This window comes from Peromyscus leucopus, chromosome 14, assembly GCF_004664715.2.
Source record: "Peromyscus leucopus breed LL Stock chromosome 14, UCI_PerLeu_2.1, whole genome shotgun sequence".
Lineage (NCBI taxonomy): Eukaryota > Metazoa > Chordata > Mammalia > Rodentia > Cricetidae > Peromyscus > Peromyscus leucopus.
Window position 1 is genome coordinate 54,907,488 of NC_051075.1, and position 51,821 is coordinate 54,959,308.

The following is a 51,821-nucleotide window of genomic DNA, read 5'->3' on the forward strand; positions in this document are numbered from 1 at the left end:
CGTAATTCTGGATTACCGTTGATTAATGAGAGGGAGGCCTGGTACCTCCAGCCGCCGCCATGGCAGCCCCACAATTATATCCCAGCTGATCAGTAATTGGTGCATCACGAGATGATTTCTCTCTCAGCTGCCTCCTCCCAGCTTCTCCTGCCGGCTCCACAATTAGCGCTATTGCTCATCCCTTCCCAGCCCAGGCAGATTTCAGAGAGCTGCTCCCCGGCTAGGAGAGACTGTGGAGCAGGATGGAAGACCCCGCTCCCAGGCAGGGTGCTGATAGCCGGGTTGGGGGAGCTGACGGATGCATCATGGTGGGGACATGGGGCTGGCGAGACCTCAGTGTCTGAGATCCGAAACTGTCCCCATTGTCCGGTTCTTCCAAGCAAGTCTGACCCTTCATCCCCCACTCGAGATCAGGAATGGGAAATGGAGACCTGGAGAAGGACAGTAGCCCTGGGGGGGGGGGGGGGGGGGGGAGAGCGGTTCCTCAAACAATAGTCTATAATAGTGTGGCGACATGTGCCACAGCCCAGGACAAAACTGCAGAGGATTACTATAGACTACTATGCATTTGTGCTCCCAGGGTGGGGAGCGACCACATGCAGGAATGTGCAGAGAGATAACTCAGTGCCAAGGCCTCTGGCCCTGGATTCTGGCACCTGCTTCCTGACCATTCTTTCCACTTCCACACTTCCCAGGTTGGATTCCTAACAGGCCCTTCTACCCCAGCTGACAAGCCACTCGCTGCCCCGCCCCCCAGAAGGTCCATGTCTTCAGGTACCCCACCTCTTTGCTCTATGAGTCCTTGCTCTGATCATCAGTCCCCTCCTAGCTCTGGCTCCCGCCTCCTGCCCTAGGCGACCCCCATTTCTCCGCCCCATTGTTCCTTCATGCAGGACTCTCTTACTGCCCAGGAGCCCCACCTGGACCGCACCCCCAGAACCAGTATGGTTTCCGCCCTCCTTCTCATCCCCAGGAGGCAGCAGATTCCAAAGCAGAACTTTCAGGGATGCTTTCTGGGAATGGGAGAGGTTGGAAGGTGGGGCTGCTCAGAAACCTTTCGCATCGAAGGCTCCCGTGGCTACCGAGCCACCAAGCAGGGCCTCTGAGCCTCGCAGCTGCCTCAGCCATGTTCTTTTTTTATCTACTTAGGGTGGTCAGCAGGGTCACGGCAAGCCGGAGAAGCAATGTTAATAGCTCTGGGCTCCACGTGGCGGCCATTCAGGGGAAAAAAAAAAAAGCTGCAATGTTCTCTCTGCCACATTAATCAGAGAAACACATCGAGAGCCGGTTGCGTGGAGACAGCTTTCCTCGTGGTACCTGCCCTGCATGCTAATCACCTCCCCGGCTGGCAGTGAGTCAGCTCTGAGCCTTGGCTGGCTGGCAGCAGTGAGGACAGGCCAGAGGCACCAGATCCGCTCAGGTGTCACAGCCAGAGCTGTGGCACCTTGCACCTTACCCAGATGCCCCACACCCCAATGCCCCTTGTCCACCATCATCCATCCCCTGGCATAAATTCTGGACCACTTCTCTTGCCACTTAAGACTTCCCTCCCAGACCCAAAGGGAATTCTCTAGAAACTAATTTCTGAACAGAGTCTGATTAAAGTGAGAGGAGACTCACTGCCGGGCACTTGGATAACAATGACATCACCTTAGATGGTGTTCGGCGTGCGGCAGGCAAACATAAGCAGTCTAGACAGATTAGCTCATTTGGTTCTTATGTAACCTTACAGATTATTCACGGATATGACTCCGAGTTTACAGGTATGCTCACACCGGGAAGTTTAGGAACCAACCCAAGGTCACATACCTGTCACTAACTCAAGGACACTGAGCCATTGCCGAGTCCCACTGCCTGATCTCCTGAACACAATAAAGCCTCTGAATATTTTTACATGTACAAGTCATTCATGTGTTCATATAGCAACTATTTGTTGAGCACCTACTGTATGCCAGGCACATAAAAGGCACCAGGGAGGTACCAGTAAATGAAAGGGACCACAGACTCAAGGGGAGGTTGACACAGATTCCACAGAGTTGTCGTTGATGAACAATGTGGTGAGCGCCGTGTAGAACCAGTTCCCATGAAGATGGGTATTGGTGGATTCCTCGTTTCTTCTCAGGGGTCCAGGAGGCTTCCTTGAAGAAATGACGCACAGCAAAGACTGGTATTTCTCACAGTCTTTGTGCCTAGACAGTGGGGGCAGTGGCCACGGGGTGTTGGCAATAGAAACAGCAAAAGCAATTTGTTTAGAAAGTCAGGCACGCCGGGCGTTGGTGGCACACGCCTTTAATCCCAGCACTCGGGAGGCAGAGGCAGGCGGATCTCTGTGATTCGAGCAGCTGGCTACAATGAGCTCCAGAAAGCGCAAAGCTAACAGAGAAATGTCTGAAAAAAAAAAAAAAAAAGAAAGAAAGAAAGAAAGTCAGGCTCCCCATCAGGTGTGGTGTCAAATACTTGTTACCCCAACATTCCGGAGGTGGAGGCAGGAGGATCCAGAATCCCAGGCCCGACGGGGCTGTTCCATGAGACCCTGTCTCAAAGAAGAAACGCAAACTCTCAGGCTCCACCTCGACCTGCTGAGAACACAGGATTGTGCAGAGACCATGTGCCTTGGCCTGTTGACTTCCCGCTTCACCCTGGGTCTGGTGCAGGACCAGCACTCTTGGGGAGAGGGGAACAGGAAGGGCCTGAAGAAAGGCAGCGGGACAGTGGCCCTCTGGAGACCCTTACGGCTGGATTTTTTTCCCTTGGCTTCCCTGGTCCCTGCTTGGGGCACATCCCCTCTACCACAAGCCTGCAGGTGTGTGAGGGCGGAGTGGCCTGAGATGACCCGGAAGAGGACTGGCCTGTAGGTGTGGGAAGCAGTCAGGCCCAAAGTCATCCTTCAACCAGAAGCTTGGCCAGAGGGGTCCTGGAGGAGCAGCGAGTCACTGAGTTGAATCTTCAGGCCTGAGGTGGGTAAGCAGTAGACCTCTAAGGCTTAGAGGTCTCCAGTCCCCTGATGTGACAGAGCTTTGGTTTCCAGAAAGCACCAATTTAGACCATGAATCCTGTTGCTGGGGACGTTTCCTCCCCAGTGCCCAGAAAAGGACTCCAAAGACAACTCTTCCCTTGTCCTCTATGGTTTGCGGAGGATTTGAGGAGCCAGTTGGCTCTCCGGTAGAGATTAGTTGCTGGGCACAGGGTCTCTGGAGGTGGCCTCTCCCCTCCTCTGGAGAAAGCCCTGAAACGGATGTGATTGTAGCAGACCACTTGAAGCGGAAAGCAGGCAATGTCCTACAGAGAAGGCTTCCGTGCTCCTAGGAGCTTGCGGGGAGAGGCCGGCCGCTGTCTCCAGGCTCAACAGTTCCGATGGGTTGTGGCCACCCCTGCCGCCTAGAATTGTTGGCCTAGAAATGAGGCAGTGTTGGTGACGGCCAAACAGCCTCCAGGCCCCAAGTAAGTCCAGTGGCATTTATGGGGTGCATACTATGGCTAGACACGGCACAAGGCCCCTTGGTGTGTATCAGCTCCCGAGGCAACTGGTTTTCGGATCCCTCCTCCTGCCGCTCTGTCCACGATGTGGACGGCACCACAGCACGTCAAGATGTGGCGGTGACGCAGGCACAGATGGATGTTCCAGAGGAGTGTTCTGAAGGCCAAGTTCTGAGTGTCTTGTTATTATTATTCTTGTTGTTATTATTGCTATTCATTCATTTTTGGTTTTTGGAGACAGGGTTTCTCTGTGTACCTCTGGCTGTCCTAGAACTTGCTCTGTAGACCATGCTGGCCTCAAACTCACAGAGATCCTCCTGGTTCTGCCTCCCAAGTACTGGGATTAAAGGTGTGTGCCACCATCACCCAGATATATATTTGAATCACTGGTTGTCCTGGATTCATGGATGACCTTGAATTTAGGCAGTCAAAATGCTTTACCACTAGAATATACCGCTGACCTCTAAATTCTGATCCTCCTGCCTCTAACTACTGGGATTACAGGCATGCTCCACCACACCTATTTTTTATTTGTTGGTTTGTTTTGGTGGTCTTTGTTTTTGTTTGTTTGTTTGTTTCCGGTGCTCGAGACTGAATCCAGGGCTGTGTGTGGGCTAGGCAAGCACTCTACTTGACTGCCTTTTTTAAAGGGGTGCCTCACAGGAAGAAAGAAACCAAACTGGCTTGGGAATTCACCCTGGCTTTGCTGACAGCTGCTTTGAAACACACTCTGCCCTTGCCAGGGGTTCAGTATGTCATCCGTTGCAGGGATGCTTCTCAGGGCATCCCTCCTTCTTCTGCCCAGCTACCCTGGCTCTGTACTGGGCTTTCTATAGGATGCTAAAGGAAGGACCTGAAGGAAAAATGGGACAGTGACTATCACAGGAGGCGGATGTCAGGGACAGGTAAAGAAGAGAAAAATGGAGGACTCGGAGAGGTGACTCAGAGGTTAAGAGCACTGGCTGCTCTTCCAGAGGTCCTGAGTTCAATTCCCAGCAACCACAGGTGGCTCACAACCACTTGTAATGAGCTCTGGTGCCCTCTTCTGGCCTGGCAGGCTTACATGCAGACAGAACACTGTATACATAATGAATAAATGAAGAGAAAATGGAGCCTTTGAAAAGCCCTGGCCCCATTACTCACCTTATCCACCACCATCCCTGCCGGCATATGAACTTTGTCTTCTCTTATCCAGCTCGGAGAAGAGCGCCCGCCATCTGGTATTTCGTCAGCACTTAAGAAAGAACATGGATGTCAAAGATCAGGACGAGCCTCAAGACAGCCAGGGTAACAGGCTCCCTTCCTCAGGAGTTCCTAGAGCCTGGATTTTCCCTGGCTTGCTTTCCTTGCCCTGCCTGGGGCAGGACCCCTCTCCCACAGGCTGCTCTGAAACCTGCGGACCGGGAGACGGCCACAGGGTATAGTGACGCACGTTGACTCTGCGGCGGACAGACCTGAGTCCAGGTCAGTGTATCTGTTGGCTGTGTGGCCTTCTCACCCTGTTTATGACCTCATCTAGAGGGTGACATAGGCATCGGCCGTGAATGAGCTAGTGTACCCAGAACCTGGCTGCACTCTTGGCGCAGGACAGGCCTGTGACCCGTGTGTCTTGTCCCTCTTCCCTGTTCTTCCTTCTAGAACAAGGAAAGAGGAAGCAAAGACTCCTTGGAAATTGAAACCAGGCTCGTCACAGCCCTGGCAGCCACATGGGTCTCCAGGACAGAGGGCCCCTCTTTGAGAGCAGAGAACCCTGGAGGGCAGAAGGCCTTGTGTCAGCCCAGCCCAGCAGGACGGGCTAAGGAATGCAGTGCCAGGCAAGATGAAGAGCTTAGGGGTCTTGGCCTAGCACTGGGGACCGTTGTGCCCTGACTCCATTAGAGGCAGATTTGGCTCCAGCCAGAGGCCACAGTGCTGGCTCCAGCTTAGGCCTGACAGAGGGATGGCCGCCAACACAGAGGCAGGAAGAAAGCTGTTCTTACACTTTCCCACCCTTCTGGGGATCAGTGGGAACGGGGTGGGGTGGGGGGCAGACAAGGCATCTGAATTTGATGTCATTGTATCACTATATTCCCACTTTCGGGGGGCCCTCGCCCAGGCCTCCTGCAAGCCCCCAATGAAATGCTCCCCCTCTGTGAGGGCCTGCCTCTACACAGGCACTGTTGGACTTGGTGCAGAAGTCCAGCACGGGTCCCTCCAGTGTGGCAGTGGCCTTCTGATGTTAATTCAGGTGACATTCAGCCGTCTCACCCATGATTTCTCCTTGCCTAGTGGAAGCGGGTGGACTTGGGAGAGGGGTGTCTTCCAAGAAGCGCAGGCCTGGGAGGTGTGGGGGGGAAGCAATCAGGCAAGACACAGAACAAACAGAAGAGGCGGTGCTCCGGCTTTTCTTTCACAGCTCTTTGTTTGGGGAACATAAATGTAGGGAGAAAAGAGTAAGCTGGTGGCTCAAACCTGTAGTCCCAGTACCTAGGAATCTGCGGCAGGAGGATCGCTATGAGTCTTCGAGGCCAGCCTATGCTACAGAGTGAGATCTGTTCCAAAATAAACAAGCAAATAAATGACGGAGAAGCAGCAGCAGCAGCAGCCGCAGCAGCAGCAGCAGCAGGAAAGCCGTTCCTTTCATTCCTGTTTCTGACCAATGTCACCATTGTTCCCAACCACAGCCTTACGTGTGTCTGTGAACCACGTCAGACTTTCCAGGTGCTTCCATATATAACATGCACACCCACACCTAGGTGTGAAGTCAAGATCTTTGTTCTTGTGTGATTTCACACAAATGGCTGCCCATACTGCTCAGCAGTTGTTTGCTTGGAACAGTCCACGCTGGACTTCCTCTCGGGGGAAGTATCCTTGCTTGATTTTTTTTTTAGCTTTCTGCATAATAGTCCGCGTGTGGCTATGGCATTGACAGCTGGTTCAGTAGCTTCCCCCTCCTCCTCTGCTCTCGCTCGGGGAGCATGAGCCAGCTTTTGTAGTAAAATCGGGCATGTCTACCCGATTCCAGGGGCCACCGCCCACTCTCAGAATGTGGCAGCCCTGCCTGCTGGACAGTGGAGGTGTCTCCCATTGTTAACCACACAGACAGGCCCGCAGGAAGCAAATGGTGCCCGGGGCCGTTCTGCATGCATGTGAATAGGTTTCTCGGGCACTGCTTCCTCTGGTGAAGCCGGTGGGGAGAAATGGACACACACGCTTCTTCTTGGGGGTCACTGCCACCATGTGGGAGGGTGGCTTCGGGCTCCCCTGCCTCCTCCACCTCAGCCATACAAGTCCCCGTAGCGCACACATCTCCCACGTGACTGCTGGCTGGGCAGCCATTTCCAGGAAATCGATTGGAAAAGACCTCAGAGTGTCAGAGGCTCACACACCAGAGGCCATCCAGGGAGTAGGTAAAACTGTACGAGAAAAATCTCATCCTGAGCTCAAGATGGCTGGTAATGGGGGCACCCCCACCCCGTGGTGACCTTTCTGGAGAAGTTAAAAGAACACAGGCACTTACAACCTCCGGCCCACCGGCCACAAGGGTAGTCTCTCTGCCTCTCTCCTCATGAGCAGGTCTGGCTACTAGGGTAAGGCCTGGCCCAGGGTCCAGGCTGTCTTTGCAGCCAGGGGCTAGTCCCAGACCAGTGGTTCCTCCCAGCTGGGCACAGCCCATTTCCTCCCCTACGCACACACAGGTGCCGGGCTGCTATTCAGGTGAACCCCCGTCTTCCCTGGCCTTCCAGAACATTCGGGCACTCAGCCTGCCTGCTCAGTCTAAGGACACGGCAGCCCTCGGGCAGAGCCTGCTCCTCCGGGGCCGGGTGGAACGGGTGTTTTTGTTCTGGGAAATGATAAGCTCCATTGCAGAGGGGCTTCCTGCCGTCCATAGTACCGGGCGGCTTCCGGCAACCGTCTCTCCCCTCCTCCACAATGGCCCAGCAAGGGAGAACGGGAGGAGGAAGAAAGGGGAAAGGAAGAATGAAAAGCGCAAAGTCAGGGGTATGAGAAGAGGGGGGACGTGGTGGGGAGTGGCAGACCCGTGGGCGTGGCCTGGACGCAGCCGCCCCGCCGTGGTAACACAGCCCACCATCACCTGAGTGCCAAGGCAGCCACCGTCCGCGTGCTTCATCATCTCCAGATTCTCTCATCGAATCGTTACACTGACGCCAGCATGATTAGTGGCTCTCATTAGTTTTACACATAGAATATGAGGCTGGGTCATTTGTTCAGTTGTCCCAGCTGGTAGGTGACAAAACCAGCATGCTATCTGATCCCAGAGCTCCATCACTGAACGGAGCCCCCAGCCAGCAGGAGGTCCAGGTAAGCCTGCACTAGGAAAGCCTGCATTACCTACCCTTCAGTGTGGCTTTGCCCTGTGCCCCGACCCCCCAGCCCTGCCAGTCTGTACCCTGCCTCTGAGGCCAAGGGGAACTCAGATCTGGTCTCTTGGGATCCTCTGTCTTTATACTGGAACAGCTCTCCTCCTGGTACAAGAGACCAGTGGATGAAGGGAGACTAAAATCAGGTCCCCACAGTCTGATCTCTCTCCTCAGCCCTGGTACAGGTGCTCAGGTATCTCCACTACTGAGCAGAGACTCATGGGGTGAATGATTATATTTGTTTATTTGGTTTTTCGAGACAAGGTTTCTCTATGTAGATCTGGCTGTCCTGGATCTCACTCTGTAGACCAGGCTGGCCTCGAACTCACAGAGATCTGCCTGTCTCTGCCTCCCGAGTGCTAGGATTAAAGGCATGTGCCACTATGCCCAGCTGAATGATTGTTTTTTTATTAAGACAGGGCCTTTCAGTCCTGGGGATGTAGTTTATCTGATAGAGTACTTGCCTAGCATGCAAGAAAGCTCTGGGTTCGAGCCTCAGCAGGGCATAAATGGGGCATAGTAATGAACACCTGTGATCTTGGCACTAAAGAGGTGGAGGGAGGGGGGATTAGGTCAAGTTCATTCTCAGCTATGCACGAGTTCAAGGCCAGCCTGAGCTACACGAGACCTTATCTCCTTTGAAAGATATCTGAATGCATTTTATTTTTAAATGTGTATGGATGTTTTGCCTCTGTATGTATACCTCTGTGCACTATGTGCATGCCTGGTGCCCTTGGAAGCCTGAAGAAGGTATAGCATCTCCTGGACTTAGAGTTACAGTTACAGGCTGTCATGTGGGAATCAAGTCTGAGTCCTTCGACCGTAGCAGGGTGTGTGGTTCACGCCTTTAATCCCAGCACTCTGGGAGGCAGAGGCAGGCGGATCTCTGCGTTCCAGGCCAGCCTGGTCTACAGAGCAAGTTCCAGGACAGCCAGGGCTACACAGAGAAACCCTGTCTGGAAAAACAAACAAAAAAAAACCCTGAGTCCTCTGAGGAGCAGCAGGTTTTCCTAATGGCTGAGCCATCACTCCAGTTCCCATAGACCCTGTCTCAGAAAACAAAAACAAAACAAAAGGACCCACAACCAACAGGAGACATTTCTGTGCTGACCTGGTTTCCTGGGTTCAAGTACCCTTTCTCCCTGGTAGCTGGGACTACAAGCATAAGCCACCCTGTCTTAGGTGTCAGACAAGAATGCCACGGAACCAATCATGTCAATAGATACAAAGCATATTTATCCGTTGTCCTGAAAGGATGTCCTGTATCTTATCCCATCAAAAATAAAGCAGGTTAGGGCTGGAGAGATGAGTCTGTGGTTAAGAGTCCTGTCTGCTCCTGCAGAGGACCTGGGTTCAGTTCCTAGCGCCTGCACGGAGGCTCTCAACCATATGTAACTCCAGTTCCAGGGGATCTGATGCCTTCTGGCTTTTGTGGACATCAGGCCTACACATACACACAAGCAAAACACTCAAACACATAAAATAAAAATAAATCTTTTTCGTTTTGTTTTTTTGAGACAGGCTTTCTCTGTGTAGTCCTGGCTGTCCTGAAAACTTGCTGTGTAGACCAGGCTGGCCTTCAACTCACAGAGATCTGCCTGCGTCTGCCTCCGGAGTGCTGGGATAAAAGGTGTGCCTCACCACTGCCAGGCCAAAAATAAATCTTTTTTTTTTTAAAAAGATTTATTTATTTTTATTTTATGTGCATTGGTGTTTTGCCTGCAGGTATGTCCGTGTGAGGGTACCAGATTGTCTAGAAGTGGAGTTACAAGATAGTTGGGAGCTGTCTTATGTGTGCTGGGAATAGAACCGAGGTCCTCTGAAAGAGGCGTGTTCTTGACTGCTGAGCCACCCTCTCAAGCACCCCGAAAATAAATCTTAGAAAGAAATACAGATCAGGGCTGACACGACACGTCTCCTGTGGTAAGGTGTTTGTTGCACACACACGAACACCTGCTTCTACCCCAGCAGCCACCCCGCCCTCCCGTGAGGGGCCTGGGGTGGCCTTGTACACGTGTGATCCCAGTGCTCGGACCCGGACACAGCTGCATCCCTAGGGCTTGCTGATCAGCCAGCCTAGTTTCATTGGTGAGCTCCAGGTCCCTGTGAGAGACCTCGCCTCAAAACCAGTCAGGGTGGCTGGCATTCCCGAGGATGGTAAGTGAGGCTGACCTCTCTCCTCCCTCTGGACTCGAACACACACACACACAAAGAAAAAACAACCGAGGCTCTCAGGCTGTATGTAGAACAGCAAGACACCGTTTTATTAATGAAACAAAAAGATGCTTCATGAGAACGGATTCTGCCAAGGTGTTAACAGATGATTTTCGTTGTTTTCTCTTGGCTCATCTGTGTTTCCTGTTTTTTTTCAATGAATATCAATTATTTGCATGATTTTTAAAGAGCAATAAAAATAAATCAACTCCAGAATGGTTGTACTTTTTTTTCCTGTGCTCATCCCCAACCCAACCGTTCTCAAAAAAAAAATCTGCATATGTATGTCAATCATTACAACACTGTTGAATATTACCCTCTTCTCTCTGTCACTTAGACAGCTGGGGGAAGGGAGGGGCCTGCGCTCCCAGAAGCCCCCTGCTGACTAGTGGATGGAGAGGAGGCTGTGGCCTCCCGAGGCCTTCTCCCCTCCCTCCACACTTCCTTCCCTCTCTCCTCTGCCAAGCCAAGCGTACTTAGCAGTGGAAGGTGTGCTTTCTACCTCATTGTTTGTGGTGCTGGCCTCAGAGGACATGGAGCTCTGACCTACTCTGTGGTAGTCTTGCTGGTGCCAACCTGGAGCCCAGGGACACACGGTAGGGTGTGGGACCCCCTCTCCACTGCTGAAGTGGAAATTGGCATCATTATGGTAAGGTAAAGAGTGACAGAATTGTAATCGTAGGCGCCCGCCCCCCTCTCTGCTGTGTGAGATGCCTTAGGGTACAGCCATGTTGCTCCCTTCTGGAAGGCTTCAAGGAAGGGCCTGGAAAGATGGGAACTGATTCTTGTGAGCACCTAGATTCCTGAGCATCTATTGGGTGTGTGGCTGGGACCTGTCTTGGTCCACTCTTGCCTCTTAGCACACCTTCCCAAGGTATAGGGGAGCAACTCAGGTAGAGAAACCACGGGTTCGAGGAGGTCGACTCCAGGGCACCTGACTGTGATCATCCTCAAAAGAGAAATTGGCTCACAGAGTTGTCTCTTTCCCAGGGGTGCACTCCCTGGGGTCCCCAGAAGACAGACTCCTCGGGAGCAGATCAAGGCTGGATCTTTCTGGGGGAAGGAAAGGTGTCCTGAAATCTTGCACGTTTCATGATGAGCCACGGAGTCCATCATTCCCACCATCCATCTAAGAGGCAACCAGGAGACCTGCCTTGGCCCGGAAAAGCCAGGGTTCAAGGAAAGAAACAGGGGGTCAGTGTGTCACCCTGGCCTCACCTTTAAATCAAATCCCTCGATGTGTTGGGTCTGGCCACCCGGAAAGACCTTGTGTCATCCCCAAGGCTTCTTACACTCGGGACGTTATATATCGTGGGAGGTACACTTAGTTGGGAGGTAGGAGACCAGGGCACTCTTCCAGTTCTGTGTCCAATTACCAGGTCACCTTGGCCAAGTCTCTTCTCCCCATCCCCACACACACACAGTGTAGTGTGGAAAACAGGTTTCAAAGGGTGTGGCTGAAGAATCCCCAGCCGCCTGCCAACATGGCTGCTCTACCTGGGAGTCTGGTGGTAAATTCCAGTGACCCAGTATAACCTGGTGTGGCTGCAGGAATCCGAGCGTGATCGATAGCGACACCACGTGGACACAGTGGGTAACCGCCTCAGCTTGCGCAGAAGCCTCAGGGTGACATCCAGCTTCCTTCATTAAGGGGAGAGGAGCTGATTGCGATTAATCACACTCATCATCTTACGTGGGGGAGCTGTCTCGGAGCTGACAAAGAAACTCCCAAATCATAAGACAATCTCCGAGCCAGATCTCCCTGTCGCCAGCCTTCAGCTAGACACCTGTTTTGTTTAAATTTTCAAATACCAGCCCCACAGAAGAGCCTAGAATAACGAAGGGAGAGTAATGGTAATCGCAATGTCAATAAAAATTTAACAGGCTGTTTACTCTTGCTACGAATCTCACAGGCACCACCTCATTTCACGCTCCCAACAGCCCAGGCAGCTACTTATTCACGTCCCCAATTTTCTGATGCAGAATGTGAGCCGTGGGGGGTGGGAGGGGGGAGGGGAGGGGGGTGGGGGGGGCGGTGAGGAGGAGGGAGGACAGACTAGGTTTCCAACCTGAGCAACCGGCATCAGACTCCATTTTCTTTGTTTTGTTTGGAGTCAGAGTCCTACCACACGACTCAGGCTGGCCTCGGACTCAAGATCTCCATCTTCACACGTCTCCTGTGTGCTGGGATGTGCTCCCAAGCCCCGATGGACCTAGTTCCTTCCTGCCCTCTCCTTTTCCCTTCCTCCCTCCTTCCTCCTTTTCCCTCTCTCCATCCTTTTTTTCTTTAAAAATACTACTTTATGTGTACAGGTGCTCTGTCTTTGTGGAGCCTATACCTACTTAGTGTCCACAGAGGTCAGAAGGAGTTGGATCCTTGGGGACTGGAGTTAGAGGTGATTGTGAGCCACCATGGCTTTGGAGATTGAGCCTGGTCTTCTGGAAGAGCAACCGGTGCTTTTAACCACTGACCCGTCTCTAGACTTCTTTTCTTTTCTTTTTTCTTTTCCTTTCCTTTCTCTCTCCCTTCCTCCCTTTCTTTTGACTAGGTTTCATGTAGCCCAGGTTGTCCTGAAACTCACCAACTAGCCAAAGAGAATGGCCTTTAACTTCTGATTCTCCTGCCTCCACCTCCCCAGTGCTTCTGGGATTACACACTTGTACCATCACATATGGTTCTGTTGTTGTTTGGTTTTTTGAGACAGGGTTTCTCTGTGTAGCCCTGGCTGTCCTGGAACTTACTCTGTAGACCAGGCTGGCCTCGAACTCACAGAGATCCACCTGCTTCTGTGTCCTCAGTGCTGGGATTAAAGATGTGCACCACCACCGGGCTTTTTATTAAGCCAATCAGGAGGTGCGTTGGCAAAGGCGCATCTTTACAGTGTACAAAGATTATCCCACAATGGGAGAGAGGCGTTAGGGTTCGACAGGCCAGGCTGAGGTCCCTGGGGCTCTTTTACTCACCATTGCTGGCCATGTGACCTGGGCCTCATTCCTGAACCTCGCTTTCTTGAACTGTCCACTGTCTACCAGGCACTCTCGGCTTCCTTCGGGGGTGCTGTGAAGACTAGAGAAGTCTCTCACTGCTAACGGGTGCTCATGAAGTGCTGGCCTTGGTTATCTGCAATGTGCGCAATTCTCCCTTGGGAGGAGCCACCTGAGAGATTTCCGAAGGTCACAGATTCTCATCCAACCTCCTTGGAAAGCTCTACCATGACAGGAAGAAGTTAGGGTTTGGGTAGCAGTGAGCGCTAGTCTGCTTGAGATGAGGCTTGTGAGCTTCCGAAGGGGTTGCTTGTTTCCTGGTTCTGGATGTCTCCAAGGAGTTATATTAGCCAAGTTGGCAAAACAGAAACAAGATTTCAGTATTTCGAGCCCCATCTTTCCATAAAGAAACCATTACCCAAAGAGCAGTATCCCAGCAGCCTTGAGGTGTCTGGAGAGACTCCTGTACTATGAACCATCCTCTGTGTGGTTCAGAAAGCACAACTTTAAGACCAGAAGTGGGGAGTCTGGATGCTAGCTTCAGCTTGGATTTCTTCCTGCGTCTCTGAGGTCACGTGGTCATAAGCACCTTCTGTTCATGCCTTAGATGTTTTTCTTCCCAACATCCACAAAAGCCAATGCAATCTGCATGAACACATTACCTATCCTCTAAGATAGCTTCTGGCTTATGAAATCTATACTGTTAGTTACTTTTCTAGTTGTCCTGACTAAATACCAAACAAGAAACAACTTAAGCAGGGCTAGAGAGACAGCTTAACTATTATAAGCACTGCCTGCTCTCCCAGAAGACACAGGATCAGTTCTCAGCACCGACATGCTGGCTACAAATCTTCTATAACTCCTATCCCGAGGGATCTGTTGCCCTCTTCTGGCCTCCAGGGGTACTGCACACAGATGTGGCACAGCAGCACAGGCAGACAAAATTACCACTCACATTTTTTTTTTTTTAAAGAAGAAACAACTGAGTGTGGTGGCAGAGCAACGCCTTTAATTCCAGCACTTGAGAAGCAGAGGCAGGTGATCTCTGAGTTTGAGGCCAGCCTGGTCTACAGAGCTACTTCCAGGACAGGCAGGGCTACACAGAGGAACCCTGTCTTGGAAAAAAACAAAAACAACTTCAGGGCGAAGGATTCCTTCTGGCTCTCAGTTTGAGAGGATAGTATCCTTTATGGTAGTAATAGTAAGTCACGTTGGCGGGTGGCTTCCTGGTGGTGGTAGTATGGGCCAGTTTGCTCACATCTTGCAGCTATCAATAAACAGAAAGACTGGGGCTGAGAGAATGAAGGGGTGGCTTGGTGGTTAAGAGCACTGGCTGCTCTTCCAGAGGTCCAGAGTTCAATTCCCGGCAACCACATGGTGGCTCACAACCATCTGTAATGAGATCTGGCGCCCTCTTCTGGTCTGCAGGGATACATGCTGTATACATAATAAATAAATTAAATCTTAAAAAAAAAAAAAAAAAAAGCACTGGCTGCTCTTTCAGAGGACCCAGGTTCAATTCCCAGCATTTACATGGTGGCTCACAACTGCCTGTAACTCTAGTACCAGAGGACCTGACACCCTCACACAGACATACGTGCAGGCAAAACACCAATGCACAGAAAATAAATAAAGTATCTATTAAAAAAAAAAAAAAAACAGCCGGACGGTGGTAGCGCACGCTTAATCCAGCATCGGAGCAGAGCAGCAGATTCTGTGAGTTTGAGGCAGCTGGTCTCCAAAGAGAGAAAGCGCAAAGCTATACAGAGAAACCCTGTCTCGAAAAAAAAAACAAAAAACAAAGACTAGCTGGACATAGGGCTGGGCTGGGTTATAACCTTTAAGCCCCACCTCCCAATGACCTACTACCTTCCAGGGAGGTTGTACATTCTAAAGATTCCACAACTCCCCCCATCTTCCACCCTGGGTTTGAGGACCAAGTCTTTAAACTCATAAGCCTGTGGGGTACATATATCAGAAGGTGCACAGTGGTGAACGACCAGGCCACTCACTGCTGTAGCTGTGGGGACCAATGCTGGAAACCAGCCCAGAGAGAGTGAGACTAGACCCTGAGCATTCCAGATGCTGTACAAGAGATTACAAAGGTTGGCCTGCAGACCCAAAGTCACCATCAAGATTCAGTATCTATGTCACAGATTGGTTATATACTAACGTATCACCTCAAGACTTAATTGCAGTTAAAGTCAGGCATGCACTTGGGAAGCAGAGGCAGGCAGAGCTCTGTGAGTTCATGGCCAATCTGGTCTACACAGAGAGTTTCAGGCCAGGCAGGACTGCCTAGTGAGATCCTGTCTCAAAAATAAAACAAAACAACACAATAAACAAAACAAAACAACAAAAAAAAAAACCCGAACACTTGAAGGAGTGTGGGGATCCGGAGCTGTGGCGGTTTGAACGAGAATGACCCATAGGTTCAAATGTGTGAATACTCTCCAGATGGTGAGACTGTTCGAGATAGATTAGGAAGGGTGGCCTTGTTGAGAAAATGTGAGTCAGTAGAGGTAGGCTTCGCGGTTTTTAAAGACTGGTGCCATTCCCAGGGAGCTCTCTTTCTCTGCCTTGTGGTTGGTTGGTTTGTGTCTCAAGATGTGAGCTTTCCAAAGGAGAACCAGACTACAACCCACAGCTCCAGAGAAACTAGCTAACCAGGAGGACCTTGAGAGGGACACATGGATCGCCCTGGAAAGGGGAAATAGATGAGATCTCTGTGAGTAAACTGGGGGTGCGGGGGCGCAATAGAGGGTAAGGGATGGGGGATGAGAACATAAGGGAACGGGATGGTCGAGGTGGAACAGGGACGGAGTGGGAGAGCAAGGAAAGAGATACCATGATAGGGGGAGACATCATGGGGATAGGGAGAAACCTGGTGCTAGGGAAGTTCCCAGGAATCCACCAGGATGACCCCAGCAACTGACCTATCCTGGTAATCAGATCGGTGAATACCCTAACGGTCATCATAGAGCCTTTATCCGGTAACTGAAGGAAGCAGATGTGGAGATTCACAGCCAAGCACCAGGCCGAGCTCCAGGAGTCCAGTCAAAGAGAGGGAAGAGGGATTCTATGAGCAAGGGGCATCAAGATCCTGATGGGGAAAACTACAGAGACAACCAACCCAAACCAGTGGGAACTCATGAACTTTAGGTCAACAGCTATGGAGCCTTCAAGGTACCAGTCTAGGTCCTCTGCATAAGTGAGACAGTTGTGGCTTGATCTGCTCAAGGGATCCATCCCTGGTGCATGAGCAAGCTTTATGGAGCCCAGTACCTATGGGGGGGACACCTTGCAGAGCCTTGATGCAGGGGGAGGGGCTTGGACCTTTCTCAGCTGAATGGACTAGGCTCTGCTGACTCCCCATGGGAGGCCTTGCCTTGTCTGAGGAGGGAAAGGTGGGTGGGTTAGGTGGGGTGCAGGGTGGGAGTGGGAAGCAGGGGGGGAGGGGGATCTGTGGTTGGTACGTAAAATGAATAAAAAAAATCTCTTTAAAAAAAGATGTGAGCTTTCAGCCATTGCTCCTCCACTATGCCGGTCTGTCGACTGCGGGCATGCTCCTCATCATGGTGGTCACGGACTCCAACCCTACAAAACCGTCAGCCCCAAATTAACACTCTCATTTCCAAGTTGCGTGGGTCGTGGCATTTTATCCCGGTAACAGAGAGACAAGAAAGGAAAGGTCAAAGCTGTGCTGAAAGCCCTGTTCCCGGGGGCTTTGTGGTCCCACAGCTCTCATCCTCAGAGCCGTTCAGAGCTGAGACTCCCATGGGCCTCTTCCTGGAGAAGGGCCTCACTGGGACTGGCCCAGGGGCCCTGTGTTTCCCACAGACTTCCTGCAGAGCATGGGTGAGCAGGGGGGGCGGGCCCGCGGGGCACTGTGGTGTCTTTCCAGGGACCTCCTGGAAGAACAGTGGGGTCTCAGCAGGGCGAAGTTAGAAGGCTTCAGGTGGAGTCCCGGATTACTGACCTGGATGGAAGTGCAAATAAAGGATGTCCAGGGGGAACCACAGAGAAGGTTCTGCTGAACCCAGGGATCTCCTAGGGGAGAGATTTCATGACCTTCCCACACCCAGGGAGGGCAGCCTTATGTCCCCATGCCCCCAGCCGCTCTTCTTCCTCTTCCTCTCCTGCCACTTAGGCCCTGGAAGCCACGTGCAATTGGAGAAGCTGGTCATGTCTGCATCCTAGAAGACCAGTGGTCCCCAACTCCATGCCTCAACAGGGGCAGGAGAGGATTTGTCTTGGAAGGAAGATGAACGTGTCACTTAACTGTCTTTGACTGGACGCTCTAACTCCGGAGGGACAGTGGAGTCTATGACCCGAAAGGAACATGCCTGAGCATGGGCCGGGAAAGCAGCAGTTGGCATGGACTGGGGGGTAGCTGAAACAGTGGGCTTGCATTGGGTCACGGCCCAGGCCACGGGGGTGGGGGGTGGGAGAATGGGGGCTGGGGGGCTGGGGGAAGTTGTGGGGTTGGAGGTTGTGGGGTTGGTTGGGGGGAGCTGGTTTCACAGGGCCCAGGCCTTGTCCCGTAAACCTGAACCTCACATTTCCTACCTGCTGCTGCCCCTACAGGCAGGGCCTCCGTGTGAGGCTCCTGCTCCTGTCTCAGCTGCCGTCTGGAGCCGAAGAATGTTTACTATTTTCTTACTTCCTATCTGTCTGGAAATGGCCCTGAAGAGCAATAACAGAAGAGGACTCCTTGTTCCCGTGAAGACCGCCCACACCCTTCGAACTCTTCACCCAGCCTTGGCCTGACTTCACCCGGGAGGGAGAGGGAGGGGGACAGGGAAGCTGCGCCCTGGCCTGAGAACAAGAAGCTCCTCTGCCTGGGAACAAAAGCTTTTTTTTTTTTTTTTCTTTTCTTTCTGGAAAGCTTTGGGCAAGTCCACTAGATGGGGGAGGGGCAGGCCAGAGAGGGGATTTGGGGACAGCTCTCCTAATGAAACTGTCCCCAGGGTAACAGAGCTGTGATCTGATGAGGCCTTTCAAAGTCTGGTTAGCTATTGGAAAACAATTGGCTGGCTCCTGGTCTTCCCCTTCTCACTGTCCTACCGCCAAGCTGAGGGCTGACTCTGTTCTTAAAGAGGCAGGCTTCAGGGCTGGGAATGTGGTGCCAGCCTAGTGTGCTAAAGGTCCCACATTTGATCCTCGCTCAGGATTACATAAACTGGGTGTAATGGTCCATGGTAATCCCAACACCCAGCAGGAGGTGAAGGCCGGAGAACCAGGTGTTCACGGTCATCTTTGGCTATGTAAGTGGAAGGGACTGGATGGTTGCGAGTGATTCCTGCCTAATTCTGCCCATTTGAAGCTTGAGCCACGCATGGTGATGCATACCTTTGATCCCGCACTTGGGAGGCAGAGGCGGGTGGAGCTCTGTGAGTTCGAGGCCAGCCTGGTCAGGGATACACAGAGAAACCCTGTCTCAAAAAACCAAAAAGAAAAAAAAAAAAAAGGATGACCCCATCTTGGACTGGGGCTGATAGAGGTCCAGAGGGTGCCTGGACTGGTCTACTCTGGTGACCGGTCTAGTGAATACCCTAACTGTCATCACAGGGCCTTTGTCCAGTGACTGATGGAGGCAGATGCAGAGATCCACAGCCAGGCTCCAGGCTGAGCTCTGGGAATCCAATTGATGAGAGAGAGGAGAGATTCTGCAGGCGAGGACGTTGAGATCATGATGGGAAGACGTGCAGAGATGACTGGCCACACTAGTGGAAGACCATGAGCTGTGGACTGATGGCTGTGGAGCCCCCATGGGACTGGACTAGGCCCTGTGGCTATGGAAGACAGTTGTTTGGCTCCAACTGTTTGGGGTCACCCCGGCAGGGGGATCGGGATCTGTCCCTGGTGCATGGGCAGGCTTTTGGGAATCTGGTGCCTGTGATGTGACGCCTTGCACAGTCTTGGTGCAGTGGGGAGGGTCTTGGACCTGCCTAGGCTCAGTGTGTCGGGCTCTGCTTACTCCCCATGGGAGACCTTGATTTGGGGGATGTGGGGATGTGGGTGTCTAGGGAGGGAGGGCTAGAGGGTGGGAGGAGGAAGGAGGGGGATCTGTGGGTGGTATGTAGAGTGAGTAGAAAATCTCTTAATAAGAAAAATGAAAAAAAGTCGGGCGGCGGTGGCGCATACCTTTAATCCTGGCACTCGGGAGGCAGAGGCAGGTGGATCTTTGTGAGTTCGAGGCCAGCCTGATCTATAGAGTGAGATCCAGGACAGGCACAAAGCTACACAGAGAAACCCTGTCTCGAAAAACCAAAACCAAACCAAACCAAACCAAAACAAAAAAACAACCAACAATTTATCTGAAGAAAAAAAAAGGGGGGGGACTTAAGAACAATCTCAACACTTGAGTGCTTTTTCTTCTTTCTTTCTGTTGCCCAGTGAAGCTCTCCTGGAATGTGACTGGTTAATCTGACCATAGGTCTAACACCACGGCCTTCTCTGGACCTTAGAGTGAAAACAAACAGCGTACAGGGCTTCTGGGTGTCCCAAGAGGAAAGTCAGGCACAACTTCTAGAAGACAGGTGAAGGGTTTGGGAGGACAAGACCAGAGGCAGCAGCCTCATGTCCTCATAACCAGCAGCCTCCTCGGAAGTGGATCAAGGTGGACGGGGTGAGAGCTGGCAATGACGTGAGGAAGACGTAAGGAAGACCTCACCGAGTAGCTGTGCGAGCCGGGCCTGTGCCAGCCCAGACAAAAGCCGCCCTCAGAGGCTGCACAGCTCCTCTCTTAGGTGTCTCTGGGACAGCTTAGCAACAAAGAAACTCCATTCAGATGGGTCTCCACAGTGGACTCGACCAGAGATTTCCCCTTCCCCTTTCCGTAGGTGCATTGAAATGTTTTTAAGTGTATTTTTATGTGTATGAGTGTTTTGCCGGCTTGTAGGTCCGTGCACTTGCATGCATGCCTGGTACCTGCAGGGGCCAGAAGAAGAGCAGATCCCCTGGGACTATACTTACAGCTGGTTGTGAGCTGCCATGTGGGTGCAAGGAATTGAAAGCAGGTTCTCTGGAAGAGCAGCCAGTGCCCTTAACCCGCGGACCGTCTCTCCGGTCCCCGCAGGTGTCTATTTCTAGTGGGGTCAGTAGCTGTCCATCTGAGGATAGAAATCTCTGGCCTCCCTGCCAGAGATGTGACATGTAATTGCATTACATTGTGAAAAGCAAAAGAGATGGCTTTGTGTGTGTGTGTGTGTTGTTGTTTGTTTTGTTTTTTTTTTTGTTGTTTGTTTGTTTTGTCTTTTCGAGATAAGATTTCTCTGTGTAGCCCTGGCTATCCTGGAACTGACTCTGTAGACCAGGCTGGCCTCGAACTCAGAAAGGCCTGTGCCACCACACCTGTCTCTAGTCCTACGTTTTAAGGTAGTGGTTTGCCTAATCCAGACTGCTTTACCTTTCCTTGAATCAGAACAAGAAATTTGCCTGAGATCCAGCTTTGAGCGTGCAAGTGAAATATATCCTTGAAGACATAGAAACAAAACAAAACCAAACCTGGTTTTCTGAATGACCACATGGAACAGAGCCTCCTGCCAACTTGGAATGAGTTCCTCCAGTGAGAGAGGCTTTTCAAAACCACTAAATTAACTGTTTTATCCATTCTAAAAATCCAACTTTTCCTCTTATTCTACTCTCTTTGGAGGCACAGCATCATTGGCCAGACAGAAGTCATCAGTGGCCTTTTTTTTTTTTTTTAATTTTATGTACAATGGTGTTTGCCTGCATGTGTGTCTGTGTGAGGGTGACAGATTCCCTGGAACTGAAGTTATAGACAGTTGTGAGCCACCATGTGGGTGCTGGGAATTGAGCCCAGGTCCTCTGGAAGAGCAGCCAGTGCTCTTAACTGCTGAGCCATCTCTCCAGCCCCAGAGGCTACTCTTACCCCAGCCTGCTAGGTTCCAAAAAAAAAAATTTTTTTTTTTTTTTAATGAGAGACTTGATAGAAAACTCTCCTATTTGTATAAATAAATTAATTCAAAATTAACATATAAAATGCACAGGTCCTTGTGAGGAACAGCAATTTACTTATCAATGAGATTTGGAATACTGGGTAGAGAAGAACTCTGCATATATTTATTTGTTTATTATACAGTTAAAGCATAAGGAGTCTTCCTAGTGGCCAGGCCCTATTTCTTTCTGTTTCAGTCCAGGATCCATCTCTTGATCATTTCATATCTCCCACAAAGAAAACAATAACAACACATCTTGTTGGCTGAATACCGTTGCACATGCTATTGTTTGTAACGAGTCTTTGTCCTGCCAGGCAGCTCCTGAATAATGACACACAGACTTCTCATCAATGACGAAAGCTCAGTCTATAGCTTAGACTTGCTCCTAATTAGCTTTTTTTTTTTTTTTTAAATTATTTATTTTTATTTTTGGGCATTGGTGTTTTGCCTGCATCTATGTCTGTGTGAAGGTGTCAGATCCCCTGGAACTGGAGTTACAGACAGTTGTGGGATTCAACCCCGGTCCCCTGAAAGAGCAGCCAGTGCTCTTAACCACTGAGCCATCTCTCCAGTCCCCTAACTAGCTCTTATATCTGCAATTAGCTCATAGTTTTAAATCTATGTTCTACCACATGGCCTTTCACTTTTCTTACATTCTGTACCTCGGACTTGTTCTGCATTTCCTGGCATCTCCTCTGTCCCTTGGTTCATCACTAGTTCATCTCTCTGCCTGGAAATCCCACCTATTCTCCCTGCCTAGCTATTGACTGTTTAGCTTTTTATTTATTTTTTTAAATCTTTTTTGGTTCTTTGAGACAAGGTTTTTCTGTGCAACAATCTGGCTGTCTTGGAACTCACTTTGTAGACCAGGCTGGCCTTGAACTCACTAAGATCTGCTTGCCTCTACCTCCTGAGTGCTGGGCTTAAAGGCATGCGCCAACACTGCCCGACTGTTTAGCTTTTTATTTTTATTTATCTATCTATCTATCTATTTTTGTTTAGCTTTTTATTAAACCAACCACAGTGACATATCTTTACACGATGTAATCAAGTATCTTGCAACAGCTGTTCCTTCAGGAGAACCACACCAAGGTTCTATTTCAGCCTTTCCATGCCTGGGTTTCATAACATTATTTGATGGTTACCAAGGCTTTGTCTACATCCAAGGCTTTGTCATTGCATTTCCTGTGAAAATGATGTTTTGCATTCTTTTAACAGAGAGCCAATGCGTTTCTAGTCCCAGAGACTTTTCTTTGGCCAAGGCTAATGCTGAATGTTAAAACAAGGGATGTTAAACAAGTCACAGTAGTAGTAAAGCACTTCAGTTGTGAATGAAAAGCCATTTTCTAGTGGTGTCGGATCCCCACCCCCACCCCCACCACCCCGGTGTAGAGTGAGTTGTTGGCTTCTTTTCTGCACAGGTCTCATGGCTTTCCAGGTCACAGTCTGGTCCAATTTCATTGCTAAACTTCCCCATGTTCCATTCGTTCTGAGACACGTCTTCCATCTGGGGCCACCATGTCCTTCAGATGTTTGATGAGAAGTCCTTGCCAATCACATACTTGGTTGGCTCCGTCCTGGGTCTTCCCAGTGCTGGAATCAGCCGGAGGACTGTCTGTGCTTTGTCCCTGGAAACTGCCTCATGTGTCAAGTATGTGGAATAAAGAAGATGGGGGGGGGGGCCTGGCGGGGAGGGGTGCCGCAGGACAGCGTGAGAGCCCACGTGGCCAGCCCGAGGGACGTGGGAGATTATACTGCTTTTCCCCACCCAGCCAGAAAAGCCACAAACAAAGCCAGCAGAGAACGTGTAAATGGGTGAACAAGGGGCTGCCAGACGGCCAGGGACACACACTCTGTACACAAAAGGCAAGAGGAACTGGGGTGCAGGGGTACGGCTCAGCTGGAAGAGCACTTGCATGAGGCCCTCGGTTCAATCCACAGGGCAAAAACGAAACAAAAACTGTTTACTGTGGTTCAGCCCTTGGGAGGCAGAGGCAAGAGGATGAGGCATTCAGGGCCATCCTCAGCTGCTCAGAGGTCCATAGGACCCTATTTACAAAAAAAAAAAAAAAAAAAGCAGTAGTAAAAGGGACAGAGTTGTGAATGGAAGGAGCGGATGATGGGACCAGACACTGTATCATCAAAATCTTTTTCTCAAAACCAGTACTCAGAGGAAAGAAAGGCGCCAATCCATCTACCACTCTAACGCTAATCCTTACCCAGTCTAGAGAATGGCTACTAGGTTTGAGAGCCAATTATGCCAAGAAATGCTTTTGGTTTTTATTTTTTTTTTTTTGGTTTTTTTGAGACAGGGTTTCTCTGTGTAGTTTTGGAGCCTGTCCTGGATCTCACTCTGTAGACCAGGCTGGCCTTGAACTCACAGAGATCTACCTGGTTCTGCCTCCTGAGTGCTGGTATTAAAGGTGTGCGCCACCACTACCTGGCCAGGAAATATATATATATATATATATATTATGTATACAGCATGTATGACTGCACACCAGAAGAGGGCACCAGATCTCATTACAGATGGTTGTGAGCCACCATGTGGTTGCTGGAAATTGAACTCAGGACCTTTGGAAGAGCAGCCAGTGCTCCTAACTGCTGAGCCATCTCTCCAGCCCCCAGGAAATATTTTTTAATGCTGAAGTCATAACCATTTAATAACACAGGTCTACATAGGAAGTTCCAGGACAGCCAGGGCTACTTGGAAAGACCCTGTCTCTAAATAAATACACAAACAAAGAAATAAAATGCTAATATCCTAAAAAACTAAGTACCACACTCAGTGAGAGGGTCATTGCCTCTTCAGGCTTTCTGCTTTGGCAACTTGCTGACCCACAGTGACCTTAGCAGAGAAGAGAGAGAATATTTGTTTGAAGCCGAGTGACGGTGTTTGTACAGAGGCAGTCCCTTTTAAGGGGCTTGCGAGTACCAGGTCATCCGTGGAGAGGCTAAGTAGAAGTACATGGCTGGTTTGCTCCTGAGCCCTTGGGGGCCTTCCAGAAATAACTATGGAAGATGATAAGGGGCACCCGTCAGACCGTCAGCAGAGGCCAGTGACATGTAGGCCAGGATACAGCATGGTACAAACAGGATGTGGAAGTTTGGTGTTCTGAGATACCGGGCCTTCTTCCTTCTGTATGTGGTTCCCCGTAAGATCCTGTCTTTAGCAATGATACCATGAGAAATGCTATGGGCTGGGGGTGTGGCTCATTGGTAAAGTGCATGCCTGTAGCTTGCACAAGGCTGCAACTAAGGCCCTGGGTTCATTCAATCCCTAACCCTGAAACCAAAAGGGGCGTGGAGTGTAGAGGGTAGAGGGCCTAGCTAGCATTCTGGAAGCCCTGGGTTTGTTCTCCAACACCACAGGCATTCAGACGTTCAAGGCCATCTTAAGTTATATAGGGAATTTAAGGCTGGTGTGGCTCACATAAGACCATATCTCAAAATATAAACATAAAATAAATAAATAGGGGCTAGAAAGATGACTCAGCAGTTAAGAGCACACACAGGCTGCTCTTCCAGAGGACCTGGGTTTGATTTTTAGCACCTACATGGCCGCTCTCAACCACCTGCACCTCCAGATCCAGGAGATGCGATGCTTCCTTCTGACCTCCCAAGGCACCAGGCACATACACACAGTGTATAGATAGGCATGTAGGCAAAACATCCATACAAATAAAATAAAAGAAAAATGAATTTACAAGTAAATAGATAAACTTACAAGACAGCATCCTTCCAAGCAGAGTTATCCAGGGCAGTCCATGCACCCATTAGCTGATTGCCCAGCCCCCCACTTCTTGGAGGGCGCTTTAGTTAAAAGGGGGAATCTCTCAGAAACTGTCCCCACTCGGGAAAGTCTAGCTACAGGGTTTCTGAATGGAAAGAAAACGGGTTTTTGTTCTGTGTTAGGGACAATGAATCAGATAATGATTGGACACAGCCTTCTGAGGCACATTTTTTTGCTATTTCAGCTGAAGTCTGAAAGAGAAGACACACTGACCAAGTTTCGGCACACAGGATCTCGATGATAACAATGAAGGGGTCGCCAGCATCAAAGGGCAATGGAGTAGCTGTCCCAGGTCCACTTAAAAAAAAATTTTTTTTTTCACCAGGTGGTGGTGGCGTACACCTTTAATCCAAGCACTCAGGAGGCAGAGCCAGGTGGATCTCTGTGAGTTCGAGGCTAGCCTGGTGTACAGAGTGAGATCTAGGACAGAAACCAAAAGGACATAGAGAAACCCTGTCTCAAAAAGAACAAAAACAAAAATAAAAAAAAATTTTTTTTTCAATTTCATTTATTTGTATTGGGGGATGGGCAAAAACATCCCATAGCATAAGTGTGGAGGTCAAAGGGCAGCTTTTGGGATCTGATTTTCTGCTTTCACCATGTGTGTCCTGGGATTAGTCCTGGGGACGGAACTCAGGTTGTCAGCCTAGGCGGCAAGAGCCGGTACCCACTGTTGTTTTTTGTTTTTGTTTTTGAGAGAGATGTGGGTGCTGGGAAGTGAATCCAGGTCCTCTGCAAGATCAGTAAGTGTTCCTAACCTCTTAGCCATCTCTCCAGCCTCAGGGTCTTTTTCTAACCCTGATACTAAGCAGTTACTTACTTTTGCACTGCCAGTCGGTAGACCTACTTTGTAAACCTCATCATATTTTCCAGAAAAACACACAGATACAGTCTGGGTCATTCCTTACTCCTTTGGACCAGACAGTCTTTTAAGCATGGTATCCATGTACACATTTAGGGTCCCCATCTCACCCATGGCAGATTTCGGGATTTCTCTAGGTATCCAAAGGACATGGCTCCTGACTTCCAGTCCATGGATGTGCTTACGGATGCTGATGGTGGACTCTTGGGTCACCACCTTGATGATGACATACAGCCCTCCCTCCATCCCTCCCTGTTGGTCTACGTTAGAAAGGACCAAAGGCCTTCCTTAAGTGGAGAGAGGCTGTCACGTTGCTCCAAAGCAGACAAAGAAAGGTGAGAAAGAGGCTTCTTTAAACTGGAATGTGTAAAATAGAGGTGCAGGCTGTGAACACTGCCGCAGCAATTATCCCGAAAGACTGCGGTACAGGCTGGGGCCGGGCTGCGTCATCCTATCAGACATCGGCAGCGACACGTCTCTACAACAGCCTTTTAAGAGCTGCTAATTATTTAGATTCCAATAGGAGCTGGGTCTTAAAAGTGATTTTGAACTGATTACAGCTTTTTGAACTGATTGCTGCTGTAAGTTAGAAAGGCAGGAGTCTATAAAAGCAAAAAAAAAAAAAAAAATCCTTTGATCAAACACAAAGGAATTATCCTAAATAAAAAATACCTTTATTTCACATATACACAGTTGTTTCACACATGTAAACAAGTCATTTCTATACATATCAAAGATGTAAGCAATTATATTCATTATTCCACCCTCTCCCTACCCCACTCCCAGGCTGGGGACCATGCCCTGGGTTTTGTATGTGCTGGGTAAATGCTCTACCATTGAGCCGTGTTGCCCACCTATCTACACTAAATTTCATGTTGGCTAAGAACGGGGGCCACACTGTTCATCCTTACAATTCTTTATAGTGGGTAGAGTGCTATGGAGAACACAGAAAGCACTTACTGAATTGAATTGAACTGAAGCATTTGCTGTATTAATAATCAGAACAAATAATTGTCATTTACTGTGATAGTGAACTACCATAGAATGAATACTGGGGAAAGGCAAGACAAAAGACAATCTGAGGAGCGTCAGAGCTGGGGAGGCACACCTATTTTTTTTTCCAGAGACCCCAGAGAAATATGCAAATGCTCTTGAGAGAGGAAAGCCAACCACTCTACATACCACAACAGAGACCCGCGTTGATTGCTCTGTGGGAGTTGCTAGGCAACCACTTGGTAATTCCCCGAGTAATAGAGATGAGCCTGTCATCTGCTGTCTTGGCTGTATGTGACATGAGGAGACAACAGGTAAAGGACAGCTAAGAACACCTGCACCTGGATGACACAATCACTCCCGCTGAAGTGTGGTGGCACTGGAGAAAATCCCTGTGCCCTGTCACAAGTCGCTGCAGGGGGGATTTCATTAAACTGTTAGTACAGGGCATCGCAGGGAGTTTTCCTGGATTCACCCTGTGGGCAGATCCTGTGGGTGATCCTGTTATCCCTGACCACAAAGCGGCAGACCAAAAGCCCTGCAGTTCTGCATGTGGACGGCTGTCACTTCCAGGAGGGCTCCGGGGCCTGTCCCCTGGCTCCAGTGGATGTGGCTTCGCCGGATAAAAGCGGCTTTTTAAGTCTTAAAAGGGACACTAAACTACAAAGAGACCCAAGTTCTGGGTGAGCAGTCCACACTTTTCACACCCGCAGAAAAGACCTCTTAATGATGCCTTTGTTTGTTGTGATTTCCAAGGTGTGTGATTTCATAGACAAACGGGTGGCCTTGCGAAGAATCCACTCCGCCACAGGTCTCGACACCGTCACTGTCTGCAAAACAGGTTGACAGCGTGATAAAGCATTGGAGGATGGATGCTCTATCCTGTCTCAGATCTTCTTTGACGTTAAGCAAGGAAAAGAGAATTTGAATTTAAATTAGGAGGACTGACTCTTTCATTCAAATTTTCAAAAGGTGGCCCCCTCCCAAATTAAAAAAAAAGAAAAAAAAAAAAGCCACCCAGTCTATCGTATTTGAGTCTTTGGAAACTGATTGCTTGCTTTTCAGCCTTCTGTTTGAGATCTTAGGCAATCAGCCCCAGAGAAGCAAGTTCTGGACTGAGGTGAACCATCCAGATAGTCTGTGAATAACTAGACAAGACTTCATCCGAACATCAGGCAGCTACTAATCCAGCCTGTTGTGGCTGTCACAGCTGTGGCGGGGAGGACACAGTCAAAGGAGAGGCCCTTCCTCTGGCTCTCAGGCTGCACTCCAGAGCTTTAAAATTTCCCCAGGAATCCCATGCTGGGGGGAGGGAAGGCCAAGACCTGGCACCAATCCATTGAGGAACTTGCTTCCCAGGAAGACATCACACAGGGCTCTGAGAGCTTCACGTGGGCACATTTCCTGACCTATTTCATCTTTCCCATAGAGTTGGAATGCTGCTACAGAGCAAGTGGAGGAAGTGGAGAGAAACCAAGAGTCCCTCTTCCTGGTTTGGCCACACTGTAAATAAACTTAATTCCATTTACCAATTTCAGTCTCCTAGTTCTTTTTTTGTTGGCGTATGTGAATTTGTGTGTGTGCGTGTGTGTGTCTGTATGTGTGTGTGTGTGTGTGTCTGTATGTGTGTGTGTGTGCAGATATGTGTGTGCAAATGGAAGCCTGAGGACAACCTTGAGTGTTGATCCTCAGGAGCCATCCACCTCAACTTCTGTGACAAGTTCTCACTGGGAGCTAGAACTAGCCTAGCTGGTCAGAAGCCCCAGGCATCCACGTTGTCCCCGCCTCCCCTGGGGTGGTTTGATTGAGAGTGACCCACATAGGTCCATCTATTTGATTCCCAGTTGGTGGAACTGTTTAGGAAGGATTAGGAGGTGTGGCCTTGGAGGAGGCGTGTCACTGGGGGGTGGGCTTAAGGTTTCAAAAGCCTACATCAGGCCCAGTCTCAGTCTCTCTGCCAGCCTGCAGATCAGGATGTGAGTGCTCAGCTACTGCTCCAGTGCCATGTCTGCCTGCCTGCTGCGTGCTCCCTACCATGATGATCATGGACGAGTCCTCTGTAAGCAAGCCTCCATTTACATGTTTTCTTCTACACGTTCCCTTGGTGATGGTGTCTTCACAGTAATAGAACAGTAACTAAGACATCGTCCGTGCTGCTGGAGCATCGTACTTTCATGTCAAATACTTTTCTGACTGGGCTGTCTCCCAGCCCTTTAGATAGAGGGTAAGGATGGAGCAGGTTCAATGAATCTAAGTGTCCCAGTAATGACACTGCTTTAAACAGACCCAACTGGCCAACCTTTTTGAGTGACACCTTCACAGATTCAGCCTACCTCCTCCAGGAGTGTGGTATACAGTGTTTAGGAATGTTTTGGTCTGTCACACAGACACTCCACATGTCCTCTCTACTGATATTCTTCATAGACTCCAAATACCATCAGCTGTTAGCTAAATAAAATTTAAGGAGGCTTTTTTTTTTAGATTAAAAAAATAATGTTTATATGTGTGAGTGTTCTGCCTGCATATATGTCTGAGCATGGTGGGCATGTAGTGTCGGTGGAGGCCAGAAGATGGCATCAGATCCTCTGGGACTGGAGTTACAGCTGTTTGAGCTGACATATGGGCATTGGGAATTGAACCAGGGTCCTCTGGAAGTGCAGCCAGTGCTTTTAATCTCTGAGCCATCTCTCCAGCTCCTCAGAATGGAAAAAAACTCCACAAATGATTCAGAAAGACAAGAATACTGGGGCTTTGGAGATTCTTTTCCAGAATTACAAGTGTGGAACAGAGTCTGGAGAGTGGTTGGGGATTTAGCTCAGTGGTAGAGCGCTTGCCTAGCAAGCGCAAAGCCCTGAGTTCAGTCCTCAGCTCTGGAAAAACAAAAACAGAGTCTTCATTCCCCCTCATTTCTCTGTTTCTCTCTGCAGGGTCTCATGTAGCTCAGGCTAGCCCTGAATGTTCTATGTACTGGAGGCTGAGTATTTAAATGTGAAAGGAGTTTAAGGTACAAGCAAGGAGGGAGGAAAGCAAGCTAGCTGTTTGGGAGGAATTTCCTGCCCCATAGACTCAAAACTGTGCCTGAATGTTAGCATCCTGACTGTATCTAAACAGTGTTCCTCATGATCCTGCTTTTCCCAGAGTCCGACTATGAACACTGGTCAAGAAGTAACCTGGCTGCTGTGGGGAAGGAGGTCTGCACCTGCATCCTTTTATTTCTGACCTGTACATAGCTCTGTCTGTGTGAGACCATGGTCTCTCTTGCCTGTCCATGCTGAATAGCTGCCTCTTCTCTCAGCATGCCTCTGGCCCTCCAGTGCACACATGTAGCCACCACACCATCAAATCCTCTTGGAAGCTCTGTGAATTGACCAGCATCAAAGATACTAGGTACTGATTAAGACTAGAGGATGCTACAGATGGCCAAGGGATGTTCAGAGAAATGAAACCACTGCCTCCCAAATGCTGGTCCAGGAACCCATCCAGTCCTTGAGTTTTTACTGGTCCTTGGTAAAACTGGAGAACTGATGATGTGAAAAGTTTGGCTCGACTCTGGTTTTTTGAGACGGGGTTTCTCTGTGTAGTCCTGACTGTCCTGGAACTCACTCTGTAGACCAAGCTAGCCTCGAACTCACAGAAATCCATCTGCCTCTGCCTCCTGAGTGCTGGGATTAAAGGAGTGCACCACCAAGCCCAGCTTGAAGTTATCCATTTTTTTTAAATTGTGAGATTATACCTATTCTATGTATATGGAATATCAAAATGCCCTCTTTTATAAAATGATACTGAGAGAAGCTGGGGTTTGAAACTGGGTATTTTGGATGCTTTCCTTGATTCACATTACACTAGTATTTTTTAAATGATTCTAAAAAACTGTAATTTTATATTCAAGTTTATGTATCAATTATGTATTTACTAAGCACTGGGATCTTTCTCCAGCCCCTACCTCTATAGGAGCTTTGAACTCTTGGCCTCAAGTCACCCTTCTGCCTCAGTCTCTCAAGTAGCTAGGCTTGCAGAAATGTACCACCAAGCCTGGAAAAAGCGATTATTATTTATAAATATTTGAAAGTATACCAGGTGTAGTAGCTCATATCTGTAATTCCAGCATTCAGGAGATGGAGACAGGAGAGCCACTGCAAATTTAAAGCAAGGTCAGCCTGGGTTACTAAGTGAGTACCAGGCCAGCCAGAGCTACAAATAAATTCAAAATTGAATATATAAAAGAATTGAAGGTTTAAAAATATCTCACACATGTATATACATACATACATACATGGCTAACTCTTTATGTTGTTACATGGGACTAGAAAGCCAAATCCTCATATGGACAGGTGATAATAATTTATTGACGTGGACTGGAAAGGGTTGCTGTTTCTGACCCAGCCCTGCTTACAGGGGGAAATCTAGTCCCAAATTCTAGCACAGCATTTAAGGTACCATGTCTCCCCCTGCTGGAAATGGTGTTGGTAACCTAAGTCTTGAGCCTCCAGCGGTACTGGGGAGGATTCAAACTGCTAAGACCTGAAAGCCAGAAGAATCGTGCTTCAAAATCTACTATTCATTGCAGGGACCTTGGCTGTGGGGGACCTGCCCCCACGTTTCCCTGGGTACTCTTAAGGAGAGAGGGATAAGAAATATTAGGTAGAATGATAGACAGAGACTAGAAGAAAGACAGAAACACAGGACAGTTTCGGGAGGATCTGGATCAAAATCCAAGGGCTTTTTATAACAATGACAAGAGGCGAGGCAAAAGTCCTTCCCCTTGCTAGATACAGCCAAGTGCAGACCCTTCCAAACACCTGGTAACCACGCCCGTGGTCAATCACCCCCTTATGCAACCCTGCAGGGTAAAGCAAGCTCAGAGTCTCGGACCCTGAGTAATTCTGGCCTCCACACTAGCCCAACCAAGAATCTTAGAACACTGACTTAAGGCCCCAGGCCCCAGGAAACATCCATCCAGGGGCCAATTTACAACCCTGGGAAATCAATAAAGGAAGAAAAAAAATTAATGATTTGGCTAGCTAACAATATCATCTACTTTCATGGACTCCATATAGAATCATAGGGTAAAATAATCATAAATCCATATCCATAAATACCACTGATTTTATTTTGAAATTCAAGTAGTTAATTCAGAATGGCTGTCTGCTAATATGCAAGGGGAATCCGACTTTCTCCCCACCTCCCACCGCCACCCCCCCTTTTTGGGTTTTCAAGACAGGGTTTCTCTGTGTAGCTTTGTGCCTTTCCTGGAACCCAGTTTGGAGACTGAGCTGGCCTCGAACTCACAGAGATCCACCTGCCTCTGCCTCCGGAGTGCTGGGATTAAAGGTGTGCGCCACCACCGCCCAGCTCTTTCCCATTTTGAGGTCCAAGACAAAGTCATTCCTCGTGGTTCTGCACACTTTATTCTTTTCTGCCTGTATGCATTTTCCCACCTCCATTACTGTACATCGACTTTTATCTGTGCTTAAGGCTTTACCTGGTTTCTTCCTCTTTCAACAATGACTCAAGCTGAGTAATTTTTCTTCCTTTGCTTTTATCGATTTGCTCACTTTTTTTGGCACTTAACATTCTCTCATGTTGGTTATTGGACCATTTTCGATTTCATGTGTTTGATCTTTAAGGTGTTTGAAGGCAAAGATCGTTTTAGTTAGGGGAAGTATGTCTTCCCTGATAAGCTCAGGCTTACAGGGCACACACTTCAGTTCCCTGGTTTATAAACGAAGGATAACAGCACCTACCTACGCCATACAATTGTTGAGGCGTCCAGAGAAAATGCAAGTAAAGCCACAGGCTCTTAATGATTTGATAATGGTTAACCATTGTTTTCATTTCCTCCATTTCCCAAACAACAGCCTTAGGTGTAGGCATTCAAATATGACTTGTTGGGAGGGCTTATGCTAATAAGCACACACATACTCACTAATACATTAGCATTATCTGTGTCTGGATGAATAATGTGATTAACTATGATCTTTAAGCTGCTTGGATTACCAATGCAGAACGATTCGCCATCTAAGAGATCCGCAAGGTCCAATTTAACTATCGGCAGTGCCAAGAACATGCGATAATCTTCGCTGTCCAATAAAGCAGCCATTAGCTGCATGTGGTCCCTGAGCTCTTTTTGTCACGCCGCTAATGCGGCTGAGACCGTAACAGCCTCATTTTATTTAATTTTAACAGCACTTCCTGGAGCACCGGGCTGGACAAAACGAGGGCAGCTCCAGACCCAGCTTCCAACTCGCAACTTTTTAGTTGGGAAGCATTCCTCTTCGGGATTACCCTCATTTTGTGCTCCCAGGTCATTTCCCAGGGCCAGGCATGGGACGTCGTCTACAAAGGCTGACATCTCCCACTCACTGCCCGGGGGCAAAGCGAGCCCCAAACATGACGTGGCACGCAATCACCCCACTGCAAGACTCATTGCGTCTAGCCCTCGTGCGCGGACTGGAGGGTTGACGGGGAAGCGAACCAGGCGACGGCGGGCGTGGCGAAAACGTGAGCGAGCCGCGCGAGTCCTCCCACGCGGGGCGCCGCGGCCACCGCAGGCCCGGCGCGTCCAGTTCCGGTCCCCACCCCTCACCCCGAGAGCAGCCTCCCCTCAGGATTCCCGAACGAATCCCGACTCTCGCCAGGGCGGGGGAGGGGGGGTCTGCCAGCCACTAACCCCGGCCTGCAAACACCCAATCCCACAGGGCTCGCTCTTCTCCACCACACAATGCCTCCGGGAGCCGGGCAAGATGGCGGCGGCCGGCGCCGACCATAGAGAGGCCCTCCGCGGTGGCGAGAGCGGCGACCGGCAGGCCTTCCGGCGCTCGAGAGCGGAAGCCGGGGGAGGGACGGGCTGGGGGTGGGGGTGGGGCGGGCCTCCCAAGCGCAGCGCGCAGTCTCCGTGGCGCTGGCTGGCTCCGCGGAGCCGGGGACCACGTGACCGGCGGCGGCCGCGGCGGAGGCGAGGGGGGAGGAGCGAGGGGCGGGAGGCCTGGCGGGGGGTGGATAGCGCGAAGGAGACCCGGCGGATACCAGGTTGTCATGGAGTCGTGGGCCCGGCTCGCGCATGCGCCCGCTGACCGGCCGGGCTGGTGGTTGGAGCGGCGACCCTGGCCCTAGGTGAGCGAGGCAGGGCTCGCTTGGCTCCGGGCATTGGGGGCCGGGGGAGGGGGGTGGCGGGGAACGGGGAAGGAACTGGGATGGCGACCCTGGGAGGTTGGGACTGGGATCCCCGAGAAGGCAGGTGGGAGCAGGTGGAGGAGGAAGGAGAGCCAAGTGGACACAAAGGGGAAGCCGGACTTTGGGCGAGCGGGGGTCGCCAAGTCATCGGGAGCCGAGGGACTCGCCATCCCCGGCCTCTGGTTGGTTGGTTTGTTTGCTTCCAGGGGTCGGGCCCGCGTGGGAAAGGGAATCTGGGGTGAGAGGCAGAGACGGTGTGTAGGGAGGGGGCCTTGTGTCAGGGGCAAGTGGTGTGGAGTCCCCGAGGGCACGTGTGCCCTGGCCTGGCCCTGGGTACCATGGCTCCTGCGGGAGGAGAGCCTGAAGGCCTGCCAGGCTGGACTGGTTGGTTGGTGGGCATGAGGGCTGCTTACCGAGTGAGTGAGTGAGTGAGTGAGTGAGTGCAGGTGAGTGTCCAGCACCTTCATTTAGCAGCTATGCCCAGACACAGGTGCACCGTCTATTCCAGGGGCCCGCGGCCCCCTACTTTAGGCCAGCTAGCCAGGCGTAGTGCCAAGGATAGGGATGCGAGGAAGAAGGTGGATAGTGCCAAGTAAGAAGTCAATGGTTAGTGGCTGGGTAGGGCAGTTTTGATCTGGACCCAGGACCCAGGCCCGAGCCAAGCTCTTCTGTTTATTGCCCAAGTTCTGGCAGTAGGCATTGCCTGGGCATTTGCCCTGGAGACTGGTGGTATGCCAGTCACAGCATAGTCATCTGTGGTCTGCCCAATTCTGCCCTGTTGAGTTGGCAGGGCTAGTTGATGCCTGGAGGGTGTGCATGCTGCCGCCTGGCGCAGATGTCATGTGGGCTGGTGCGAATGGGTAGGTGGGCACTGTTACTGTGAGCCCCCTTTCAAAGTGATCTGAGAACGTGCTCTGATCACATGCCCCCCTTTAAAGGATGGAGAGAGCCATGGGAAACCGTGTGACCGTGTGGAACAGGGCAGGATCTTGGACACGACCTTTTCAGCCAGTTTTGAGAATGGGAAGGAGTTTGAAGGAGAATATGAATAATAGACACTTAGGCAGGTGCAGTTTTTCCACTACTACAATACACATTCTCCTGGAATGGTATTTCTGAACATGCAGATCAGAAGAAACCGGCTGCAGAGAAAACGTACTAATACGTTACTCATGGTTTTATGGCTGATAAAGGCTTTACTTTCTATGACCTTATCACTTGATTCCATATGAGCCTTGGCTTGGGCCTTCACCTCACACCTCTTCGCACGCATGTCGTACACGTGACACATTTAAAGGGAACGTGAGCTCTCAGGAATGTCGCCAAGTAGCTATAAAAGGAGAGCACTAAAAGCTGCATTTCAGATCCTTTCCCTGTAACCCTTTGGTCGCCAGAGATAGTGGGGTCACACCAGCTTTTAATTTGGTTGGTATATTTGTCCTGTCTTAGAATAATGGGTATATTGGACTAGACCTGAAAGTTAGGTCTTGAGGTGATCACGTGTTTGGAAATGCAGCCTTGACCGTCAAAATACCTGAACTCGGGTATTTTGGTGACTGCTAAACTGCTTTGGCTTTCAGAGATGGCCAGGCTGAGATTTGTTAGAGTTTAGTATTCTCTTGAATGCCTGACAAGTCTGTTGCAAAGATTGAAAACAAAATAAAAACAGAACCAGCAACTGTGAGCTTCTAGAGATGAATAATGACCCGAATGTAAGGAGTGAAAAATGGAAGAAGGCACCAGGTGCCGCGGAGTACTTCCGAGAGTGTCTTCTTGTACCAGTTTATATGAGCCTCTGTGTTGACTCACTTCCCATTTGAATTTTACTGTAGACTGCCCGCTTTGACAACCTTTTGGATAGTGTGTTACCCGTATATTCATATGAGGCCCAATTAGGGTCGCTGGCTCTGCCTGTTTGGGAGTGTTCGTTAAGTCCTCGTGCAGAATGAGTGAAATGCAGGGTAATCTGAGACGTGTAGGAAGTGGTAGTAGCGGCTTCGGGGGGCCGAGAGATGAGGTAGCAGGTGAAGACCGTGTAACCCATTTTCAGATGCTTGTATCTGACTTTATTGTAAAATAATACCGAGGAGGGAAAGGAAAACCCTCCCGATTTCTTGAGTTTTTAGGTTTTGCTATTTGTGTGGTTATTGGCTTAAGGGGTGCTAGTGGGAAATTCCCCCCACCCCCGTTTTTCTGCCTAGGGTTTCCTCTGGTGTGGTGTGTGTGTGTGAGAGCCCACTTCCTCCCAAAGAAGAGAGGTGGGTGTAGCTCTTATGCACCTTCCTACACGGGCCTCCTCGGCTGGAACGTTAAGGCTTTTTTCCTGTTTAAACAGAACTTTATCAAGAAGAGAGGCTTTCATATTTTAAATCCTTTTTGCATCCAAAGCAGACACTTTGCCATTCTAAAGTCAATTGTAAGGGTTTTGTTGTTATTTTTATTCCCAATTGCCACCAATTCCCCAGGATCTCAAATTTTAGAATTTAACAGATTTGCCGAAGTTTTAGTATTTTGGTTCTTTAGTCAACATTATCCTTTAAATTCTCTGTGAACCAGAGTAAATTCCTACGTGTTTTTCTGTAGCTCCCCTGACTGCATTTTAGTAACAGTACTCACATTTTGATAACTTAGCAACAGTACTAACTTTTCTTTTCTTTCTTTCTTTTTTGTTTTTTTTTTGTTTTTCGAGACAGGGTTTCTCTGTGTAGTTTTAGTGCCTGTCCGGGATCTCGCTCTGTCGACCAGGCTGGCCTGGAACTCGCAGAGATCTGCCTGCCTCTGCCTCCCAAGTGCTGGGATTAAAGGCGTGTGCCATCACTGCCTGGCAGTACTAACATTTTGATAACTCTTCATTGTCTTGTCCAAGGATCATAGAAGGCTAAGTTGGGATGCTTTCTTAGAAATGCTTGTAAAATACTCTATGTTTAGTAAGATATTGTGAAGTTTCCTCAGATTCTTGATTAGTTGCAACTGACATGCCCTTCTAATCTGGATCAACAGCCTGGTCAGACCTGCCTTAGTCTGAATGCCATCCAGAAGCCACATCTAGTTTCATTTTAAAGAAGGCTCTGTTCACTTTGGAACAGTATTATTTTAGGAAAATTGTACTCTATGCATTTGTTGGGTTTCATAGGCTCCTGCTTTAATTAGGGATACAGCTTTACATTTTAGTCTACTTTTTAAACAGGATTGTCCAGGCTATCAGCATCGTGGCTGTCAGACAGAGAGACGTTGCCTTTGCAGAGTGCTCTGTTACATGTGACAGTGTCGTTCTTATCATTGTGTGTGGAGGGAGAGTGACGTGACCTGAGCTGGGTGGGGCTGACAAACCTTCCTAAATGAGTTGTATGTGGGGCATGATGACTTCTCCTTGGAATGGCGTTGAGCGTTTACTCCCATCCGATCAGTGTGTGTCCTTAGCTCACTGCAGTTGTCTAGAACAGTGGTCTCAGCCGTCCCAGTGCTGGGACCCGTTAACACAGTTCCTCATGCTGTGGTGACCTCCAACCCTAGAGTTATTTTCATTGCTACTTCATAACTGTAAGTTTGCTGCTGTTATGAATCGCCACGTAAATATCTGATACACAGGGTATCTGATATGCAAACTTGTGAAAGGGCCATTTGACCCCCAAAGGGGTCACGACTCACATGTTGAGAACCACTGGTCTGTACATATGTAAGCAAGGGGTACTCCAGAGTGCACGGAAGCATGCGTCTCATTTCACCATGAGTCTTCCCTCTAGTTCACTAGGTCCTGAACTAGCAGAAATGTTCAGGGATGGCACTTCAGGCTATTCTAGGGACAGTGCTGCTTGGCCCAAGTGCATGGAGTCCTGAGTGGATTGTGAATTAAAGCATCTCTGGATTTGCTTATGCCTACCCAGTTTTATGATGACTGTTTTCCTTGGTGGCACCCTGTTTTTTTCACCCCTGAAGTGTCTCTTGTTTTTGTTGTTCAAAGACAGGATCTGGCTAGGTAGCTGTGGCTGACCTAAAACTCACTCTATAGACCAAGAGGTTCCCCCTGACTTTGCCTCCTGAGTTCTGGAGTGGGCCACCACTCCCGCTGCACCTTAGTTACCATCCACAGTCTGTCCAGCATGTGTGGTTGCAGGGCCTCTGTCCTGGGTGTCTGCTCTCCCTCCCCTCCCCCACTCCCATTGTCAGTACATGGTCTTCTGCTCCTGCGCTCTGCTCTGGCCAGCCGGGCCATTTACTTCTGAGTGTGTCAAGTTCTTTCTCCCTTCAGCTTCTCATTGGCCTGGAGCACACCGCAACAGCTCACCTGTAGTCTTTGACCACACTAATGCCTGCTGACTCCTCAGCCTCCAGATTCCAGCCTCATGGCACTTTCCCTGGTGCTGCAGACCATAGCCTCACTTTTTCATAGCTCCTGTCAAGGTGATCATCAACTGTATGAATCCTTGGTTAGTGTCTGTTCCTCTCTAGATCACAAGCTGCAGGAAGGATACCAACACAGTTATGCTATTCACTCTGTGTCCTCAGTCTAGCACAATGCCCAGTTTATAGGAGCACTTGATACATGTTTTTTATGTATACATGTGACTGAATGTAATGCATCTGAGCTTCACTGCAAAATGGATTACAACTGAGGAGGGTATTGTGACACTCAAGAATAACATTAACAGCAATATATCCTTATGCAATATAAGCTCTTACACTTTTAAAATTTATTATGTATATGAGTGTTTTGTTTGCATGTATGTCTGTATACATACCACTTGTGTGCCTAGTGCCCACAGGGCATTGGATCCTCTAGGACTAGAGTTGTGAACCACCATGTGGGTGCTGGGAATCAAAAATGCTCCTAACTGCTGAGCCATCTTTCCAGCCCACCCCCCATAAACACTTCTTAAATATGTTTATACATAAAAGTTTTTGCTCTTTTGTTGTGATCAAACTTATACTAAGTAAGCATTTCACCACTGACCTATACCTTCAGGACTGTAAAAGTTTTGTGGTTTAAAAAAAAAAATAACTTTTATTTTATGTGCATTGGTGTGCAGGTGTCAGATCCTCTGGAACTAGAGTTACAGATAGTTTTGAGCAGCCATGTGGGTCCTCTGGAAGAGCAGCCAGTGCTTTTAACTGCTGAGCCATCTCTCTAGCCCTGCCCCGTGTGTTGTGTGTGTGTGTGTGTGTGTGTGTGTGTGTGTGTGTGTGTGTGTATTGTTTTATGTTAAAAAGTAGCATTAGGCCAGTGAGATACTTCAGCAGGTAAAGGTGCTTGCCGCCTGACAACCTGAGTTTGAGGACCCACGAAGTGGAGGCCAAACCAATCAATACCTGCAAGCTGTCCCTTTGACCTCCACACATGCGTCATGGCACATGTGTGTTCATGCCGATGTATACATGTACACAAAGTACCTAGAATAAATGTAAAGAAGTCTTTTGAAGTAGTATATGTATGTGTGTATGCGTGCACGTATGACGTTGGTTGTACTCTGCTCAGTACTTCATTCTGAGAACCGAGAGGTTTATTTGAGAAACCCTGGACTGTGTGTGTGTGGTGGCAGTAGATCACCATCCTGCAGACGTCTGCTGGGAAAGCTCGCCTCGCTGGGTGCTGTTACCTCTCTTCTCCTCAGGGAGGAGGGCAAGTTTATTTGGTTACCAAAAAGCCTAATCAAATGTCCCTTTGTTGGCAGTTCACAAAGCTTCCACTGAACTTGGTTTGTGGGCCTTGACTTCTCGATGGACTTAGAGGGCAGAGGAGGTGGGGAGCCTCCTTTGGATGGAAACCGTTCTGTGTAGTAAACCTGAAGCTTGGTCAGCTGAGACTCTGGAGACGGTGTGGCTGAAGTGGGTGAGGCTGGCAGTCTTTGCCCTCACTTTCTTCACTGTTTGGCTCGCCTGGTTCATGCTCCAGGTGATGACTTCTTACGTCCTTGTTGTTTTTCATAGAGCAATCCACATGCAAAGACTGTCTGTGACCCAGCTTCCAGCCTGCTGAAACATGGAGAGGAAAATGCCATCCCGAGAGAGCCCTCGAAGACTCTCTGCCAAGCCAGGCCGAGGCCCAGAGAATAAAAGAGTCACTCGGCCGCTCGGTGTGGTGGCTGCCGACTCAGACAAGGACTCCGGCTTTTCAGGTTAACAATATCTTACTCTTCTGCCTTCTCCTCCATAATACGCATGGAAACATTCCTCCCTGAAGCTCATTAGTGTAAGAAACACAAGAAGCTTTCACATACAGGATAAATAACTATCTGAGCTCTTAAAAATAGCAATTCTGAAACCAAGGGGTGGTGGTTGGTGATTCTGGTATCTTATGGCACCATAGGTTAGTTCTGAAAAAGTAATTTTCCTTTTCAATTTAGACTTTAAACTCTCAATCTTCCATTTCAAACTGTAGTTACTAGAAAAAATATTTGAACATGGACTGGAAATATAGTTCAATTGTGGACTGCTTGCCTCGTATGCAGGAAGCCGTGGGTTGGATCCCCAGTACTCATAAAACTGGGTGGGCTGGGACATGGCCGTAATCCCAGCACTGGAAGGTAGAAACAGGAGGGTCAGAAGTTCAAGGTCATCCTTAGCTACATAGAGTTCAAGGCCAATCTGAATTACAAGAGATCCTGTCTCAAAGACAAGTGTTTTTAAAAATACTCAGGATTCTGTTGCATTAACTCCCTTTTCATGGCAGGGAAAAAGAAAAATACTACTGTATCTTGTTGCCATGAAACAGTGTGAAGGTCAGTTAAAAGTAATTCTTGTATTATGTAATGAGAAATTGGTCCTTAAGGAACAGTAGGGTGTACTTTCATAAACCTAGATGATATAGCCTATTACATACTTAGGCTCTATGATATAGTCATACCTCAAATGTGGTCTGTCATTGGCTGAACCATCTTTATGTGGTAAGTGACTGTCATTTGTTAAGATAACACTTGCCTAGAAAGTAATTTTGCTATACTTAAAAAAGTCCCCTCCTAACGTTTTTTTTCCTAATAACTGAACACTTTGTGTTTGGACTGTGAGCCACTCAGGCCAACTGTAAACTCCACTAGACATGAGAAAGTAGAACAGGAGGCCGGAGGGATGGCTCAGCAGTTAAGAGCACTGGCTGCTTCTGCAGAGGGCATGAGTTCGGTGTCCACCATCCACATCAGGTGGTGCACAGCCACTTGGAGGGGATCTGATACCCTCTTGTGGTTTCTGAGGGCACTTGCCTGTACATGTGCATGTATATACAGACAGACAAACAGGCACACACATACACATAAAAGAAGATAAACAAATCCTTGAGCATGTATGGTAGATATGCTTTTAATCCCAGGACTTGTGAGACAGAGACAGGTGGATCTCTGTGAGTTTGAAGCCAGTATGGTCTACATAGTGAGTTCCAATCCAGTTAGGGCTACATGATGAGGCCCTATCTCAAAAAATAAAAGTCAAACAAACACCCTCCCCCCCCAAACCAAATCTTTTATTTATTATCATCATCATCATTGTCATCATCATCATTATTTGAGACAGGTCTGTCTATGTAGCCTTGGCTGTCGGAACTTACTATGTAGACCAGACTGCCTTCGAACTCACAGTGATCCTCCTGCTTCCATCTCCCAAGTGCCAGGGTTAAAGGCATCCACCACCACACGTGGGCTCAAAAACCGATCTTTAAAAAAAAAAAATTTAAAAAGCTGAAGAGATGGCTCAATGGTTAAGAGCACTGGCTGCACTTCCAGAGGACCGGGGTTCAATTCCCAGCACCCACATGGCAGCTCACAACTGTCTGTAACTCTAGTTTTAGGGTACCCGATACCCTCACACAGACATACATACAGGCAAAACACCAGTGCACGTAAAATAAAAATAAATAAGTTATTAAAAAAATAAGACTGGTAGTAGAGCAGCTTTCGTGATAGCTGTCCAGAGCCTTCCCCAGAAGGGCCGACTGCATCCTCACCTCAGCCTCTTAACTTCGCGCTGAAGCTCCTATGTCTAGGGCTGAGGGGAGTGGCTTGAACTACACTAAATATTGAATTAATGTCAACATTAATGTCCCAGGAGATTCTCAGGATGATGCCAGGGAGTCGGGCTTACTATCCTGGGAATGGAGCTTTTTCTAGGGAAAGATTTATAGGTATTACCCAGGCTCCAGAGACAACCCAGGCCTGTTAACTGATTTACTCACTTATACTGGGAAATGCTACTGTTAGGAAATCTAGGACTCTCCCTCCCCGTCTTAGATTGGTACGTTTTCATCTCGTAGGCACGCTGAATGAGAAGCTCAATTATAAATAGAGCATTACTCAGAGAGGGCCAGCACTGACCCCGGGGATTAGAGCAGAGGTATTAGTGTCTGCCCAGGACCGGGACAGTCCAGGGAAGGGTGAGCCAGCCTGTAGCACTTTGGGATCCCTTCGCTTAATGAATTTGCTTACCAGACTTGTCTCACCATGAAGCCCCCCTGAAACATACATCTATTAAAGATTTAGATTCCTAGGCCCTCTTAGAGATTCTGGTAGTGAGGCTGGGCAAGGGTCTGGAAAGTGGGGCCTATAAAACAAGGCCAAAGGTCTGGAAACCACCTAAGGGCTTTTTTCCCTTTGAATATCACATTTGATCTGTTTCTGGATCATAAAGGTAATGCCTGCTCATAGTAAAAGTTTAGAGGCTGGCGGGAGTCAACGAAGAAAACACACTTTACCCACAGTCCTTCTGTTTAGAATTCCCAGGACCACTGCCATTTAGCTCCATCTTCTGAAGTCTTTGTCAGGCTAGTTGTTTTGATAAGTGCCGCACTGTTCAGACAGAGTGATATTAGAAATGACCACCCTTAATCCTCTTTCTGGAGGTGGTCCTAGTGAATGCTGGTCACTCTTGGGGTTAGGTTCCAGGGATGTGGTCCTGCCTGAATTATTCCAGTTACCTTGGATATAATGAAATTCTTACTTGATCTTAGCCAAAAGGCTGCCTGAGAAGGACTTTAGTAAAATTTGCAAAACCAAAATGGATAATATTTTCTATGTTAATTATTTTTCCAAATTTATTTTGAGAAATTTCAAACCTAAAGAAAAATGAATCTCCCTGCGCCCCCCCCTGCCCCCCAAGAAAGATACTTTCTTTCAGGTCCACTAGGAATTTTCATTTTGGCTTTATTCATATCCTTTCCTATATACATTGGCTTAACTGTTTGAAAAGTTTCAAAAATTTCAAACAATTAGCATTTTATCTCTAAATCTTTAGTATGAATCTCAGAAACAAGGGCATTCTCCTATATAATTATAATGCCATTATTATACCCAAGAAAGTCAACCTGATTGAATTCTCTCTAACTACAATCTGTTTGGATTTTTCCTATTGTCCCAGTAATGTCCTTATAGCTATTTGCCATTGGATCCAGGATCCCATTGAGAAGCATGCATTGTATGTAGATGGCCTGCCTTTTTAATGTTATTTAATCCAGGATAGCTTTCCTATCTTTTCTTTCCTTTATGACACTGACATCTTTGAACAAGACAGGACTGTAGTTTTATAGCTTCCCCATTTTGGGAATCATTAGAACACTGCATTGTTGATGTTGTATATTTCCCAAACACAAGGAAACTGTTAAGTTAGTCTCTTTTAAAGATATATTTATTTGTGTGTATGTGTCTCTTCATGAGTTCGTGCACTACTTGCATGCAGGTGCCTTTAGGGCTAGCAGAGGGCATCAGATCCCCTGGAACTGGAGTTACGGGAGGTTGTTAGTCACCTCAAGTGGGGACTGGGAACTGAACCTGGGTCCTCTGTAAGTGCTCTTAACTGCTGAGCCATCTCTCCAGCCCCCCCCCTTCTCATTTTTGATGATACTCTGATCCCTTGGTTAAAAGGTACTGTGTACCAGATTTTTTTATTGTAAAGATAATCTTTTAATCGGGCCTGGTGGCACATGTCTATTTCAGCTCACAGTTGAAAGTTCATCATGGCAGGGAAGTCAAGGCGGTGGGAACTTGAGGCAGTTTCTTAGCTTACCCACAGTCAGGAAGCAGAGAGCAAGGAACACGGTGCTCAGCTCACTCACTCCCTTCTCTACACACGAGGATCCCTGCCCAGGGGGTGGTCCTGCCTCTAGCTGAGTCTTTCCACATCAGTTAAGCTAATTGAGGTAATCCCTCACTGACTTTCTGAGAGCTAAACTTGATCTAAATAATCCTTCACAGGTATGCCTAGGGGTTTGTCTCCTAGGAGTGTAGATTCTCCAAACAGTTAGCACTAACCACTCAATCAGAAACTCAGGACAAAGCTTTTCATTTTAATAGATATAGATTTTAATTGGCTTTGCTTTTTTACTTTGATTGTATCTTGTGGTTTCTAGAGCCTCTAAAGATCTTAACTCTGCCTGGGATCACACTTCTCCCCACTTCTTAACAACAGATTTGGAAAGTAATTACCTAGCTTTGGTGAGAGGGCTCTGCAGGTAAAGTCACTTCTCACCGAGGCTCAGAACCTGGGAGCAGAGAACTGACTCCCCGAGGTTGTCCTCTGACCTCCACATGTGCACGCACATCCTTCCATCCCCACACATGCAGATGTAACAACAACAACAACAAAGCTGTGAAAATAATAAAAGAAAAGAAAAGTAAGCATCTCACTTTGGAGTCTGCAGCTCATTTCTCACGTGATCTGGAGAGGAGTGCTTTCCCAGGAACCCTGACTAATTGGGTCTTCTCTAAGGATTTGGAGAAAGTCAAGCCTAGCAGGAGGGATGGTTTGAACAGCCAGTGAAATTTCCACCTCAGAAAACTCACAGAAACACCCATCAAAGATGTACCTTTCTATTTTAGGGCGTCCATGGCTGGGTTATGAGCTGTTAGCCTAGAGCCCACATGAACTGACTATTTTTCTGCCCACCAGATGGGAGCTCAGAATGCTTGAGCTCCGCAGAGCAGATGGAGTCAGAGGACATGCTGAGTGCCTTGGGCTGGAGCCGGGAGGACAGGCCGAGGCCAAGCTCCAAAGCTGCAAACAGTGCCTTCCCTGCACTGTCCTCTATGGTGGTCATGAAGAACGTGCTGGTCAAGCAGGTGAGGAGGACCAGTGGGGCCAGAGCCTTTGCAGATGAAAGTTTCTGCGCTTCCAGAGTGCGGACATTTCCACTTTGCAGGAAGAGATTTCAGAGACACACTAGAGCCACACTGATGTGGACCTTCCACCCGGGAGAGGATGTTACCTTTCAACTACTGATGCTGTTTGGCTTTATTTGTTTGTTTTCTGATTTACATTTTTTTCTTTAAGATTTATTTTTTAAATTGTGTGTGTTATGCAAGTACTCTACCACTCCTTCCTCTGACCTGAGGACACCTGAGCCCATATGTACACATACTTCTACTGAAATGTATACAGAGAGAGACAGAGACGGAGAGACCTAAAAACAAAAATTAGAAGTATATGCATGAGTCAGGACTTATGTTCTCACTATTTTATCTTTGTATTTCTAGTTTCAAAGGGACCTTCACCTGCTGTAGTAATGGATAATGGAACCAAACCAAGAAGTCACTTATGCGGTGCATTCTAACTCAAGGCAGAGTTTAGGGGAGAACCAAAAGGTTTTTTTTTTTCTTTTTCAGTTCTGAGCACTGAGGCCAAGGCCTATGTATGTTAGGCAAACACACACCATTGCACTACATCACAGCCCTAGGAACCTCATTTTTAATTTGAATTGATTTGGGAATTTAGGAGTATAAGACACATTTGTGAGCCTGCATGGTAGTACACTCCTGTAATCTCAACCCTGGAGACACCGAGGCAGGAGGATTGCAAGTTTGAGGGCCGCCTGGGATGCATAAGCCGACACTGTGCCAAAGACAGAGTTCAAACGCACAAACCGAGCAGGAAGGACATCTTTGCTGCAGCCGCAGAGGCGGTTTCTAGGCTGGAGCCACAGCTCGGTGACAGGGCAGCTCGGGCTGAGAGCGGCCGTGCCAGTGGGGTCCTCACGTTGACTGTGAAGCTGTGAGTCGTTTGGGCTGGGCTCTGTCACAGAACCATGTCCACTATGTGGTTACTATCTAGGTAGGAAACATCAGTGCCTGCAAATATTAGGTTATAGGATCTGAGACTGAGAACTCATTCATAAAAACTTGGTTAAGTTCAAATAGAGAAGTTTAAGGAATGGAAAAGTGATTTAAGTCAAACAACATTTAAACTTATACTAATTTACTCTGAAAATAGATAGAGTTCTTACATTGACAAGGTATTTTGAAAATATGGTTTTAGTGTTGACCTTCCCATCTTAGCCAGAGGTTAAAAGAAGAACATGGCTGTGGCATGATACTAGCGTTGTGTCTGGACACTGCCTGGTCACGTCTGCAGAACACACACTGAGGTCAGCAAGGTGGGCCGCTGGTGAATTCTGAACAATCATTTGAACATTTTGTTTGGTAGATCCGTCTCAGCAGGAACGTCGGTTCTCCTCTCTGGAAGGAAGGAGCCCAGAGATGGGATGCAGCCCCAGGGAGTTGTCTGCCTGCCTGCTAGGGCTGCCCTGCCTGTGAGGCCTCTCCTCCTGGCTGGTCCTCTCTCCTCTTTGCCTTTCTTGTTGCTCTGTGGACGTGTGGACAAGCCGTGCGCAGGAGTGAGGAGGCTTTTCCAGCAGAGGGACACAGGACAGCTGGCAGGCTGCTAGTCTGGTCAGGCGCTAGGAAGCTCAGTGACAAGCTAGCCTCTTCCGGGGTTCGTTTAGTTTTGGGGTTTCTTTGTGTTTTGAGACAGGGTCTCCAGTAGCCCGGGCTGATCTTGAAATCCTCATGTAGCTGAGGATGGATTTGATCTCTCGATGCACCTGCTTACACTTCCTGAATGCCAAGATGATAGGCATCTGCCACCATGCCAGGTCTTATGCGATGATGGGATCCAGTAAAGGATTCCAGGCATGCTGGGCAAGCACTCCAGCCACGGAGTCCAAGTCCAGCCTGAGCTTAGCAGCTCTAGCTTTGGCCAGGAAGTTGTACTCTCTCTGTTTCTGTCGCCTCTGTTGTACCTTGACTGTGCCATTATTTCATCTACCTCCAGTTTCTTCTTCTGAGTGATAGCCTTGATTAGAAACAGTTAGTTCAGGGCTGGAGAGGTAGCTCAGTAGTTAGGAGCACTTATTCTTCCTGAGGACCCACGTTTGGTCCCAGCGCCCATATTGGACTGCTCACACCACCCGTAACTCCGTCTCCGGGGCTCTGACACTGGTACCATGGCCAGCCGCACTCACGTGCACCTGCCTGGCCACAGGCACACACGGAGACAGGATTTAAAACATTTCCTCAAGTTTCTCTTAGGAAAACGTTTTTGTGTTTGCTTTTAGTTTTGTTTTTCTCTTGTTTTATGGTATGATACCAGCTATAAGTGGATTTCAGGCCCCTTCTTCCCAGTTCTCAGCAAGGGCTCCCTGTGCATGCGGGAAGCCTGGCACCGGAAGCAGTTGTAGCTGAGCACCCGCCCTCTTTGCCCTGGGTGGAAGCGGGGGCTGCCCACTTCCGTCCTGAATGCAGCTGCTCTTCTCCTTGGTCTGCAGGGCAGCAGCAGTTCATCCCAGCTCCAGTCCTGGACTGTCCGGCCCTCCTTTGAGCTGATCTCAGCACAACCACAGCTCTTCGTCCTTCATCCTCCGGTACCGTCTCCTGTCAGCCCGTGCCAGACTGGTGAGAAAAAGTCCGACTCCAGAAACTACTTGCCCATTCTAAACTCTTACACCAAAATAGCCCCCCACCCAGGCAAAAGGAGCCTTTCCCTCAGCTCCGAAGAAAGAGGAGCAGGTGGGATACCGAAGAAAGTCTGCACCGAGAGACTGGGGCCAGGTCTGTCTTCCAGCGAGCCAGCCAAGCCTGGCCCCGCGCTCTCCAGTCCTTCCACCCCAGCCCCGCCCAGCTCCAAACCCACCGAGGACCCAGCTCTGCAGGGAGTGCCCTCCCTGGGGGCTGGCGGGAGTCCACAGACCCTTCAGCCGGTGTCCAGCAGTCACGTGGCTAAAGCCCCCAGTCTGACCTTTGCCTCGCCCGCCAGTCCGGTGTGCGCGGCAGACAGCACTCTGCACGGCTTGGAGAGCAGCCCCCCGCTCTCGCCGCTGTCAGCCAGCTACAGCTCGCCGCCGCCGCCGCCGCTGTGGGCCGCCGCCGAGCACCTCTGCCGCAGCCCAGACATCTTTGCGGAGCAGAGGCAGAACAAGCACAGGCGCTTCCAGAACACCTTAGTGGTCCTCCACAAGTCGGGTCTGCTGGAGATCACCCTGAAAACCAAGGAGCTGATTCGTCAGAACCAAGCTACCCAGGTGGAACTAGACCAGCTGAAGGAGCAAACCCGGATGTTTATAGAGGCCACCAAGAGCAGGGCACCTCAGGCGTGGGCCAAGTTGCAGGCATCACTAACGTCTGGGTCCAGTCATTCGGGCAGTGACCTAGATGCATTGTCTGATCACCCAGACATATAGCACAGAGGCGTTCCTCAGTTATTTGAGTGGTTCTCTCAACTCTTTTGCTATTACTACCTACACTTGGTGTCCACAGCCTGTTGAAGAGCTTTTCTTTCTAAACTCACTCACAAAGCCACGTGCCAGCCCCTGGCTGCCATCTTAATCTGTGGTTTGTGCACAGGTTAAGTGTGTTTATGTTCCTCAGAGGACCTTCAGTTGGGAGTATCTGTGAGTCCCTTTCCCTTAGCCTGCAGGAAAGATGACTACTGTGTGGGTCTCTTCCAGCTTCCCCCTCACTATCCATGATCCAAGGCCCAGTGATATGGATGAGCGCACACTTGTCAAACCAAGGAGTGGGTGACCTAAAGAGTCTTCTTGGCCCTCCCTCAAGCATCTTAGTCACAGCGAAAAAGAAGAGACTGTGTTTGTATTCTACCAGGCATCATGCCAGTTGGGCAAAACCTAAAATGCTCTGGGCACAGGTTGTGCCTGGGTGCAAGCATTTAATCACGTAAGGCTTTGAGTCTTATACTTGGAAGTTAAGGGAGAAAGGGCAGAGCCATCTGACTCACTGATCACACACCAGATCTCACACAAGTGGGCAAATACTTCAGATTTTTAAAGTATAGACTTGGGTTCAGTACCATCTGGAATTGTAGTTGATGAATTGCTTTTTGATTAAAGGGTCAGAGAAAGCCAGCATTTTTTTTTTTTTTGTCACTAGCTGGAAAGTTTTGTTAATTCATGCTTGAAATAGCACAACCTGTCTTACATCTAAAAAGCCTGAGACAGGACTGCAAGATGGCTCAGTGAGTACGTGCTTGCTGCCAAGCCAGATGACCTGAATTCGATCCCTGAACCCACACGGTGGGAGGGGAGAACAGGCACTGCAGTCAGTCCATCCTGTGCGTACACACACACACACACACGCACGCACGCACGCGCACACACACACACACACACGCACGCACGCACGCACGCAACATGCATGATACATAAATGAACATAAGATTAAAAACAAGCCACCATCAACATTAAAACAATCAAAAGCTTGAGGTGGCTTTGGTGGGTCCTCAGAGTCTGGCCTAAGTTTCCTCTGCTGTCTCTGGTCTGTACCTCACCCAGCTGTTGTAGGAGGGAAGGAGACTGTGCTTAGACCTTTTGAATTAAGGAAAACCCTGAGGCTAGAACAAGGCCACGGAGTCAGGAAGGCTCCTTCCCTGTTCACGTCTGAGTTCTCACCCATCCCCTGTGGTGATGGGGAGCCACTGTGGAGGTCTTGTGTCTTGTGTTAGATGTGGCAGGAGAGCAGAGGTGTGGTGTCCCTCTCAGGGGCTGGCCTTAGGACGGAGAATGTGAGACACATTCTTTTTAGCTTCCCTGTGCTGGTAACTAAAATCTAAACAGTAAAGACTCAAAGGGTTGTATCCGCTTGTTTACAATCTTCATCCTCCTGAAAAGCTTTGTTTTTCACAAATTAACTTGGTTTCATGACCAGCAAGCATCTTCCTGCAGAGAGAATGCTCATGGGCTTTACTAGGTCCAGAGTTAAGGGTCACATCTGTTAGGGAGTGGTTGTAATTCTAACATAGTTTAAAAATTGTAAGACTCAGGTTGACTCTACTGTGTTCATGAAGACATACGATTTGGATATGACTGGTTGAAAAGATAATCAGCTTGGTAAAATCTCTCTACTCTCTGGTCAACACAGAATTATTACCTGGCATTTGCTTTCTGAAAGAGTCCCCCAATGAGAGCCAGTGCCCTGGGCAGACTCAGCTGCCTGCGATACGCTTCCCTGAGTCCGTGTGGTCGCATAGCTGCTCCACTCTCACTCCACTAGGAAGCTTCCCTCTTTGGCACACTGTTTGGCAGGAAAGCTGTAGAGACAGGTGCAGTCAGAGCAGCCTGGGCACCAGCCACAAGTTTTACCGAACGTCAGAAGGCTGGAAGCACTTGCTGAGAACCAAATGTGCTCCATTGGAAAAGCCCTCTGTGGAGCTGTAAGCCTCTTGGACTCTTCCTCCTAGATATGGGTTTTCGTTTCCCTTCTATCCCCATAAAAGATGATGAAAGCCACCATAGATCTTCGCTGCTGAGTGGCAGAGAGGGTTAGCACTCTCCAGTCACCGCTCCTCCGTGATCTTAGAGCCATGGCTGCAAGTCCCTAGGCTGTTAGCATAGTGTTCTCTTCCTGGTGGAGCTGGAAGCAGATGGACTCCAGTAGAGAAGCTAGATCTTAGAAGGAGCAATCCTTGGAGGTCAGAGGCTAGACCAGCATTTGGAGGAAGCCTGGAGTGGACCGGAAAGATCTACATTGGTTGCCCAAAGCTGTAAGTAGCAATGGCCTTAGTGGTGCATGCTCTAAGTCCTTCTGAAGCATTGTGCAGGGCTGTGAGAAGTGTAGCTCAGTCCAGCCCATAGGAGACCCTTTGTCAGGTTGGATTGGCAACATCGGAACACCTTTAGAAAGGTTCCTGATTGAATTGGTTATAGAATTTAACGTTTGTAATTTACTACGCTGTTTTATCGATTATAGTATTGTCTGACTTCTTCTCTAGTGTGATTCCTTCAGCACACACGTTACTCTTGCACATGTACTTAAGTGGGTTTTTTTTCAGCCACAACCTCTTAGGGTAGAGACTATTTACCAAATGTGAATTCTTTTAAGAAAGTGTGAAGTTATGTAGAAATTGACTGTGAAATGTCAGCGGGGGAAAAAAAATAAAAGTCACTTACTTGAAAACTATTTGCTTTGCGACTGCATAAAACTTCTAAGGACTGGGCACTGAGCCCTTGGTAGAGTGCTCGCCTAGTGTGTAAGGCCCTGGGCTCCACCCAGCCACCCCTTCACAAAAACCCTGAAGGAAATCCAGAGTAAGTGTGGATTGCGTGAGGTTTCAAACATCGTTTTGTGTCATCTGGGATATGGAATTGGATGCTGAGTACTGGAGTCTGTCCAGACTTCGGTGCTATGCACAGGCAGCCTGAGCAGTCTGCCGTGCTTGGAGGGGAGAGTGAGAGGACTGTCCAGTGCCTGCTCCTCCTCACACACCACAGAGGCAGTGGCTACAGCTGTACACTGTGGTGAAGTAAAGCCACATAATCTAAAGCTCTTTCTACAGCAGAGGGGTCCTCACTCTGTGCTCCCTCCAGGGAGACGTCTTCCCTGCATCCCAGTCCAGCCAAGAACTCTTCCTGCATGTTTGATCCTGGGAGTGTAGCAAGCTTACTCTCATGAAAAGATCTATAGGGTTGGCAGTATGAAGTCCTGTAGATCTATTTCTGATCCACACAGTGATCTGAGTGACTTTGAAATATGGTTGTAAGGCCACTAAAATGAATTAAAAATGGGTAAAGATAACTCAAAAAGGCCCTTCTGAAATAGAGACCACCTTCTCCAGAAGCGGCGTCCAGAAAAGTAAGAGAGCACAGAAAACAGATTCTGTGAGGCATGGGAGAGCCCTGTTCCTTGACTTGTGTCTCCTCATCCACCCCACCACACAGCTCCTGTGGGAGGAAGCATCCAGGCATCTAGAACCTGCCTGTTTGAGAGAACATCCTGTTTAAGCCACATCTTGGACGCTTCCAC

General features: G+C 48.9%; 1 protein-coding gene and 1 long non-coding RNA gene across 4 annotated transcripts; both read left to right on the forward strand.

Moving 5' to 3' along the window:
- The first annotated feature begins 502 nt into the window (after positions 1-502).
- On the forward strand, positions 503-1,230 carry LOC119089064. Its single transcript, XR_005092912.1, has 2 exons — positions 503-774; positions 1,150-1,230. It is a non-coding gene; the product is annotated as an uncharacterized LOC119089064 (long non-coding RNA).
- A 32,403-nt stretch (positions 1,231-33,633) lies between these two features.
- Cipc (CLOCK interacting pacemaker) lies at positions 33,634-50,978 on the forward strand. 3 transcript variants are annotated; one of them, XM_037210745.1, is made up of 4 exons: positions 33,634-33,762; positions 39,748-39,935; positions 44,686-44,856; positions 47,340-50,978. In XM_037210745.1, the coding sequence occupies exons 2-4, from the start codon at positions 39,800-39,802 to the stop codon at positions 48,245-48,247; spliced, it is 1,215 nt and encodes a 404-aa protein (XP_037066640.1). In that variant the 5' UTR covers positions 33,634-33,762; positions 39,748-39,799; the 3' UTR covers positions 48,248-50,978. The 3 variants fall into 3 exon arrangements, with proteins under 3 accessions (XP_037066640.1, XP_028732002.1, XP_037066639.1); XM_028876169.2 differs by having other exon boundaries at positions 44,686-44,855; positions 47,336-50,978; XM_037210744.1 differs by lacking the exon at positions 33,634-33,762 and adding an exon at positions 33,839-34,004 and having other exon boundaries at positions 44,686-44,855; positions 47,336-50,978.
- The last annotated feature ends 843 nt before the right edge of the window (positions 50,979-51,821 follow it).

What these genes read in the sequence shown, in the direction of transcription:
- Cipc (XM_028876169.2), top strand. Translation starts at nt 39,800, where the DNA reads ATGGAGAGGAAAATGCCATCCCGAGAGAGCCCTCGAAGACTCTCTGCC. An exon ending in CAAGGACTCCGGCTTTTCAG is followed by an intron (nt 39,936 to 44,685) that starts GTTAACAATATC and finishes TCTGCCCACCAG; the next exon opens with ATGGGAGCTCAGAATGCTTG. An exon ending in AGAACGTGCTGGTCAAGCAG is followed by an intron (nt 44,856 to 47,335) that starts GTGAGGAGGACC and finishes CTTGGTCTGCAG; the next exon opens with GGCAGCAGCAGTTCATCCCA.